Source organism: Sorex fumeus, unplaced genomic scaffold (assembly GCF_029834395.1).
Source record: "Sorex fumeus unplaced genomic scaffold, SorFum_2.1 ptg000002l, whole genome shotgun sequence".
Lineage (NCBI taxonomy): Eukaryota > Metazoa > Chordata > Mammalia > Eulipotyphla > Soricidae > Sorex > Sorex fumeus.
Window position 1 is genome coordinate 61,589,347 of NW_026606059.1, and position 72,089 is coordinate 61,661,435.

The 72,089-nt window shown below is 40.1% G+C and overlaps 1 protein-coding gene across 1 annotated transcript; it reads right to left on the bottom strand.

Moving 5' to 3' along the window:
* Positions 1–996: 996 nt before the first annotated feature.
* Positions 997–28,375, bottom strand: MAL2 (mal, T cell differentiation protein 2). Its single transcript, XM_056110883.1, has 4 exons — positions 28,174–28,375; positions 10,416–10,586; positions 6,785–6,943; positions 997–3,544 (listed from the first exon to the last, which is right to left on the bottom strand). The coding sequence occupies exons 1-4, from the start codon at positions 28,297–28,299 to the stop codon at positions 3,473–3,475; spliced, it is 528 nt and encodes a 175-aa protein (XP_055966858.1). The 5' UTR covers positions 28,300–28,375; the 3' UTR covers positions 997–3,472.
* Between the last annotated feature and the right edge of the window lie 43,714 nt (positions 28,376–72,089).

Consider the following 72,089-nt stretch of genomic DNA (forward strand, 5'->3'; position numbering starts at 1 on the left):
GATTAGATAATATTTCTTCTGTCTGTTCTAGGGGTCATCAAGAAGTCAGATTAATTCAGGAAAGGAACTGACAGAGTATAGCAATGAGGCAGACTAGAACCATAGGGTTCTTACCAGAATGAATGAACCAGAGATGAACTCAGGCTGTTGAACAACCCAGGGGCCACTGCAGACTAAAACTGTCTTCCTCTGCCCCATTCATGCTGACTTAATTTAAATGATTACATCTAATCTCATGACTCCTCCTTGGTTATAACAAAAAAGTTCTGAAACATGACATGTGCCATTAAAAGCATGCTCTTAATAGATTTTAAATAAACTTTGTGGGGGAGGAGAAGAAAGGGTCCTTCCTATTTGTGGGTATGTTTAATATGCAGGATCTGGGTGAAGAGAGATACATAGCAATTAGGAACCTAGACGTTGGAGTCAAATCAATGGGATTTAAATCTCAGCTTTCCCACTGGCTGGGTACGTGGTCCTGGGTGCCCCTTGTCTTTAAAATGGAATAATAAGGTTTATCACATATGGGAGTTATGATTTTTGTGAGAAGAATTAAATAATATTTGAAAAATGCTTAGGATACTACTTAACATATACTAAGTATTGCATACTTTTTTTATTGTTTTATTTTGGGACTATCCCTAGCTGTGCTCAGGGATCACTTCTGGCTCTGTGCTCAGGTGATCATATGCAATGCTGGGAATCGAACCTGGATCAGCCACATGCCAGGCAAGCGCCTTGCCCACTATACTATCTTTCTGGCTCTGTAAGTGTTTTTTTTTAATAAAATATAATTCTCATTTTAAACTTCATTCACATCACTTTCAAGACTTACCTCTTAGACCTCTGTCAAAGAAGATATACAGACATTTCCTGAGAAACTATCTTATACACAGAAATGTTTAAAAATGAACTAAATGAGTTTAAAAGTTTCAAATCTGCCAAGTTTATATTCAACCTTTAAATTTCAAAGTGAATTTTATTATAAAACACCAGAAGATTATCAAATGAATACTTTATTAGAGTTATAACACTTATAAAATAAAATTCTTTTCATCATGGAGTTACCAGATTCTAAAACCACCCAAGACGTTGTCATCTTTACAGCTGAGATATATAAATTCTTATATGCCAGTATTTTTGTTCAAGTGCTTTGTCACTCAGCTTACAAATCTAAAATGCAATTAATTTACAAATCTAAGCATATTCACAGTTAGATGAGTTTTAGACTTGGTTCTTAATTATCTAGAAGCAATTCATTTACAAAAGTGCCACCAAAGCATTTCCATGAAATCATTTAACGTAACGGCAGCAGGTACAGACCTGTTATACCTTGGAAACAAAAATAGAATCTCACAATTAAATCTAGCAGACTATGTAATTCCAGGTAGAGCAGATTAACTATATATCCTTATGGCACATTTATGACTTTGTAATATACAATTTTTAATACAAGTTCAAATGTGTGGTCTTGAGCTAGGAAAACCCAGGAAGTGGAATGTTTATAGAAAAGACATGATATGTGCATAAAGTCATAAAACTTATTTCCTTCAGCCACATATTGAAACGTGTTTTCTCTTTAGATTCTCAAAACTAAACTCTAACAAAGTTCTTTCTAGGAGATTATTATACCAACAGCAGTTGATTACTGAACACAGACCATACTACTCATTCATGATTGTTCTATGTTCCAGAAAATCTAGCAGTCCTATGTATACACGGTAGGCTTTAGGCAATGTTTCCGCTAAAAAGAAAAGGGTTGAAAGAACAGAGCATTCAAAAGCCGTCTTTTCCCAAAGGCAGCAATCTGGAGCAAGAGATAGCCAGTGGAGTGGGAGCTGGGAATTCCTTACTTCACTGTGGTGAGAAGTAGTGAGGGGGAGTTCTAACTTATTCCCTTCTTTCAAGCCATACTGGCACTTGTCCACAACTAAGATCTTACAGGTGGCTTAAAATACTTTCTCCTTTTAAACTGTGCTAGTCATCCAGAGGCTGCGTCTTTTGTTTTTGACGGCTGTTGTTTTAAAAGTGACTTTGTGCTGTCACCAATGCAAAAAGAATACGTGTGGATGGGTTACTATAAAAAAAAAAAACACAACTTTAAGATAGAATTACTACTATATTCAAATTTAACAAAAAATAATAAAAAACAATTAAAATTTAAAACTTATTTTAGAGCTCTAGATTTGGAAAAGCTTTACATAACCACACACAATATTCATATATTCATGCACAGGGCAAACAGCTATATTTTAAAGCATGACTAAATTCAAAGTATGATGTAAGTGGAGAGATACCAGCGCTGGGTAATGGTCTCTGGGGAATCTCCATGTGAAGGATGTGAAGTGGGAGTTTTGCTCACTCCTTAGGAGACCTGAATTTGGTCAGGCTATAAGGGATCACATCATAAATTACACTTTCTTATAACCACATTTCATGATTGAAATAGCTTGAGAAACTATATGCCCCTTATTACTTGAGGAATGATAAGCCTGTTCAAGGTATTTGATAATTAACAAAAAGGCATTGTGATTATTGCATTATGATACAACTCTGAGCCTCATCTAATAAACTTTAGCTCAGAAAAAAAAGTTTAATAAAATGCAGAACATAAAACTAAATACCACAGGCCAGCAAACTATAATTTGAAGCATACAGGCCAAATCCAACCTTCTGTCTGTTTTTTTTTATAAAGTTTTATTGGAATAAAGCCACACACTCATTTATGCATTGTCTACAGCCACTTTCATGTAGAAACATCAGTGGGAAAAAGCTGCAACATAGGCTGTACAGGCCTGTGAAAGCTAAAATATTTATAAAATATTATATCTCCAGACCTCTAAAGAAAATGACTATTAATCCCTGTTTCATATTCAAAACTAAAGTTTAGTGGTAAACCTATTTGGAATATTGTTTTGAGATACTTAGTTAAACTTCAAGGTTCACTAAATTTCCAGGTTTAAGCTTCTGGGCACCTAGACAAAAGAGAGACCCCTTTTCCATGAATATTATCTGTTCATTGTACGGATATAAAGGGAAATTTTCTTTGAAAAAGGGAACATGTAAAAATAATGGCTATATATATATAATATAATTAATATTATAATAAAATTAAAACTCCACCCAGGAAATAAGACTAGGCTTGTACTTAAGATTCTCTTTCAAACTGAGTAACTTATTTTTGAAATATTCTTATATCTGGACAAAATGGCATTTAAATAATCAGACTACAATATAAGTAGACAAATGAAACCAACACCTGGACAATGCCTTTTTTTCTTTCTTTTTGGTTTTTGGGCCACACCTGGCAAAGCTCTGGGGTTACCCTGGCTCTGCACTCAGGAACTATACCTGGCAGTGCTCAGGGGATCATACGGGAGGCCAGGGATCAACCCAGGTCTGCCACATGAAAGGCAAATGCCCTACCCACTGTACGATTTCTCCAGCCTAGACAGTGAGCTACTAAGGAGTGTTACGGTCGCCATCTTCGTAAGGCCAGACCCAAACTGCAACCATAACAGGCTGTCGTCACGAAGGCAAAAATCTAAGGAAAAGGAAACAAAAATTCACATCAGATTTATAAAAGTGAGCTTAATGAAACACACATCCTAAGTTATATTTATTTGAAGGTAGACGGATCTGCCTTAAAGAAACTTCAACACGCAGGAAAATGCTTCTGTGAATCTTTATAAATATGGCTTTTACCACTATTTTTTCTTTTCACATCAGTTCTCTTTCTTGAAACATTCTAGCCCTTAAAAATATGCTCACTTGGGGAGAACATCATGTTGGACATCTGCTCACAAACTAGGCAGGCCCATGTGTTAAATATTTAGAAAACCTCAAGTCCCATGTAAGGCTATCAGCGTATTTTTCAAGAAGAAAATTTCTACTGGCTAGAATGGAGTATGACATGAAGTATGCAGAGAGTTGAGCTAAAAAACCCCAACCAAGAATATTCATTCAGATTTAAAGGGGGAACACAGTGCTTTTAAGACAAGCAACAGTTAAAGGAATTAATGATCATGAGTTCATCTGAAAAGATTTCTGTGAAAGAAAAAGAATCTCACCTTGAAGTAGCAAAATATCCAAGAAATGTGGGTGAGGAGGGAAGCAATAATAATCTTTTTCTTTGTTAAAAAATAAAATCCTTTTCTTTGTTAGAAAAGGATTATTAGGTGGTGGGGTGACAGTATTCGATCAGTCAGGTATTTCTTAGTTTGTTCATGTTGGGAAGACTCATTGAGCTATTTACTTAACAATCTGCGAACTTTCCCATATGTTATACTTCAATTAAAATGAACTTCAAAGACAAAACCAAAAACAAGAACTCTTCATGAAGTGTCTATTCATACAGAGGCATCACAGTGGAAAATGCAACTCTCCTCAGAACTAGAGATTGTATCAAACAATTTCTGTGACAACAGAAAACGATTTTTAAAACAGCACAAGGAGAACCCACAGATACAAATCATTAGTTTTGTGTGGTAAATGGTCCTCAGGCCTTCATTCACCTCAGAATTCTTATCTCTAGTTTTCAAATGAGGATTTCTTGAGGACCCCCTATGTGCACATTTGAATATTTGATCCATGTAAATACATAGCTAATACTGTCCTCACTCTTTGGGGATTTGCGGTCCATAAAGAGGCAAAGCAATAAAATACAATAAAACATCATTTAGTGAATGAATCCTTTACTAGCAATCTCCAGTCTAAGAAGGACTACCAGGCTCACCTGTGACATTTGCACAGTTCAGTTAACATCCTGCTGTTTCTCCTGACCCATTTCCTCTGGATACACTGCTAATTTAGATATTCTTTGCTGAGTTGCAAATGATTGCGTCTGATAGTATTGACAAGACATGTTCCTCTCTCTCAGATATATGGGAATAAAATGACTCACTATAATGTGACAAATCAATAACTTATATTTATTTTAAAAACTCAGGAGCAAAAGATTTACTTCTACTGCAGCAGATAGATAAAATGCAACTTGATGTAGAACTTTATCAGGCAGTGCTATTGAAGCCAGCTTCACTGAGTTCATGAGCTAAAGAGGCCAACCACAATAGAGAAATGAAACAGAATCAAGGAAGCATTAATGTGAAATCACAAAAATGTTCTTTGTTTTGTTTTCTGGTGATGGGGGTGAAATCCAGGGCATGACACACACAAGGCAAGTGATCTATCACTAAGTTATATCCTTGGCCCAATCAGTGACATCTACTGCCTCTCATCAAGGATTTGAGCACCCGCTATTCTTGTGAAAGTGGGATCTTAGGGTAGCTATAAATATATCATTTTGGGATTACTTAATGGCCCCATGAAAGGTTATAAGAATCTAGCCTCTGCCCTTGAAAAGAAGGGAACAGAAGTAGCAATGGAAAATCCAGGGGGAGCATTGACTAATGAAAAAGACACTTGATAGAAAAACGTTAATTCTGGTCCTTGAACTTTTCTTTGGAAAGTTGTTAAAATCCATGGTTTTCAACTAATCTCTGGTTCACAAGTCTTCTGTGAAATACTTCTGAGAAAATGAGTAGAGGAGCGACCTTATGTGAAGGGAGAGCTTCCTTCGCACCCCAGCAATGGACTCTGCTTGTACCTTCTACAGGCTTTGAACTGTAAGAGTTCATCAAGAAAAAGCAATTTCATTTCTTATTTAAGACCATATAAAATGAACTGACTTATATGACTGATGACTTTCCAAATCAGAGCCAGGTGAACTTCATGCTGCAATCCCACCTTCAGCCTAATTCACCATAGACAATGGTGTCAACAAATCATAACAGACACTTGGGACATTCAGAAGGGCAGGTTTGGGGTCATTTCTCTGCTACCCTTCAAAACCCACACTCTACACCTGTTCTGTCCCTGTCCAAGGGGTCAGCATGTCACATGTAGCAATTAAAATTTGAGCTTAAAATTAATACTTCAGTTCTTTACTTGTTCCTTTAATAAGCTGCAGTTCAATGGCTTAATAATTAAATGAGGCTAATCCCCCCTCATTGGAGAACAATATAATTTTTAAGGTTCTTTTGGGGTAACACAGTTCCAGAAAGGCTTGAATGGCTATATGGTGAGTACACTGAACTGTTCATATGTTATTTGTATTTAATAGTAATATGTAAGATTACTACTTGCCATGTAAACATAAAATATAAAGAATTCAAACTTGATACCTTGAAAAGTACCTAAATAAATCCAAAATATTATTTCGTCAAACTACAAATGTCAATACAAGACTACAAACTCACTCAAGTGAACTAACACATTTGATAAATATTTTTCAGCACCTTTCCCCGTAGAATGCATTTCACCTGGATATCATCCAGTATAATGGCTGGGACATTCTCCTTCCGAACGCATGCCCTTTCCCCAATGGCAGGTACCAAACCTCATTCAGTCTCTCCCCAATAATCAATGAGCTACTTGCCACATGAAAAAGGAGAAACAGAAAAAGCTTGATGATAACCAATTGTCCCTTCCCATGTCTGAAGTCATAAAAAGCCACACAATTCTTTTTCACAGAGCGGACTTAGTTCTACGAGGTGAACCATTACTACTGCCTGACTAGAATCTGTCATGAACTTCAAACTCCTGGTGCTTTATTTCCATCATCGAGAGCACCACGGGTAATAACAGCACTTCACTCACAAGAGTGATACTGTAAGTTAAAGCTAGTGGCTGTTATTAAAGAAAACTAATGCTGCCTGTGGAGTTTCCCTGAGGCTTTGGAAGGGCAATGGAGGGCACTGGTCATCTGTGCTCATCAGACACTTACTGTGGCGGCTACATTTATGTTATACTGGTTGTCATCCAGGAGTGGCGTCTCAGCCAAGGTTGCATTGCAACCCCGAATATTGCGCAGGGATGTGGCTGCTGCTTCCAGTAAGAAAGCTCCGAAGTAAAAGACAAACACTATAAAGTGGTAAACAAAATCCTGAAAGCAGAAGGAAAGGAAAGACATCGTCAATGAAAATGAAGCTTGACCTTCGTTTAAAAATGACACTGAAGTTTGGGAAGCTGAGGACATTTAATGAAAAAATCTTCAACTACATTCACCATTTGTTTGAGCTGCTTTAGTAAAGCCAAGCTCTTTGATTCCAAATAAAGTCAAGTCAAGGCATTCACTGCAGCGGGCATAGCAGCAAACCCTCTGATAGAGTGAATTTTAAAATGATCTATTTCCCCTCCTCTTCTGCTCACTCTTTTCTTCTAGTGGATGGTGGCTTGTACAGTTGGTTGCAGGGCACAGGTCGCAAACAATAGTGCTGCTTAGAGCCTATGTGGCAGCTGGGGCAGTGCCAGAGATAAAACTCTCAACCTCAGGCCTACCACTACACTATAACCGAGCCATATCCCGAGGGCCCTGGTGATTTCCTACTTGCTGTCTTCAGTGCAAAGACATGATTCAAGCTTAAAGTGCCACCAAGCGCCATATTAACACAAATAAAATACAGGCTGTTCTCAACTTTCAACTAAAAAGACACTAGAATAATTATATCTTGTTTGGGGGAATGTTTTTATTTTTAAATTTTGTTTCTGTTTTTGGCACATGATAATGCGGACCAGAAGCACTCACGATGGAAAACCAAATAGAGAAAATAACAGGCAAGTCAACCTTTGTGACCCACTATCCCCTAACTGGATTATGTGCACATGAGCAGAGCAGGGTGGTGGTGGGAGAAGGATGCCTTGCAAATGCCTGGGAGCAGCAGCTCCCCACTGCTACCGCTCACCAAGCCCCTGCTTTTGCTGAAGCAGGTATCTCTTGCTTAAAGTCAAATAAGATGGCATTATTTTCTTCTCCTCATCCACCACCAAAAAATAAAATATTCAAAAAAACAATTTTCAAAGTCAAAACTTAATAGCACAGCGGTAGGGCGTTTACCTTGCACGCAGCCAATATGGCTGACCCGAGTTCGATTCCTCTGTGCCTCTCGGAAAGCCTGGCAAGTTACCGAGGGTATCGAGCCCGCACGGCAGAGCCTGGCAAGCTCCCCGTGATGTATTCGATATGCCAAACACAGTAACATCAATTCTTACAATGGAGACGTTACTGGGCCTGCTCGAGCAAATCGATGAACAACAGGAGAACTATGACTATGACTATGTCTTTATTCCTGAATTAGGAAGGAGCACATTTTTAGCACTTATTCTGTTATTACACTTTATATTTTTATTTCATTATACTAATGCTGGAAGGTTTAGGATAACACTAAAGATTTCATGAATGTTAATTCACTTTCATAATCCAATAAAGGTGAGACTAGTCAATTTTGACAATCAGTATCTTTAGAAAATAAATTATTTTTCAAGTGCAGTCTTGTTTCCTTTATGCCTGGAATACAGAAGACATTAATCTATTATCACAGGGAGAAACAATTATTTTTCAGCAATTAATGTCTAACAATTCAGGGTGCAGTAATTAAGAGTTGCTACCATCTGGTGATAACTGCATGATATGCATGGCTCAAAAATTTTCTGGCTAAGAGTACACAAGACATATTACAAAACCTCTCTAAAGCAGTGGCATTATTAATGACTGAGTGTGCAGGAAGTTCGAGAGAAACAGGAGATTCCATTACAAAAGCCAACATTCCAGTAAACTCCTTGAAGGCAAGCATAGGTTCTTTGAAAGTAAGACTATACAGAAGCCATCAGCTTCCTTTCTGCTGTGTGTTGCTTTTTCATTTTTTCCTCAAGTGAAAGTGGCTATTTTGACTAAAAAAACAAACCCTCAGGATAATCTTTGCAGGTGATTTATGGGAGAGACTGTTAGACTTTTCATTTTACTTGCCCCATTTTTAGCATGATTTAATTGAAATAAATGTTTTCTATTGTCTGAATATCAGATAGAATACTATGATTTAAGAAGAAATGGCAAATGGGGCACTTACTACATCAATAAGGAAATTAATGATTGGACTTCATAACAAAGATAACAATATAAGCCAAGAAGAAAAAAAATGGTATGGACATACATCTAGTAAAGCCATGAATGGTATTTAAAAAGTGCTTAACCATTAGGCACGAATGTCAACCAATTATAAAAAAACTGAATGCTGCAGGATTTTGGAGACTCAACTTTTCCAGGTATTAACCCTTTAGTTAGTGGGCTATTGGGGGTTCAGAAAAGCCCTAAATTCAGGGCCAATGTGATAGGTATTACCACACTTGGGCAAAGATAGAAGGATAGGGCAATGGCTTTCCTATCAACTAGTTCCAAGAAAACAGTAGTAGACCTCAAGTGACAACAACTAGCAAAATGTCATCCTTGAGTCTGATATTTAAAGAGCTCAGTCACTTTAACTACTCTATTCACATATTATTTGAATTTTGGGGGAAAGTCAGACATTTAGAAAAAATAGATCATGCATATACTTGACTCTAATCATCATAGTCTTTATTTTCACAGTACACAATAGCTTTTCATACAAGAGCATTGTCTAAGAAATGAACATGCCTTAATTACGTATATTGTACTGCTAAAAAATATAATGCTGACCATCATCTGGGCTGTTAGAAAAATATTGCCATTATTCCAGGCACTGTTGCCACAAATCTTCAAGTTGTAAAACTCGTATCTTGTACACTTTCAGCCAGAAATATTTTTGAGTCACATATATCATGGAGATATCACCAGATGGTAGCAATTTTTAACTGCTGTGTTTTAGAACTGTTTATCTTCAGACACAGTAAAAAGAGGCTTGCAGGTACTTGAAAGGATATGCAATACATAAAGCCCAACTAAAGGTCTGACTTAAATTTCTAACCATCAAAATGTGATCATAAAGTATGGCAGCTTATTCATGGATTCCATTAGAGCATTATTCACCATGGATTAGAATTCATATCCCACTGGTCCATCCAGGGAATGAATAACAATTGCAGAAAAGAGGCTCTCAATAATGCCTGGGAAAAGTCCTGATGTCATCATCTTAAAAAAAACTGAGTTGATTGTAAATTCATTTTCTTAAAATTTAGAAATTCTTAAATATCTCTTTTCCTAAGCCTTTGGAGAACATGCTACATAGCACCACATTTTCTGCAAAGCATACATCTGTATTTAAATATATAAAACAGAAGTCAAGAAGATTTTCATGATACATGTCACAGCATTTATCCTCCAAAGGCACTTCTATTCCAAAGGTCAGTGACAAAGCTCACTTGTCCCATGAAAAAGGTCTTTAGCGAAAGGTCCTCTGGCTCCGAAAGGAATTAGAAAGATCAAAGGTTAACCCCATTCTATGAACATGGAAATTGTACAGACTAAATCCCTGCTGTCCACCAAGGCAGTTGTAGACAACCTATGGGCTGACCTCTTCTTTCCCACTGGAAGCAAGAGAGACACAGAATCAGACCTTGCAGGAACAGATAAGGTTCCTCAAGCTGATTTTCAGGTCCCTTACCAGGAAGTTCCAGTTGGCATCAATCTGAGTCACCATGCCGGAGAGGAATACGCCCAGGAAGAGAAGGGAGAAGACGAATGCTGTCACGGACACGAACATCACCCATCCTTGCAGCAGAGGTAGAGGGACGTTGGAGGAGGCCACCAGGATCCAGACAAGGCCCCCAAACAGCTGAAAGGAAGAAAGTCACAGGGTCACGGGCTTGTGCATTAGAAGCAGGTGTGCTAGCCTGCTCCTTCTCGGCACTTTCCTTGCCCTGCCGGCCCCTGCACACCTTCCTGTTAGCTACCTGCTGCCACGCTTGGCTGCTTCTCTATTACCCAGATGCCAGTCCTGCAGGTGGAAGGCTTGGGCTTCTCCCTGCAGACTCACCTCACTGGGCCTTGTTTCGGCGACTGGCTTTGGGTCCTGCTTCTCTCTCAGTCCCCAAATGTGCCCAGAATTCTCCTATCATATAAAAAACCCCTCCTTTAAGTCCTGCTGCCTAAGCACTGCCTCTCTCTGGGGGGCATTTTCCCTTTGCAAACCCATCTGTGCTTGCTCTCCACTACTCTCCTCACTGACACTCTTCAAACCATCTGAGCCTAGCTTCTATGCTCACTCTTGCCAGAGTTGGTTAGAGCTGCAACCTTCTAACTTCCACATTTAATGGGAACATTGCAGTTCTACTGACTTATTTATAGGTGTGGTTTTTTTCAGTGGGAGGTGAGAGTTTGGTCTACATCTGGGAATATTTGGGGGGTACTCCTGGCTCTGTGAATGAAAGGTTGCTCTTAGTGGTACTGACAGAACCATATGATGTTGGGAATTGAAACAGTGTTGGCTGCATGTAAGGCAAGCGTCTTAGTCCTTATGCTATTTATCTAGCCCATAAATGTGAGATTGCTGTCTATTTGGTTTATTCAGTCACCCATCACTTAATGATGGTAAACAAATATGAGATATTGGCCTCAACAGTCTAGACCACATAGCCTAGGCAATAATAGGTGTACTATCAAGCTCTGTGTAAGTTCATTCCATGATGCTTATACAACAGAACTGTCTCAAAATGCATTTCTCAGAATGCACGACTGTATATTCAATACATAACTATGTATGTGATCATTTTTTCTCTTCTCCATTTTTAGGAAAGAAAATGACAACCTTTGAAATTGTATACAGATTAATGTTTTGCAGCTCTCTGCTTACAATATTAACAAGGTCTACCAAGTCATGGGCATAGGTACTTAAGATGCTCATGGCTCTAATATGCCATAAACACTGGGTGCATAATAAGTGCTGTGCTGGGGTGGGGGGGGGGATGGGGAACAAGCTACACTGGGTATCCACCATCACAGAATTCAGTCTTTTATAAGAAAAAGACAATTCAGCATGCACCTACAAAGCCACTTTGTACATGTGACAATTAGGTAAAAATACGGGTGCTGCACAGAGAGCTCAGATTCCTGATATGAAAGGACAGGAAATGTCCCTGGAAGTAGGAAGGGGTGTTGTCAGGAGGATGACAGGCTGTTCCGCATTCCACAGCAGAGGGTGGGTGCTGAGATGTTTGCTGGGAGCCCAGTGGAAGCCTGGCAGAGCAGCGGGGGTTTGCAAGGACCCTGCCAGCAGGGGCAGAGGGAGGCAGAGCAGAAGGTCCTGAGGTCAGGGTGAGGAGTGCAGGGGCCTGCTGGACTAGGGGCCAGAGGGGTGTGATCTATGTTGAGAAGCCGCTCTCTGGCAAGACTGTGAGCAATCTGGAGAGGAGAAGATGGAGGACGGGGGGTGAGAGACTGTTACAGGAACACTCTGTTCCAAGATTCTGAGGAGAGACAATTCAGAAGTAGCTGGGATGGTGACTGAGCAAATAAAGATGGGGCAGAAAAAAGAAGAGATACAGAAAGTGGTCAGGTGTCTGGCTTGGGGAGCTAGTAGTGAAGGAGTGAATACAAGAGGAATGGTGAGAGGCTGAAAGGGCTTTTTGTTGGAGGGGGTGGGTGGGGTAGGTGGGAAGGTGAGGTCACACCCGCGATGCTCAGAGTTGACTACTGATTCTGCGCTAAGGGATCATTCCTGGTAGAACTAAGGGGGACCATATGTGATGCTGGGGATGAAACCTGGGTGAGCTGCCTGCAAGGCAAGTGTCCTACCTGCAGTCCTATGGTGCCAGCCCAAGCAGATATGGCTCCAACCCCCGACTAATCTTCGCAGAGTCCTCCATGTCATCACCAAGGCATTCAAGGGCCCTGGTCTTGGGCTAGGCATTCCAGCCTTGGCCGTCTTAATTCTTCATGCATGTCTCTTGCCACTAAGCCCTTTCTTTTTTTTAAATAGGAGACAAACACACAGTCCAGAGACAAAGTCTTTCACCCTGAATGGTCCAGCAGGTGGACCAATTGCCATCCCCATTGACCCTACCCTGTCCCTACCATGCCACTCCAGTGAAAGTGAGAAATTTCCACTCCTGATTGCTCTTGAAGTTCAGCATCCAGATGAGTGCTGTCCCATGCTCCAGGACCCTTTCTTTCCCAGCGGCTGGCTCCCAACTGGGGATGTTAGCTCTGTGCCATACCTTAGTGCATCCAAATTCCTCAATCTGAGCTCTGAGGCATTCACACAGCATTTTTTTAAATGTCTCTCCAGCCACAGCAATTTGATTATTCTACGAACCAAACATTTCCTCACCACCCAGCCCCCGAAGACACCTGTGGGGACAAGCTCCACCAAACGCATGCAGAGACTTGAAACATTTACTGCAGGTCACCAAATCATGTTACTTCAGTTTGTTTAGTAATATCGTTGATGAAAAGACAATGTTCAGTCCTCTTTGGGCCTCTCTGTGTGGGAGTTTAACACTCTTCTTATGTCTGGCTAGGGTTTCTCGAGGGACTCCAGTTCCCAAAGATGTGCAGGTTAGCTTCCTGGGTGTATGTGGGCGCCACAGGGTGATCTGTGAGTGCATTGTGGCCTGGAAGGGTGCCCTGTTCAGGGCCAGGCACAAACTGATCAGGTACCCTGATCTCACAGGCGAGCCTAGGGCTCATCACTGCCTGGAACCAGTGCAAGCAGGTTGGGAGGTCCACACATATAAATCATGTGTCACATTAGAAGCATTTGGGGCTCCCGCTGCAGTCAGAAGTCTGATGATGGTTTTGCAACTAGAAATTTGCTGCAGGGACTTAGTTCCTGTTTATATAGATTTGTTTAGGGAGAAACTGGCATTGAGATACATCATTCACTCAAGACTGCAGTTGCCATGAACTGACTTGGAGGATTTTCTGTTGGCATATGGAAAGTGCTCACCAATTTACTTAAGTCAAGAAACTCCTAGTGGCCCCATGAGAACACATGGTGCTCCAAATAGTAAAGCCCGATCATCTGTCTCTTGCTTCATAATTATCTAGAGGACAACCAAATTGCACAAGTTACTGAAACTTAAAAACATAGGTTTTTAATTCAAGTTGCTAAAGGGGCCTAGGCATACAAGTCATTGATACTTTGAAAACCATTTTTGAAAGTCTGCTTAATTATCATTTGTTCAATGATAACTAAAGTATCAGTCTAATAAAAGTATAGTCGTCATAGCTGTAGGTCAAATCCCACCTTCAAAAATTCATAATCAACCTAGAAAGTCTTATGAAATAAATATAAGTAATGAATATTAAATGCATATTAAAATGTTAATCACTAACTTTATTAGTGGACATGTTAAAAATAACCTTCCCAGCAAAAATCTCTACTCTTTTATACTATTTACTGTTATTGACTGTATTAAGGTTTTCAAATCTTTTCTTTTTTTCCCTGTTTTTTTTGTAGATTTTCTCACTCTCATACTCCATATAATCTCATTACTCTACTACTAAAAAGTAAATACCATTGGAGGCAGAAATGATGTTACGATAAAAAGTTTACTTGCACATGACCGATCTGGGTTCAGTCCCCAGCAACCCAGTGTCCCAACCCCTGCCAGGAGTGATCCTTAAGCATGGAGACAAGAATAAATCCTGAGAACTGTGAGGTGTGACCCCCAAAAGAAAAAGGAATATAGGTCATTGCATATCTGTAAATTCAGCAGTCATTTATCTAGGTGTAAGATACCTAGGTGTAGTATAAAGGGCAATAAAGAACAATTGGTGACTATTTTTGAGGGCAAAGGCAGACTTGATTAAATAAGTATAATTATATGCCATAGTGATTATGATAAATTGATATCTATAAGAGATAATCCCCTGAAATTAACGTAACACTTAATAAACTGAGTGGACCTCAAACAGGTGGGCGTCAAATCAACTGCCAGGTACTGTAGGAGAATTTCAAAAGAAGTATGGGGGAGGGCAACTTCCTGTCTCCCAAAGCTCCAAATAAGGGAGAGACAGACTCCATTATAACAAATTCAAGAGCAGATTGTGGCGTGTTCTATAAAAAGAGCTCAGTACAGCGAGCTGAGAGACTGGGAACGGGGAGGAGAATGAGAAGGATCTAGAGAGGTAGGCAGAGCTAAAGCAGGTTTTCAAGGCCAAGCAAGCAGAGCTTTGGCAGGATATGAACATGAGATAGTATAGATTAACCATTCCTGTTATATTCAAAATTATAGCCCTTCTAACACCTCCCAGGTTTAGAAAGGGAACTGAGTGCTTCTGTGAGAGAACAGAGCTCCCTCCCCATTGCAGGAATATGTAGTATGCGAAGAGGGAGAGGGAGAAAGGAAGGTAGATGTATGGCCCTAACACTCCATAGTCGTGCCCACGCCCATGTGCGCACACGCGTGCGCACACACACACACACACACACACACACACACACAGACCACCACCACCACCACCACTACCACCACCACTACCACCACCAACACCACCACCACCACCACCACCACCACCACCGCCACCACCATCCTTGTCTGTTTAACCCAGAACTAAGTAGGTTAACTAACTATTGTGTTTTGCTCACAATAACAGCAAAACACGGAAACACGGGATGGGCCAGAAAGCATTATCAACTCACTACAGACTGCACCCTCCCTCTTCATTCTGGTTGTTGGAGGTACTAGGGCCTCAACACTTTCACTGCATCCTTATTTCATAATTTCCTTCAGCCAGAAGCTATCTTTGCCTTCAAACATGGATCCCCAACAATTGAGCTTTGAATAATTTGACTGTGAATGCTCCGAAGATTCTGGGTGATCCTGACTGAGCTCAGGGTATTTATGTACCAGTTGCACTAGGGTTTAGATTCCCACCATGTCTGGCAGAGACAAAGGTCTCCTGCAAAAAGCCTTCATTTTACACAAGAAAAGCAGGGTGCAAACATGGTTAAAACCTGAGGGAGAACAGTTGACACAGTATCATAGCAACTGTGGAGCCGACACACTGTAGATAAGGGTACTCGCCCGCATTCTCATCTTGGATGTGGAATGTACATTCTCACTCACCTGTCCTCATTGGCCTCACTACTTGCTGACATCCCCCAAACACTTGGAAATAACATAAAATACTCCACGCACCACTCTAAACTTTTTTCTTTCAGGAACAAAGGTAGAGCACATAGCTATGAATTTCACACTTTAACAGAAAGATGGCAGGTCACACTTGGAGAGAAAGCAAAGGCAAAAACTCCTCTCAAGAGTTCTTGAAGGCTTCGCAGTGACTCCATAATTCCTAGATTTCTGAATTTAAAGTCGAGGGACTCAGAACACACCTACATTCTGAGTTGCTATTATTAAATTGCTCTATGTTTTTAAATCCATGTAACTCCTTGGCGGCTCAGCATATATTATTTGCTTTAGTTTGACACCTGCAAGCTAGAGGGCAGGTATCTGACTGAGACCTATGCATAGTAATACTGTGGGAGTCAAAGAGATCTTACAGGAGGCAGGGCACTTGGCTTGTATGCAACAAACCCTGGTTTACATATGGTCCCCTGAGTACCAACTGGTTCTGAGCCCAGAACTTGGAATAGCTCCTGAGCACTAATGGTTGTGACCCCCAAAAGAGAAAAGAAAAGAAACATTTGAAAGTATTGGGGGTCACAACCAATAGTGCTCAGGAGCTATTCCTAGTTTATGTCACAGTAAACTGAACCCTCTGAGTTGGGATGATAACATGTTTTTGCTAGAAACTGTGGATGACAAAACATAAAACCCATGGGGAAAAACTTGGTATTGAGCAAAGAGCCAGTCTTGCAATTCTGCCTGCCTGGATCACATCTCAACTTGTCTCCTATTTGGATAGTGATCTTATTGTCCCCAAATAACTTACTTCAAAAATATTGTTGTGTTCCCCAAAAACCCCTTTAACTGTTACTTATTCCCCAATAGTCTGGTTTAAACATACCCTCTGGCATCTTAGCTAATGATTTTCAGACCAATTTGATACCATGATCTTAGAGAGTGTACTCCTGTTATTGTAAACAGGCAACTCCTACCTTGACCTATTTTTACTCAAAGTTTGGAATGAGAACAGGGAAATGAAAGTAAGGAAAGTGAAACTGAAGGTATAAAGACTGGCTCTATGGCCCCTAAGGAGAAACATTTCATTACTTAAGGTATTCAGTATATAACTTATACTTCTCTTTCTAATTTTGCTATTTATATATGGGGCATTTTATCATTTTGAGGCATGAGAATGGAGAAAACCAGCAAAGTTAGAGAAAAACAACTGTTCCCAACTCTGGCTTTATAGAGTTAGTTTTACTAAGACACTGAAGCTAAAGAGAAAAACAAATATTAAGTAGCATTGATCAAACTCCTACATTGCAAGTACTGTTCTAAGGGGTTTTATATTTACCAATTAAATTCTTACAAATACTGAGAAACAATTATTTGTATTCTTCCCAGTTTAGCAATTAGTCCACAGAGGTATAGAAACCTCAGTCACTTGCCCTAAGTTACAGTTAACAGATCTCTGACTGGGAGTTTGAATTTTATGATTGCCAGAGCTTGGTGGCCCACATGGTACTGTTCACTTCAGAGAAAGGTTTCTAGCCATGTGCAAGTCATCTTCTTAGGAGTGAGTGAATTTGGGAGATTTTTTAAAATGGTATCAAATGGACAGATAAGTATCTGTGCATTTTTCACTTAAATTTTTAAAAATTAAAAACATAGAAAAATTATTGAACCACATGAGATACAGTTACAAAGCTTTCATGATAAAAGTTTCAGTCATAGTTTTCCAACACCCAACCCTCCACCAGTGTACATTTCCCACTACTAATGTCGTGATATCCCTCCCGCCACCCCACCCTCACAGTAGGCCTCTAAGTCAGGCACTTCTCTCTCTCTCTCACTCTCTCTCTCACTCTTTTTCCCTCCCCCTCTCTCTTCCTCCTCCTACCTCCCTCCCTCCCTCCCTCCCTCCCTCCCTTTCTCCCTCCCTCTCTCCCTCTCCTTTTGGACATTATGATTTGCATTACAGAAGTATCTGTTCATTTTTCTGAGGGCGTACTTAATCACTTTCATCTGAACTACAAAGAGATTTGTGACCCCACAAAAATTTAGAATACCTCATCTACCTGACAATGACTCCTGTTTTCATGGATTTGGCTTATTGGGACCCAGAAATAAATACATGATTGAAGGAGGGTTTATTATGTTCAGACTACTTGTAGCAAACAGATTACCAAAATAAACCACATGACTTGCACTGTAGTACTGTCCTCCTGTAGTTCATTGATTTGCTCAAGCGGCCACCAGTAACACCTCCATTGTGAGACTTGTTGTACTGTTTTTGGCATATCAAATACACCACAGGGAGCTTGCCAGGCTCTCCAAGAGGGACAGAGGAATCGGACCCGGGGAGACCACTTGCAAGGCAAACACCCTACCTGCTGTACTATTGCTCCAGCCACATGAATTGCATTTCAAAAAAATATTTTGTTGGTTTTTGGGTCACACCTGAAGAAGTTCAGGGGTTACTCCTGGCTCTCCACTCAGGAATTATTTCTGGTGCTCAGCGGACCCAATGATGCCAGGGATCGAACCCAGGTTGGCTGCATGTAAGGCAAGAGCCTTATCTGATGTACTATTGCTCTGGCTTCTTAAAAAATATTTTTTAACTGAGAACATAAAGTCAAGAGATACAAAAGCTATTAGAGGTGCTTACCAGGCAGCCCATAAAAGTGCACATTGACTCACAATTTAAAAGTAGTACTATCAAACAATGAGGAGAAGAGATAAACAGAAACTGTCTCAAAAAACAAATACATATGGCCAAAGGCACATGAAAAAAATGCTCTATGTTACTAATCATTAGGGACATGCACATCAAAACAACAATGAGCTATCACCTCACACTACAGACTAGCACACATCAAAAAGAACAAGAATAACCAGTGGATGAAGAAAGAAAGGGACTCTCATCATTGCTGGTGGGAATGCCGACTGGGCCAATCTTTTTGGAAAACAATATGGATATTCCTCAAAAAAACTAGAAATTAAGCTCCCATACAACCTAACAATATCACTCTTGGAAATATAACCTAGGGGTCCCAAAACACTATGCAGAAAAGCCATCTGCACTCTAATGTTCATTACAGCACTATTGGCAATTGCCACAATCTAGAAATAACCTATGTGCCTGAGAGCAGATGACTAGATAAAGAAACTATGGTACATCTACACGATGGAATACTACTCAGCTGTGAGGAGAAATGAAGGCATGAAATTTGCTTATACATGAATGGGCATGGAGAGTATCAGGCTGAGTGAAATGAGTCAGAGGGAGACAGAGAATGATCAAACTCATTTGCGGACTGTAAGAAAAAAAATCATGAGCCTAATACTGAAGGACAGGACAAATGAAAGCCAGAAGGACCGGTCCATGGTTGAAAATTTGCCATAACTTTTGGGGAGGGCAGTTAGGACAGAGAAGGGACCATTTTGACAATGATAACTGGCAATAATCACTCTAGATTAGGACTGAGTGCTGAAAGGAGGTAAAGTGATATACATGACAACCGTTCTAACCATATTGCAAAGCACAGTATCTAAAGTTGAAGAGAAAAGAGAAAGAGGTGGTGACTCTCATAGAAGCAGGCTGTGAGGTGGTGTTGCTGGAAGGAACCTGGGGACATTGGTGCCAGGAAACCTACACTGGTAAAGGGATGGGAGTTGAAACACTGTACCCAATCATGAACAACTTTGTAACTATGTATCTGCAGCTCTCCAGGCCTACACTTCTGTCTCATAAACCATTAACTAGTGCCCTGTTGGATAATTATCTCCCAATTCGAAGTCTTCCAGGAAGAACTCCCTAGGTGTATCCCATGCCAAAGTATGCCTACAAGTCACTGACTGGTATGATCATGCTTTCCTTTGATCATGCTTTCCAACAATAAAAACTATGTATTCAAATCCCTATTTTACTTGTGAGGTCAGCATTGATGACACTGACTTAAAATATCACCATAATCTGAGTCCAGGATGTTGATTTCTCAAAAGATGCTCAACTGCCTTTTTCTTGAAAACAATGGAAAAACAACCAGTGTGCAAAGATGAATCTCACCTCAGAAGTACAGCCTGAGATGCTAGGAACACAATGATGCTTGGAGTTTAGCTCGTGCCTGGTACATGGTGGGTGTTCAAAAATAGGCAAGAGGCTAGAGAGGCAGGAACATGTACTTCTCAATTTCCAAGTTATTATTGGCAACGCCTACCACCTGGTTCTCAGAAGTAAGGGAGAAAGTTATGGAGAAGCTGGTACATTTTGCCAGATTAGTTGATGATACCCATTTCTTTGGACCCTCCAGATTTGTTTTGTTTACCTCTTGTGTTTTTGTTTCTCAGTACCTTTTTTGTTTAGTTTTTAATAAAGATTTTAAAGGTAAGATTTTTTAAAGTCTTAATGGCATCATTTAGTAGATATTCTCCATTTATACTTTCTTTTAAATGTACATTTTCTCAAAGATATGCTATTTTATCATGTTTAAATGAAAACTTTTATCATTCTTATCCTGAGTTGTTTTATGTACCCTGAGGAAGTTTGACTAACTTATATTTTTTTACCTTAGATTTCTCTAATTCATTTGAAAGTCTATACATTATATATTAAAAAAAACCTTCTGATTCTGTGAAAATTTTAGGATATTTCAGTTGGGACTTGGTTTTACTTATTTGCTCTTAAAGTGTTTGATGTAAAATTAACCCTGACTGCTAATTCATCAGTGCAATATTATGTCTGTTCTTGTTTTTTTTATGAAATATTTTGTTGTCTTTTACTATAGAACTAAATTTTTTCATTCTGTAAGATAACAGATATATGTACCATTTTAAGGGTTTATGATTATAGTGTAGTAAAATAAGGTTTGGATGAGCTTCTATCCTGTTTCATTTATTAATTTTACTTGGGGAATTTTTTTCCCTTCTTTGCTATTGGGCTCACCCTACAGTGGTCTGGGGCGAATCCCAGGTCTCTCCCAGTGATGCTAGTTAGGCAGTCCTTGGTGTGCCCTGGCTTTTTCATGCAGAGCTTTAGCACTGAGCTATACCAAGCTATACCAAGAGAATGGATTCTAAGCTATACAATCTGTTGCTTCTATTTTTTGTTTGTTTTGGGATCACACCCAGAGTTGCTCAGGGACTCAGTGGCTTTCTTCTGGTTCTGCCCTCAGGAAACACTCCTGGATGGGGCACAGGGAACCATATGGAGTATCTGGAATTGAACCTGTTAAATACCCTGCTCACTGTACTATCATACCAGGCCCAATATTGTCCCTTCTTTGAACTCTTTTACTTATACAGATATTTTCTATATATTTTATATATAAAGTATAAGATCGTAAAATCATAAAACAATGTGCAAATATATAATAATTGACATTAATATGGTGTAATATCTAATTATAATATATGTTAATAAGATTTAACCATATTTATGGGCTGGAGTGATAGCATAGCAGTAGGGCATTTACCTTGTGTTCGGCCGGCCTGGCTGAGCCGAGCCAGGTTTGATTCTTCTGCCCCTCTCAGAGAGCCTGGCAAGCTACCGAGAGTATCTCGCCCACATGGAAAAGCCTGGCAAGCTACCTGTGACGTATTAGATATGCCAGACACAGTAATAATAAGTTTCACAATGGAGATGTTACTGGGCCTGCTAGAGCAAATCGATGAACAACTGGAGGACAGTGCTTACAGTGCTACAGTGCTACCTCTTTTGTTACAATGATCTCTGGAACTTTTAACAAAGGCAACACTATCCCTATTCTCTCTTGCTCTTCTCCACCAATTCTCATGAAGCCTTCACCATGCAGCCTTACACTCAAACTTGAACTGAATTAACCCTAGAATAGAGCCAAATCATAGTTGTAAGTTAGCAGGCAAGGCGTGTGTGTGTGTGTGTGTGTGTGTGTGTGTGTGTGTGTGTGTGTGTGTGTGAATGCACAGAAAAGGAAAACAAGGCAAGTTCTGGGTAGCAATGACAAATAACATGTATAGAAGCAGCTTACGTATAAAATATACCAATGCTAAAACCCTTTTAGTTTTTCTGATTCACATTTGAAAACTTAGAAATATATTTAAGGAAGCTATGAAAAATTATACTTTTGTCCTCATCCAATTCAAACTTTCATCTTAGTTTCTTAAATAGCTGATGCCAATCCTAATGGAAAGCCCTCATTAACAAGTCATAGGAAAGGCATATATCCTGCCCTCCCCTCCTTTAATTCTTACTTATAGTTCTATCTGATTTTTATTATTTGCTTATTTTATGGCAGGGAGGTGTTGGCGAACACACCTGTCACTGCTCAGGGCTTCCTCCAGGGCTTCCTCCTGCTCTGTGCTCAGAGATGATTTGTTGGGTGTTTGGGGGACCACAAGTAGTGCTGGGAATCAAATACAATTTCCATGGATTCTTAAAACCCTATTTTCACATTTTCAGGTCACTAGATATCGTCTAGGTTAAGAGTATTTACACATGCCAATGGAAGGGAGCATATCACTTTTCTTTTTTTTTTTTCCCCTAATCTCTCTCCTTCTGAAAACTATTATCAGAGAATATCCTATAAGGTGACTATGAACAGACATGGACTCTTTCATATAAAATAGGACACAGGAAATTCACGCCAAACTGTAAATTCCTGGAGAAGTAAACACTTTCAAGAGCTCAGCAAGACTTGAGAGCCTCACTCTAAGCTGCCTTTCTCCCTCCTACTGACCAGCCGGTTCCTGCGGACTTTTCACACACTGTTCAATTTGTCCTGCACAACAACCCAAGTTGTGTCTGTTAGACCTGCCTGTGTGAGCAGCGGGCTGGTTCTGGTTGTCCTTTGTCATTAAAGTCCTTTTTAGACAAACATATCCATGCAGATAGGCCATGGCTCCTGCTGCCAGGCATGCCATTTAAACTGGGTTCCATAAAACAAATCTCTCTCTCTCTGACCTTCTGCATTGTAGCTCAAGGTCAAGGTTTTCCAAAACCTGGTCTGAAGTTTTTCCGTATTTCAGATCTTCATATTTCTTATAAGCTGCTAGTAAGGGCATAAGACTGCTGAAAATAATTGTTGGCAGGGACATTGGTTTATTTTCTCTTATAAAGTTTCAAAGATTCTTTTCACAGGGGTGGAGATTTTTTAATCCCAAGGCAAAGGGGAAAAAAAATCTTACTTATGGAATTAAAACCTCTTTAGAAAAAGAAAATATCCCTGGGTAACCTCCCTTCACCATCGAAAACATACAATGTCCTTCTGAAACTCAAACCATTGTTCGGGATGAAAAATTTCTTTCTGGGATGGTGAGGTTTGGGCCACACCTGGTGGTAGTACTCAAAGGCCCCTCCTGCTGGCTCTTGTCCCCGGGCTAGCTGCAAGCAAGACAAGTGTCATAATCCCTATTGTTCTGGCCACCTGAACACTCATGGTTTTGTCTATCTAAAATTGAAATTTGGGCTGAGTACCCTGAAATCCCACCCATGGTTTTAATGGCGTGACTGACTACCCATGCCTCCACCAAGGCCCTTCCCTCCCCACCAGCCTTCCACTAGCTTGTGTTTTTCTGGCCCAATGCCTCTGAGTTGCTTTCATGGTTAAGTTTGGTATATTATCATTTCAAGGTCATGTTCAACTTTACATATTCAGTGGTCCTCCTAAGCCTCAGTCCTATTCTTTGCCTCTTTCCTTTCCTGGATTTCAGCTCTCTGTCATCCCCTCCAAGCTCCTCCTTTATCCCCGTCTCTTCTATCTCTGTTTCATAACTGAACTTCACTACTCAAAGATTCCTAAAGCACAAGTCTGATCAAGTTTATTCCTGTCCTCCAGCGGCTCCCTAGCACAGATAATTCCTATGCCTTGGCTTTTCACCTCAGAAAAATTTAAAAAAAAAACCCCATAAACCTGTTTTTATTTCTTCCTCTATCATTCAACAAGTCATATGTATATTTTTTTTTCCCAAAAGAAAGTAGTAAAGAAAACTAAACTAACAATTTCCAGACCTTCATACCCAGTTAGTTCTTTCTTTTCTCTGGGATCTGTATAGATCCTTTTTCCCACCTGAATTCTCTTTCTCATTTTTTCTGTCTACTGGATGTCCATGCATCAAGCAGGGCCAAACCCAAATATCACCAATCTATTACAGCTGTGTGTGCTGGCTACTGGTAAGTTTAGCTGAGTCTGAAAAGTAAGAGACTACCCACTTAGCTATTTAAGAGTGGAACACACCTATCTTCAGCCAGATGTACTCTACTGTTTTCCCAAGGCACTTTTTATAGGCCAATTTTATCACCCCAAACACAGCGAGCTAATACTTTGACTTCATACTTCACTGTACAAGAATTTCTTTTAAGGGCAGTAAGTATGTTAATTATTCGACTCCCTGAGCAAAAAAAAAAAAAAAAAAAAAAAAAAGAATACCTTATGCATGGCCAGTTTTCAATTATTTCTTAAAGAAGTAAAAATTTTTGTGGTACCCTAAACACTGCAATTATAACCATGTACTTAAGAACTCTAGAATAACATCCCAAAAGAGAAATGAAAATATCTCAGGGAATATACTCGTCCAAATGCTGAAATTGTGAAACACACTGAATTCAATAACGACCTTTATTCTTGTTCATGTTTTATGCCCATTTTTTTCTCCCTGAATATTTTACATGGTAAGTTCACTAAGGACAGAGATTTGAAATTTCTGTCAGCTCCAATAATTCATTCCAGTAGCATAGGTATTCCTGTGATATTTGTCCCTTACCTATCATTCACTTTCTGAACTTATATTTTTCTTCTATGAATGGGCATCATTTGATGGCATATTCTTTCAACTAGTTTATATCTTTTTCTAATGAGGAGAAGCTGAAACTTCTTTGTTCCATTACAGAGCCTTGACTAAAATAAGTAATCAATAAATACTTGATGAAAGATTTTGGAGACATTAATCAGGACACAAGGAGAGATTTTGAAAATGATTCTGAAAGAGATGTTTAATACTATAAACTGAAAACCTTCTTGCAAAGATATACCTCCTTGCAACCCTTCATGACAGGTATGCACTGATAATTCTAGAAGAGTCTGCAAACTGAGGACAGACAACTAAGGTGAGTGAGTAGTTGAACACACCTGTCTCACCATACATGTGAGGTTGCAAAATTCTCCACCTGTGAACCACTTTACCTGAAACTATCAGTTTGGCAATGTCTGGTTGTTTTTTATTGTTGTTGTTTGTTGTTTTTGTTGTTGTTTTGTTTTGGGTCTCACCTAGCACTGCTCAGGGTTATTCCTATCTCTGCACTCAGGAATCACTTGGAGGATCATATGGGATGCCAGGAACAAATCTGGTCAGCCACATGCAAGGCAAGCACCTCCCCGCACCCTGCCACTGTACTATTTATCTGGCCCCACTGTTTGTATTTTTAATTATCCTGCCAATAAGTGGCTTATATTTGAGAGATTATGAGTAGGTAATAGGAATGAAATGATCTGGGCAAAGTTATTGGATGATGTTTCAACCAATAGCTTCATTTGCTTAGTCCACTACAGATTGCTGAATTTCTGTCAGATGCAATTCTCATGTGCTAAGTTTTGGAAGGCAGGATCTTGAAGATAAATCAGTAAGACAAAGTGATTCGAGTAGGAGGTCAAAATGAAGGAGTCTGAGATATAATAATGAGTCGCCAGAGAGGAGAGTGCCTAGAGCTTAGAATTGTTCCTGGCAAATTTTCACATTTCATTCACAGGGTGAGGAATTTCTGATAAGGGCCAAGGGAGACTGAACACTTTAAAGGAATCAAAAACATTTGACAAAAGGTGCTTCAGAAGTTTGCACTCAGCTACCATCTATGTATCCATGCACCAGCTGAACTCTAGAGGAACGGATATCAAGGCAGTAGCCTTTGGTATAATATACCAAGGTATAATATAGCAAGGTATAATATCCAATCTAAGTTGAACTGAAGTATGCAGTCCAAATGGCCCTGACTATGACAAGGATGCAGTCATGAGGCTGACTAACATGCTCTCTTGCCTTTCTCAGGTCACTAAGTCCCTGGAATATCTTGGAAATTTTATTTGGAGGAAAGGGCCTTTAGGATAGTGGGAAGGAAAGCTGATATTCAAGTAAAGGAAAATAAGGTCAAATGTAGGAAGTCTAAGGTCTAAATGTAGGAAGACGCGTGGCCTTAAACTGTGACAAGAAAACTGCACATGCTTTCAGAACTGCTGCTCAACAAGAGTTATCGTTGTGTTTGGGGGATAAGGAATCCAAAGAAACGAGATACAAGCAACCGAATGGCCACTTCTGTGAGTCTGAGATCTCATTGAGAAGGGGGAGTGGCAGACATTCTAGCAAATTCCAAAAGAATTCAAGTTTGCACGAGAGGGCTGTCCTGTCGACAAGGCTGGCGGCACCTTCCTCTGGCACTGTGTACATTAGAACCTCCAGGGAGCTGTTTGAAAAAATCCAAAATGTCTTCGGGCACTCCCCCAGAGATTCAGATTTAATTAGCCTATGCTGGCAACCGTATTTTTCAAAGCTGCCCAAGTAATTAAGAACGAGCAAGAGTTGAGAACTACCAGGAGAGCTAAGAGATATGAAGGTGGGGGAGAGGTGAGACAATAAATCACCTTTCAGGTTTAAAACAGATTCTGTTCTTAAATACAGAATTCGTGTTTAAGAAAGTGTGCCCTGACCACAGTTGGTTCCTGTGATGGTATGTGATGGCACAGGGGATAACACACACATACATGCACCACACTGCTCAACCCACTGAGATATATAAGCATAAGAACATACTTAAATATTAGAAAACAAAACAGAATCTGAAGATCTGGTTTAAAAATGAACCTCCAGTGTGGCTTGGGAGAAGGCAACGGCAGGTACTGGAGGCTGGAAAATGAACTTTTTGACATGGTCATCGGGAAAATTGTAACGAGGACACAGAAGAAACTTCTGAAAGAACTAAGCTAGTAACCCGGTAAAAGGAGTTTGGGGTACATGGCGGGAACGTGGCCCAAGTCCCTATAACATCTTTCTTCTCGGCTCCTTTCCTGTCTCCCTCCCAGGGCTCCACCAGTGCCATCCTATCCCGGTCACGGGGTTACCTGCACCTCCTGGGAGCCTTCAGATGCTCCTGCGCTGGGCGCAGGCTCCACTCGGCTGGCCTCTTCTCCTCCCGATCTGATTACTGATGGCTCAGCCTGCCACTCGCCTGTCTCCTTTTCCAGATTCCAATCTGAGCTAAACTTAATTTAGGGTGCCTGAGCCTTCGAACCTGATAGGGCAGAAAATCAATGCTCCCGAGGTGTTCCAGTCCCACCGGCCACAAAAGTGAAACCGAAGCACCCCAAATCCAGGTTATGCAAACTCCAAAGGAGGGGGTGAGGGGGGAGAGACATGAAAACCCCAAAGCGAGCAAACAAATCCAGCCTGCAGGAAAGGCCCTGCTTTCGCGAACATTTTGCCCTGTATTTGCCATTCTCGGGGCATGATGCAAGCGCTGGTTGCCCAATTTGTATTTGCACACTCCCGCCCCCCACCTCTCTGATCCACAACGAGCCCTTAAAGTTTCTAAGCTCCCCAAATTCCCTTTGCAAAAAAGTTCCTTCTCGAGTCAGAGGAGGGTTCCAGGAGAAGCCAGGTGACCTCACCTTCACCTGGGCCCAACAAAGTGTGGCGTGAAGGGGAAGGTGTGCCACGGCCTAGGCGGGATAGGAAAGGGAAATGGACAAAGGCGGGCAGAGGAACTTGCCAGCCGCGTTTGTACCTTTCCCTCACCGGTCTCGTTCTCACGCCCACTGGCCCTGACTATGCCAAGGGCAGGGTGCACACTCCACCTTTCCCCCTTCCCTCTCTCCTGAGCCCATTTAGTTTCCGCCATCCAAAGAGCACCCGCAAAAAAATGCCAAGGACGGGGAGGAGGGGCGGGATGCTATTCCTCCTGGTACCCCACCGCCCCGCACCCCGCATCCCTTAGACCCATCGCGGCGGCGTCCCGGGCACTCTCGGCGACACCTCTGCAACAACCGACAAAATGGCAGGTCAGCAACAGGAGAGGCCGAGAGCGCCTGCTCGGGTTCTCCCCAAAGGTGCTCCCAGTCTCCCGGCCGCGCCGTCGGGGGTCTCGAACGCCGCCCCCGAGTCTCCAGAGCCTGGGCTCCAAATCTCCCATCCCGGGCCACGGCGGGGCCGCCTGCGCGCGCCTGTGGCCGGCGGCCTGGAGCAGGTGTCCGCGTAACAGGTGCCAGCGAGAGGGCCCGGGCGGCCGGGAGGGGCGCGGGGACTGGAGCGGCCTGGGGGTCCCCGCAATCGAGCGGCCGGGGGGTGGGGGGCGGGCGGGGGAGGGGGCGATGGTGGGGCCGTTGCACTCACAATCTCCAGGCACACGAAGGCCCCCGAGTAGGTCCGCAGGATGTCGGAGCCGGCGGGCAGGGTGACCCGGGGCGCGGGAAAGGACACGGCGGGGTTCGGGGGCGGCGGGACTCCGCCGGCCGACATGCTGCCGCTCCTGCGTCTCGGCGCGCCGCCGCCGCCCTCCGCCGCCGCCTCCTCCTCCTCCTCCTCTTCCTCCTCCTCCTCCCGGGCTCCAGCAGCCGCCGCCGCCGCCGCCGCTCGGGTCCGCGGGGTCCGGGGCGCGGCGCGCGGGCGGGGGCGTGGCCGGCGGCTCGGGCCCCGCCCCGTCACGTGGGCGCAGGTGAGCGCGCCCCGCCCAGGTGCGGCGGCGGCGGTGGCGGCCTGGGCGTGGCGGTCCTGCCCCGCAGCCCAGCAGCGGCCAGCTCGGGTGCTGCTGCGCACGGTCCTACCTCCAAGTCCCCGCGCCCGGTCCAACCCCATGGCCTCACCTGGAGAGGAAGACAGGTGTTGGGAGCCTGGGCTTAAAATCCAGAGGCTCACAGTCACACCCCAAGGTGGTGCGGATCTCCCGAAACTAGGACTCCAGGGTGCTATATGTCTTTTGTTGGGGGCCGCACCAGCTGGTGCTCAAGGGTTTACTCTCGGCTCTGCACTCAGGGATTACTCCTGGGGACCTTGATGTGATACTGATGCTCAGGCCCAGGTCGGCTCTCTGCAAGGCCGACCATCTCTTGGATGTACCATCTCTTGGATCCCTCTCCTCTAGTGCGATGTTTAAACTCCCAGCGTAGAATTGCACAGATGGTTCAGCTCCCAACACCTGTTGAGCTGAGGTGGCTGCCAAGCAGGTGGGTAACCTGCTTTTATGGGGGGTTGGGGTTGGGCTTTAACCAGCAGAACTCAGGGTTTACTCCTGGATCTACGCTCAGAGATGAGTCTTGATGGTGCTCAGGGAATCATATGTGGTGCCAGAGATTGAGCCCGGGTCAGAAATATGCAAGGCTAGCTCTCTACTCGCTGTATCATCACTCCGGCCTATAACATGCTGCTTTTTCACTCCCTAGGTGCGCTCAGCTATAAAACGAGGATAAGGCTTGTCTTCCATACTCCGAATGCCCTAATTTTAAGACTCAACTCTAGAATCTAGAGCATAGCAGTGGGACTCCCCAGTGGGACTGAACAGCAAGACTGAACTTTTTCTCATTTTTACATACTCAAACTCTTGGGTACCCAAGTTACTTTTATTGCGTGCATGAAACACTTTTTTTTTTAATTTCATCTTCCCGAAACGTGAATTGCTCTTGCCTTTTAGCCACTTAGGAGGATTTTTTAAAAAACTTGTTTTGTATGCTTTGAATTTCCTAACTCATTTTGTCCCTATTTTATCTTAAGTTGTAATGTGTTCATATTTTGTTACTGAAATAAGGGTTTTATATGTAGGTGTACACACACACATATATATATATAACTTTAAGTTTAGCAAAAGATAAAACTACATAGATGTATACATATATAAGCTACATTAAATGTATGTACTCTGGATAGAAAAGATATTGGCTAAGGTCGTATCTGTAATTCTAATAGAGTAGATTTTAAAGTTCTCATAACAAGAAAAAAATTTAACTTTTTATGATGAAAGCTTTAACCAGACTTGTATGTCACATATACAACATGAAATCATAATAGTATACAAATATGAAATAAAAGTATACAAAAAAGATATTGGCTAATATCTTTTGAGACATTCTTCAAATTGAGCACTGATCTTGTTTTTCTGGTTTAGCCTTTAAGGGACTGTATTTAGCTCTATGCGCTGGTCAGCAGATTTTAGTCATTTCACCTCGAGTATTTAATAAGCAAAACTTATAGGTGTGGTGGCAGCATAGGGGTAAAAACCACAAAGTAGGGTGTGGGTGAAACTCTTTGTACAAACCTCCCATCTTCTCTACCTCTTAGTCATCACATTCTGAAATAATATGTATCATACTTATTTAATAGCGAGCTTATTTTTTCCTTCCCTCACGATGTTTGATCAATGAACCCTCTCTGTGCTCAGACATGGAATAATCTCTCCATTTTATTTTATGCCAAAACTCTGTTTACTATTTTGCTCTTGAGTCACATCTGGCCATGCTCAGGGATCACTCTTGGTGTTGCTCATGGGACCATACGTATTCAGTACTGGGGATTGAGTGAGGGTCAGATGCATACATGGAAAATGCTTTAATCCTTGTACTGTTTCTCTAGTCCATAATTCTTTATCATTATTTTAAAATTTTTTATTGATTGAACTACTGTGAGTTCCAATACCATTAATCATGGTTTTATGTGTACATTATTTCAACAGTGTACCCATCACCAGAGTAGCTGCTTCCTTCCCCAAGGGTCCAAAGACCCTTCCCTTTCAACCACTCTCTGCCCTCTGCAAATTAAGTTCTGTGGATCAACTCTCACATTCTGTTGCTTTTGACCTTTTGTTGTTATCTTGTTGTGTATCTTTAAGTTCCACATGTGAGAAAGATCATTCTGTACCTATTCTTATTTCTGACTGACTTCACTTACCATGATATTCTCCAGTCCATACAGTCTATACATATCATGGCAAATTGCATAATTTTGTTCTTTCTTAGAACTGTATAGTATTCTGTTGTGCATATATACCACAACATCTTGATCCACTCATCTACAGTTGGGCATTTGGTTTGTTTCCATGTCTTGGCTATTGTATTAGGTGCAGTAATGAACATAGGGGTACACATATCATTTAAAATTAACATTCTGTATTTTGGGAATTGATACCAAAATGGTTTCACTGGGTAATATTGAAGATCTATTCCTATTTTTTTGAGGACCTACATATTGCTTTCCATAGAGGTTGAACCAGATGACATGCCTATCAACAATGGATGGGGGTTCCTTTTTTCACCACAACCCTGCCAACACTGGTGGGTTCCAGATTTTTGATGTGTGCCATTTTCATTGGCTCATGCCAGTGATATCTCATTTGCATTTCCCTAAAAAGTGACAGTGGGCACCTTTTCATATGTCATTGACTATCTGCATGTCTTCTTTGGGAAAGTGTCTGTCCATCTGTCTACCTCCCCTCCCCATTTTTGGAGTGGGTTGCTTGATTTTGTGTCTGTCTGTGTGTGTGTGTGTGTAGCTCACAATTCTTTAAAAACACTTAAAGAATGATCATAGAGAAAAAATATTCCAAGAATTCATCATGGAAATTCTCAGCAACTATGATGGGTTTCATATTTTAGTGAATAAACTTAAAAAAGATTTTGAACTTTCCAGAAGAACAAATGGTTCAGAAAAACCTCAGTTGTGTTTGCTTGAAAAAATTGCTACCTTGGTAAAACCTTTTCCCTATGGCCTTTCCAACATCCTCCTGCTTTACCAGTATCTTCTGCTGTATCTGAACATCCCGCATCCCCACACTTCTACTGGCTGAACAGTAGAATAAAATATGTGCTGAAAGTGGGCAGATGGCCACACATCATAGACTTTCAGTATCTGTTATTGCAAATGCCCAAAGTGGGGAGGAAGAGAGAGAAAGAGAGAGACAGAGACAGAGAGACACAGAGAGAGACGGAGAGACAGAGAGGTGGGGGCGGGGTACTGCCTGCCATAGAGATAGTTGGGGGATGGTGGCAGAAGGGATAAAGGGGATATTGGTGGTGGGAAATGTACAGGAGGCGTGGAGGTTGGTGGAGGGGTGGGTATTGGAACATTGTGTGACTGAAACTCAGTCATGAAAGACTTGTAACTGTATCTCACGCAACACAGTGATTAAATTTTAAAAAAAATTTAAAAAGTCATCAAACTTTTTCTGTTACTGTAATATATTGTTTTAAGATGAAATCCTCCCTAGAATGATTTCTCCCTCATGACAATACCTGCAACTATATCAAAACATTTTCCTCTGAGTGAAGGAAACTCCTGGAATAAAACTAAGAAAAGTACTCTCCTCTCCTGCCCCTGCCACACCACTCCATCTCTTGCTCTACACAACTGGCCTTGAGTGCTTAGCAGGTTAAATCTTTGTCCATCCTGTCACCATGCCTTGCTGACATCTAGTATTACTTTAAATTTTTTTCAGAGACTTCCTTTGAACCCCATAATTTGAAATGTCAATATTCATACAAATATTCAATATTTGCAGCAACATTGACTGCCTCAGAACCACTTCTTAGCTTCAGTTCAGGTCAAATCACCTCCTCAAAATTAGCTGCTGTTATTCCCTTGGATGCTAATGTTTTTTGACCACCTCCTTTTAGTCTTTCATCCCCATGCATCGCCCTGCATTCTGTCTTTCTTATCTTCATATTCTCAAAAATATCTCCATCCACTTTCATGGGGCCCAGTCTAATTTGTCACTGTATACTCATGAGTAGGCCTTTAAGAGATGATTGTATTAGTCTCAGCAATTGCCTCACCTCTTATACAGGATTATATACTTACCCACACATTCTTCTGTCCAATTTCAGCCCACCCCCTACATCTGCCTTCTCTTCTTTAGCTCTCAATTTGTCTAGAGCTGCTGTAAGAATGTCACAATAAGCACTTTTGTTTTCATTAGTAATTTATGCTACCTAACTTTGGTTGGGTTTTTAGGAATTCCCAGTTTTTGTTTTTTTCTATCATTCCTCTTTTCATTTCTCTCACTAATCCCATCGTTTATCTCTCTTTCCCAGTCGTTTTGTCTCACAAATAGACAACAGGTCCAATGAGTAAACGCCAATTTAATTGTTCCAACCTGACTTTCCTTCCCTTCCCTTGCAAAAACTTTTAAAACTAGTAATACTTGTTTCATTTAAAATGCTAGCATCAACCCCATTATCCAAGACAAATATCTGCATGTTTGCCTTGGAGGCACCTCTCATGACACATATGTAATCAGTTAAAAGATTTAAAAGTTCTATTGTCCTGCTCTCTAGGTTATATTTACTACTCCCGTTGCCCATTGCTCTTATATTTTCTCAGGATATTACCCATTCCCTCTTATATTCTATATATTAAGAATAGGGTGGTTTCTAAATACAAAATTGATCCCATTTATTTGTCTCCCTAAAACTACACCAGAATTCAAATCGGGGTGATAATGAAGATATGGTAAAACTTGCTTTGCAAGTCTCTGACCCAGGATTCGCTTCAGACCTGGGTTTGGTTCCCAGAACTTCATATGGACCCCTGAGCCACTGCTGGACTGATCCCTGAGCTCAAAGCAGGAGTAAGCTCTGAGCTCTAATGGGTGTGGCTATCAAACCAAAAAGAAACAAAACTCAAATGTTCTCTGGATTACCTGCTCTTCTGAGTATCAATTAAAAATACCCCAGAATACATTTTAAGGTATTTCTGAGGTTCTGATGAACCCCCCAAATTTGTCTGTTCAATAAATCTAGCTAATCAATTAAAAATACCCCAGAATACATTTTAAGGTATTTTTTAGGTTCTGATGAACCCCCCAAATTTGTCTGTTCAGTAAGTCTAGCTAAAGTTCTAATGACTCTCTTTCCTCAAGACAATTATGTATTTTCCTTTTTCTAATGGAACATCCTTTATTCTTTATAATCTCTAATATAAATTTCCTGAATAATTTTTGGGGTAATAGGAAAACTATCACAGCTTTTCTCTGAGCATTGATAATTATGATTTTTCAACCCAGTGTTTTAACATGTTGAATTTTTGTCCACACAGATTATTTAATCTACTAAATTTATAATTTTATTTTCACTGTTAATATGCCTTAGATATGTAACCCTTCACTTCGATCAAGGATATAAAGATGTGTAGAGCAGATGATTTGGAGTATTCTATTCTGGAAGTCACTCTTTACTGTCTCATTCCCTTCTCCTTATTTCAAGAAATCATTGAGATCTATTTCTTCATATTTCTTCATAGGAGTTCAAGTAGCATCAGCTGACCAAATGAACTCTATCCACATTTCTTTGCTTCATCACCATTGTTTCCCTTTCACTTATTTCACAAGAGGTGTTTTTCTCGTCCAAAATTGATCCACATTTTCCATCATTTCTCTTTTATACTCCGTTTTTGGAAACCAATGCATTAATTTTATCTTCTCATACTTAAATTTTCATTGTACTTGAAATCTTTCTATCTCTATGGAATCATCCACATTTTTCTTATCATTGAAAAGACACTTGATTTGTCGCCCAATTTGAATAACCAATGCTGGATTTACCTCCCTGATTGAAGCATTTAGACTCCATATAGAATATGTAAAACATTCTTTTTCAGACAAGCACTTCAGTCAGTGCAGAATATTTGATCTCTCAAAGATGAGAAAGAAATGAAACACACTATTTATTATCTTGGAAATCATTTCTAAAACACAGGGAAGAGAGACCCTTATGGAGAATCATGCTGTCCATGAGCTGAAGTAGTGTAACTGGGGATATGAGGGAACCAGCAAGAGCTAGAGTGTTCTAGGCACCAGACAGCAAAGAAATGCAAGTTTGGAAGATCTGCATGCAATAAGCTTCAGTGGGCAGTTGTTCATTGCTTAAAGGCAACTGTTCAAAATCAAGAGTTGGTGTGAGTAAAATAAATTTTATCAAGAATCATCCACCTGAGGGGCTGGAACAATAGCACAGCAGGTGGGCATTTGCCTTGCATGTGACTGACCCAGGTTTTATTCCCAGCATCCCATATGTTCCCTCGAGCACCGCCAGGAGTATTTCCTGAGTGTATGAACCAGGAATAACCCCTGTGCATTGCTGAGTGTGACTCAAAAAAGAAAAAAAGAATCATCCACCCGAGAATGTGATTGATTAGTCGTTGAGATACCATCTCACTCTCAAGCTTTAGCTTGGGTCCATAGCTTTTGGTGGCAGAAGCAGCAAAAGCAAAAAAGGGCAGTGGGATGGTGGGGGACAAGGGATTCAGCCACGTGATGTGTAGCTGCCATTAGTGAGTTGGTGAAGTTGCTGGCTCATGCTAACCTTTTCTTTTTAAAATGTAAGATATCATCCTTGTGCAGTGTGGGCCATTGGTTGTCTATAGAACATCATCAGAGATAAGGCTTTGCTTTTTTATTCTTCCTCATTTTGTTGACTCCTAGTTGAACAATAAACATATAGATCACAGAATCATTTCTTCAGAGATTAAGGGGAAATTAGGTGAAAGAAAGATCTAGAAGTTTCGTGGAGGTGGAGTTTTTAATGCCTGCTCCTTACAAGAAAAGATCCTCTTTTAAATATTCAGATGAGTACTAATTGGCACATAAATTAACATTCATAAATACCTTTTCAAATTTCTGGGAAGAAATTTTGCAAGAAGAGAAAGGAACAATTCTAGAAGTTCATACTGGACCAGGAATAGCTTATGTTTTCACCATTCAGAGTGGAAAATCAATTTAATAGACCACTCTGATAACATATAGTCTCAGTGCAGACAAGAAACTCTCTGATCCTACATTTTACAAAACGTTTTTATAAGTTACAAAATGTTCACACTGTTTTAAGTTAACTCAACTGAATCACAGAAAAATACTCAGGAATAACAAGCACTACAAGAATTTCCAACACCCACAAAGATGAAGTTCATAATGACAGGCATCCTGCTTGAAATTTATCAAGCTTAAATGGAAGCAGAAAATACATAATATAATGCAGATAATAATCAACTGTTAAGATAGACATAAAAATGATACTGATGATTGTATTAGTAATAACTTATGATAGTGATTATATTTATATTCTACATTTGTAAGCAGCATATTAAGCATGAAATGTAAAATCACACAGATCATCAAGGACCAGATCCAAGCTCCTAAATATGGAAGCTACAATATTTGTTATGAAAATAGTAGTTTAGATGCCACAGAAGAAAATTAACCTGAAGACAGTAAGTAAAATGAAAGGGGAGAAGCTAAAAAAAAAGAATAAGAGTGAAAAATGAAATGAACTCAAATTTTTAAAAATGCATACTTTTCACTTGAATCCCAGAAGAAAAAATAATTTTTAATGCCTACTCCACATGGAATCGTAGTGACCAAGAGCTTCCACAGCAAGGGTCAGGTATGTGGGCTCTAGGACTAGATCTCCATGCCGCATGGCAGCAGAGGTGCTAGGCTGTCTCTCCCTGGTTCCATTCCCGCCTGTCAGCCTGGCTGTTACACCCACACTGTGCCTCCGGGTGCCATTTTAGTGCACAAACAACCCTAGTCCAGAGACACTCAATTGAATCCCAAAATGGATTAGTGCCCAAAAGAAATGTCTCTGGAATCCAACCATTTACAATCTAGGATTCCAGAAGCATGAGGCCACAGCATCCATGATATTCAAAATGAGCAAGGGACAATAAATGATCTAGTGTCTGCCCCTGGTAGGCAGGCTTGAATGGTGGTGGGAAAATTCGAGCAAAACATAATGTCCAAAAGTAGAGAGAATCTTGGAGAAATTGTCTGCTATGGAGGCATGGTGAGGACTGGGATTGCGGGGGAGGATATACTGGGGACACTGGTTGTGGAAAGTATGCACTGGTGGAGAGAAGGGTGTTCGATCATTGCACAGCTGAATCTCGAGCATGAAAGCTTTGTAACTGTATCTCACAGTGATTCAATAAAAAAAAAAGTAATGTGGAGTTCATGCCCAATTCAATCAGCTTAATCAATGACTGAATAAATAGCAGTACTTCTACATTAAAAAAAATAATTTTTGTCATTCCAACCAGGTACAGCCCGCCCCCAGGGCCTGGGACTCTCTCTGGGCATGCGCAGCTAGCTCGATCTCATAGAACAGCCGTTTTTTCCCCCTGATCTGCACGGGACGGGAACTGAGCCCCACCTCTTGGCAACAAAGATGAACGTCTCTGGGTTCCCTCTCCTAATTCCAACCAGATACAGCCCGCCCCCAGGGCCTGGGACTCTCTCTGGGCATGTGCAGCTAGCTCAATCTCATAGAACAGCCGTTTTTTCCCCCTGATCTGCATGGGACCAGCGCAGGGACCCTTTCCAGAGCCGCGGCCGCTAACACGGCCACAATATATTCTCCCATTACATATGCCCTAGGAACCATAAGCTACCTTCTTAGATGGAATCTTCTCTATTTTAGCTCAGCCACTAGAAACACAGTAGCCAATAACTCATAAGCCTATCTCAACTCACACTACATATCAAGCAGAATAGTAACAGTGAACGTGAAGGACTAAACCACACTTGTCACAATGGTAAAGCAACGCAAAAGCCCACCAAACTTTCTTATTGAAGAGTCTAGCCCAGAAGACATCAATAGTACTGTAGTGTTAGACAACCTCTCTGACAAGGAATTCAGAAGGGAGCTACGTAGGATGCTTAGGGAACTAAAAGAAACAATGGAAAGCAATGCCAATAGAAAACAAGAGGATTTGAAGGCAGAAATGAGGAAAATGCAATCGGAAATGTCAGACCTGAAAAACCTGGTAGGCGAATTGAAAAACTCAGTGGAAGGCCTCAGCAGCAGAGTAACAGCTACAGAAAACAGAGTCAGTGAGCAAGAAGATGAAGTTCAGAGACTCTCCAGGAAAGAGCAGAAAATGGAAAAGAGACTCACAATTCGGGAACAGATGGCAAGAGAAGATCGTGACGAAGCCAAGAGGGGTAACATAAGAATTATTGGAGTCCCAGAGGGACAGGAAGAAAACCTTGATGAGGAAGAAACTGTCAAAGACATCATTGCTACAACGTTTCCAGAGCTGAAGAAAACTTGTGACCACATTCAGGAGGCCCGAAGGGTACCAGCTAGAAGAAATCCGAATAAAAATACCCCAAGACACATTCTGATCAAAATGACCAAAACCTTAGACAGAGACAAAATTCTGAAAGCAGAAAGATCGAAGAAAGAAATCTCTTATAAAGGAGCATCCTTAAAATTCAAAGCTGATTATTCTGATGAAACCCTCATGGCCTGAAAACAGTGGTGGGACATAGCGAAAAAACTCAATGAAATAAATGCCTCTCCAAAAATACTTTACCCAGCGAGACTCTCATTCATAACAGAAGGAAGAACGCACAGTTTTACAGACAAACAACAGCTCAGGAACTTCATAGACTCAAAACCATGGTGACAAGAACAACTAAATGGGCTACTTTAAGGCAAGAAAGGCCCCTCAAATACACCAAATTTTAACAGAACAGTGGGACAAAATCCCATAACAATAATCTCTCTCAATGTTAATGTGCTAAACGCACCAATTAAAACATATAGAGTGGCAGGATGGATTAGAAAATTGAACCCAACATTCTGCTGCCTGCAAGAAACATATCTCAATAGTCAAAGCAAACACAGACTCAGAGTCAAAGACTGGAAAACAATCCTACAGGCAAACAGCTCCCATAAAAAAGCTGGGGTAGCCATCCTAATATCAGACCACATCGATTTCAGAGTAAAGAAGGTCATAAGAGACAGTGAAGGCCATTTCTTATTGATCAAAGTATCTGTACAACAGGAAGAACTTACAATAATAAATGTATATGCACCTAATGAGAGACCAGCAAAGTACTTAAAACAACTACTCATAGATTTGGAAAAAGACATCAATAGAGGGCTGGAGCGATAGCACAGCAATAGGACGTTTGCCTTGCACGCAGCCAACATGGCCAATCCGAGTTCGATTACTCCGCCCCTCTCAGAGAGCCTGGCAAGCAAATGAGAGTATCTCACCCGCACGGCAGAGCCTGGAAAGCTCCCCGTGACGTATTTGATATGCCAAACACAGTAAAAACAAAGTCTCCAATGGAGACGTTACTGGGCCCGCTCGAGCAAATTGAGAAACACAATACTAGTGGGAGACTTCAACAACACTTTGTCACCTCTTGATAGATCAACCAGACTCAAGCTTAGCAAGGACATACTTTATCTGAGGGAACCAATGGAAGAAAGGGACTTAGTAGCTATATACAGGACACTTCATCCTCAAAAAGCTGAATACACATTCTTCTCAAGCATACATGGGACATTCTCCAAAATAGACCACATGCTGAGCCACAAAACATATCTCCATAAAATTAAGAAGATAGAGATTGTATCAACCATCTTCTCAGACCATAATGCACTGAAATTAGAAGTAAATCACACACAAAAACAGAAAACTAAATCAAACACCTGGAAATTAAACAGTGCGCTATTGAACAACGAGTGGCTTAGAAAGGAAATCAAAGAGGAAATCAAAAGATTCCTAGAAACGAATGAAAATGAGAACACGAGTTACCAAAACTTATGGGACACAGCAAAAGCTGTGTTAAGAGGAAAGTTTATAGCTCTACAAGCATTCCTCAGGAAGGAGGAGCTAGCACACATAAGTAACCTAACCTGACAGCTTAAGAGCTTAGAGAAGGACCAAAAAAGGGGCAAAACCCGAACAGGAGAAAGGAAATAATAAAACACAGAGCAGAGATTAACGAGATGGAAACCCAAAAAACAATCCGAAAGATCAATGAAACCAAGAGCTGGTTCTTCGAGAAAATTAACAAGATCAATAAGTCTCTAGCAAAATTCACAAAGAAAGGGAGAGAGAAAACCCTAATAAACCGAATCAGAAATGAAAAAAGGGTCATTACAACAGAAACTACAGAAATTCAAAGGATCCTCAGGGAGTACTTTGAGAAGCTTTATGCCACGGAACATGAAAACCTCGAGGAAATGGATAAATTCCTAGACTCCTACAGAATCCCAAGGCTGAACGAAGAATACCTGTAATACCTGAGCAGACCTATCACCATCAAGGAAATTGAAATGGTAATAAAAAGTCTCCCCAAGCACAAAAGTCCTGGCCCGGATGGATTCACTAGTGAATTCTTCCAAATCTTTAAAGAGGACTTACTCCCAATCCTCTTTAAGCTTTTCCATGAAATTGAAATATCAAAAACACTTCCGAACAGTTTCTACGAAGCAAATATCACACTGATACCAAAAGCAGACAGAGATACCACAAAGAAAGAGAATTACAGACCGATATCCCTGATGAACACAGACGCAAAGATCCTCAACAAACTACTAGCAAATAGAATCCAACTACTAATCAAAAAGATCATACACCATGACCATGTAGGATTCATCCCAGGAATGCAAGGATGGTTTAACATTCGGAAATCAATCAACATAATCCATCATACCAACAAAAGAAAAGATTAAAAACATATGATCGTATCAATAGATGCAGAGAAAGCATTTGACAAGATCCAGCACCCCTTTATGATGAAAACCCTAGCCAAAATGGGTATAGAGGGGACTTTCCTCAACATAATTAAAGCCATCTACCACAAGCATACAGCAAGCATCATCCCCAATGGGGAAAAACTGAGAGCCTTCCCTCTAAGATCAGGGATGAGACAAGGATGCCCACTCTCCACTGCTGTTCAGTATAGTACTGGAAGTACTTGCAATAGCGATTAGGCAAGAAAAAGATATTAAGGGCATTCAGGTAGGAAAGGAAGAAATCAAGCTCTCACTATTCGCATATGATATGATACTATACTTAAAGAACCCAATAACCCCCACCAAGAAACTCCTAGAAACAAGAGACTTGTATAGTAAAGTTGCAGGCTATAAAATCAATACCCAAAAGTTCATGGCTTTCCTATACTCAAACAGTGAGAGAGAAGAAAGCTCCATGAATAAAAAAATCCTATTCACAATTGTGTCCCAGAAAATCAAGTACCTAGGAATCAGCTTAACTAAGGAAGTAAAGGACGTGTACAAAGAAAACTACAAAATGCTACTTCAGGAAATAAAGAGGACATGAGGAAATGGAAAGTTATCCCCTGCTCATGGGTCAGGAGACTTAACATTGTCAAAATGGCAACACTACAGAAAGCATTGTATAAATTCAATGCAATCCCTATAAGGATACCCATGACATTCTTCAAAGAAATGGAGCAAACACTCCTGAAATTTATATGGAACAATAAGCCCCCACGAATAGCTAAAGCAATTCTTGGGAAAAAGAAAATGGGAGGAATCAACCTCCCTAACTTCAAACTATACTGCAAAGCAGTAATAATTAAAACAGCATGGTACTGGAACAAAGGCAGAACTGCAGACCAATGGAACAGGGTTGAATACACTGACATCTCCCCTCAATCATATGATCATCTAATCTTTGACAAAGGTGCAAGAAATGTGAAGTGGAGTAAGGAAAGCCTCTTTAACAAATTGTGCTGGCATCACTGGATGGCTACATGCAAAAAAATGGGCTCAGAACTCTGCCTAACACCATGTACAAAAGTAAGATCAAAATGGATTAAAGACCTCAACATCAGACCAGAAACCCTAAGGTACATTGAAGACAAAGTTGGCAAAACCCTCCATGACATTGAAGCTAATGGTATCTTCAAAGATGCCACGCCACTGGCTGAGCAAGTGAAAACAGAGATAAATAAGTGGGACTATCTTAAACTAAGAAGCTTCTGCACCTCAAAAGAAACAGTGACCAAAATACAAAGACAGTTCACAGAATGGGAAAGGATATTTGCCGAATACACATCCTACAAGGGGTTGATATCAAGGATATACAAAGTACTGTTTGAACTCCACAAGAAGAAAACATCCAACCCCATCCAAAAATGGGGCAATGAAATGAACAGAAACTTTCTCAAAGAAGAAATCCGAATGGCAAAAAAGCACATGAGAAAATGCTCTACATTATTAATCATCAGGGAGATGCAGATCAAAATCACAATGAGATACCATCTCACACCTCAGAGACTGGCCCACATCCAAAAGAACAAAAGCAACTGATGCTGGCGCGAATGTGGCGAGAAAGGGACACTCCTTTACTGTTGGTGGGAATGTCGACTGGTTTAGCCCCTCTGCAAAACAGTATGGACGTTCCTCAAAAAATTAGAAATTGAGCTCCTATTTGACCCAGCAATACCACTCCTGGGAATATATCCCAGAGAGGCAAAAATGTATAGTCGAAGTGACATCTGCACTTGTTTGTTCATTGCAGCACTCTTTACAATATCCAGAAACTGGAAGAAACCTGAATGCGCAAGAACAAATGACTGGTTAAAGAAACTTTGGGACATCTACACAATGGAGTACTATGTAGCTGTTAGAAAAGATGAAGTCATGAAATTTATATACAAGTGGTACAACATGGAAAGTATCATGCTAAGCGAAATGAGTCAGAAAGAGAGGGATTGACCTAGAAAGATTGCATTCATCTGGGGGATATAAAGTAACAAAATATGAGATTAATACCCAAGACTAGCTGAGATCAGCACCAGGAGGATTACTCCATAGCTTAGAGGCCAGCCAGGCATTCTAGGGGAAAGGGCAGCTCAGATAGAGAAGGGAGCACCAAATAAAGGGTGTTTGGAGGATCCTCCCAAGAGGTGAGATGCATGTTGAAAGTAGACTATGGACTGAACATGTTTGTTACTCAAAGCCTCTTTTGCAGACCACAACACCCAAAAGGAGAGAGCGAACACAAGGGATTGCCCTGCCACAGAGGTAGGGTGGGATGGGAGGGCTGGGGGTGGGAGAGATATTATCCATGGTGATGGAAAATGGGCACTGGTGGAGGGATGGGTATTTGATCGAAACCCAAGCACAAAAAATTGTAAATCTACAACTGTACCTCATGGTGTTTCACTAATAATAATAAAAAATAAATAAAATAATAAACGAAACAAAAAATAATAAATTTTAAGATATAGCAGCAAAAATATTTCCAAATTTTACCTAATATTGTAAGTATGGATTCAATAAATTCAATAAACCCCTGAGGTTGGAAACATGAAGAAATTCTTGCTTACATATATCATAATAATCACATTCCTTTACATCAATGAAAATCCAGGAGAAAATATATTGCACAGAGAACAAATGGCCACAAATTTCCTACTGGAAATAGTATAAGCAGGAAGAGCGTAGAAGAATGTGTTTAAAACAACATGCAACTACGACTCCGACCCACTAAAACTCAAGCCCACTACCCACATAAGATTCTGTGTGATAAAATGCCCCTCAAAAAAAAGGTGATGTATTCATATTAAACATTTTAAGTTATTTATATCAAAGTAGCATTACATTATGTTATGTAAGATTTAGATAGTGTATAATATAAAACGGGGCTGGAGCGATAGCACAGCGGGTAGGGCGTTCTCCTTACAAGCGGCCAACATGGCCGACGCGAGTTCGATTCCTCCGCCCCTCTCGGAGAGCCTGGCAAGCTACCGAGAGTATTCGATATGCCAAACACAGTAACAACAAAGTCTCCAAGGGAGACGTTACTGGGCCCGCTCGAGCAAATCGACGATCAACGGGAGGGCCTTTACCTTTACCTATAATATAAAATGAACATGAGTATTTTAATATTTTATGTGATTTTTGTTTTTTAGGTGATACCCCGTGGTGCCTAGAGCTTACTCCTGGCTCCATGCTCAGGGTTAACAGCTGGTGGTTTTCTAGGGATCGTATGAGGTACTGGAAATTGAACCCGGGCTGTTCATGTATAAGGCAAGTATGCTGTACTATTCACCCAGTCACCAGTCATGAGTATTTGAAACTTCATTGTTTAAAGCAGTTTTAGATTTGCAGCAAAATTGAGAGAGAGAGGTACACACTCCTCATATGCCCTTTCTCCCACACATATTCGTTCCCCTTTTTCAGCATCTTTTACCACAATGGTATATTTTATAAAAGGACTAAACCTGTACTGGACAATCAGAGGCCCCCAAATTCTCTAATTTACACTATCAGGACATTGCTTTACCCAGTCTTTGTTAACTTTAATTCAAATATAAAACAAAAAATTCTTAAAAGTAGAATGATGTAAATATGCATCCCTCAATGAACGTTAAACAGAGCGGCATCTTGAACACCCAAGAAACCTCAATGAGCTTGGTTATCGTGTGGATATGGTCGATGGTGCTGAATCCTTTGCGGAACCCAGCTTGCTCGCATGGTTGTCCTTCATCGAGTGTTCTGCCAATCCTATTTAGGATTGGCAGAACAACTTGTTTAGTTTAATGAACAATTTGTAGATGACAGACAATAGGCAGATCGGGCGATAGTTGTCAATGTCATGGATGTCTCCCTTCTTGAACAGTAGTATGGTCCTGCTGGTTTTCCATTGGGACGGAACCTTGCATTCAGACAGGTAGTGTGTTAAGGGCCGAGCCAGTGTATTGATGAGTACTGACGGCAGGTTCTTCAGGTGTTCAGGTCTGACCTTGTCTGGGCTGGGTGCTGTTTGCTTCTTTACTGATGAAATGGCGTGTCGGATTTCGGAAGGGAGAACATTGGGAACGACATATCCATCCTGTGGAATTTGTTATGTTGGCAAGTGGACATGGCTATCAAAGAGATTTGAGTAGAATTCATGGATAATCTTCTCCATTGCCATTCTGGAGGATGTGATGGATCCATCAGAACGTCGGAGGGCAGTCATTTTGGTCTTGTAGTTGGCGAAGGACAGGCGGACGTTACGTTCATTGATTTAAAGAAGGCCTTGGATCCTGTTGAGACAGAAGCGGTTATTGAAGCCCTAGCCAGTCAGGGCATTCAAGCCCAATACATCAAGATCCTCCATGAGCTGTATTGCAGATTCACTACCAGGATCTCACCATTCTACAAAGAAGTAATCATTGATGTCAAGAGAGGGGTTCGGCAGGGTGATACCATTTCACTGAAACTCTTCAGTGCCACCCTCGAGAACATCATGCGATGACTGGAATGGGAAGGAATGGGAGTGAAGATAGATGGTTGTCAACTACACCACCTCCGCTTTGCTGATGACATTGTTTTAATAACACCAAACATCAGCCAAGCGGCACAAATGCTGGCTGACTTTGACTGTGAGTGTGGAAAGGTAGGACTACAGCTGAATCTTACGAAGACAATGTTTATGAGAAACAGCCTTGTTCCTGACGCCCCATTCGCTCTCAATGGAACGACCATCTCCGAATGCAACAGCTATGTGTACCTAGGTCAAGAAGTCAACATGACAAATGACCTGGCACCCGAGCTGCGCAGGAGGAAGAGAGCGGCTTGGAACGCCTTCAAGAGCATCGAAGAAATAGCTAAGAGGACGAAGAACCTCCGGCTCCGGGCACATCTCTTTGATTCCACTGTTCTTCCTGCATTAACATATGCCTCAGAGACCTGGGCCCTACGCAAACAGGATGAGAACACTATTCGGGTCTCCCAAAGAGGAATTGAAAGAGCTATGCTTGGCGCACGGGAGCCTTGTGGACAGCAAGTTTGAGCCGGGGGGGGGAGGGCGGCAGGGACTTCATGGGAAGGGGGGCGTTCCGGTCCACCCTTCACACCCTACCGAGGTCACCAGTTGCCCCCCATGAGCGGCTCTCTGGCATGGCCACGGTCCCAAAAGCACAAGAACTTAACGCAGAAAACCAGCCGTTTGGAGCAGAAAAGTGAATGGACTATGTGTTAAACCGCGCCATCATGCCTGCCCGGAGGGGAAAGGGTGTTGCCCCATTCGCCCTCTCCTCTCTGGAAAGAAAGATGGCGGCCGCACGGGAGCCTTGTGGACAGCAAGTTTGAGTCGGGGGTGGGGGCGTCAGAGACCTCATGTGAAGGGGGGCGTTCCAGTCCGTCCTTCACGCCCTACCGAGGTCACCTGTTGACCCCCACGAGCGGCTCTCCGGCACGGCCATAACTCCAGAGCACAGAAACCAATCTCTTAACTATTTAACTTTTAATAGAAATACTTCCAGGGTTAATAAGTAAAATAGCAGAAATCCAAAACTGTGCGGCTGCGATAGCGGCCGCGCGACATCATTTAATTCTTAAAACCCAGCTGTAGAAAGCAAATCATTTCACAATGCTTTTTCAGCATGTCTGATTGGGGGGGGTCGTAAACTCTAAATAATGATGGTGCATCTTTTATCGAAACAATGAATCTAGTCAAAGTAGATAGAGGGTTAACTAGAACTCATCTGCCTCACAGGAATTGGGAGGGGTGGGAGGTGGGGTTCTATTGGGGTTCGCGGTTAAAAATAAGTATTGGTAAAGGGAAATGCGTTTGATATTTAATGACTGAGACCTAAACCTGAAAGCTCTGTAACTTTTCCCACAGTGATTCAGTGGCGCAATGGATAACGCGTCTGACTATGGATCAGAAATAAATAAATAAATTATAAAAAATAAAAATAAAAAAAAAGAAAGCTATGCTTGGAATATCACGTTTCACTCAAATGAGAGAAAGAATCCAGAGTTCCAACATCTGTCGACGATCAAGAATCAGGGACGCTGTCGCGTTTGCCAAGGTGTCGAAAATCAGATGGGCTGGTCACGTAATGAGATTTAAAGATGACCGCTGGACTAGAGCTGTTACTGACTGGATTCCACGGGATGTCCAAAGACTGCGTGGCCGCCCACCTTCCAGATGGTCAGACTTCTTCATCAAGATCATGAACGATCTGTTTGAAGCTCTTCATGTTCCCAGAGCGAACAGATGCCATTGGGCTACACTAGCACGCGACAGGGACAAATGGAGAAGTTACTGGCGCCCGCTCGAGCAAATCGACGACTAATGGGAAATTAAGTGATTAAGTGATGCATACCTCGATAAGGAGAAGTAAAAATAAATTAAAGCCTTAAGGGCTATATTATTATCAGACTATATATTTTTTAGTAGGGACAAAGGTACTAGACATAAAGATGTTTATTGCTATCTACCTAGTAAATGGGTAAAAGAGTGTATCTATTTAAATCCATGTGCCTCTACTTTTTTCAGCTTATGAATGGGAATAATAATAAATCACACAAGTACTACCTGGCACATTGACTGGCACTGAGGATACCCACTATGTTTTGGTTTTCTCTCTTTTCTTTTCTTCCCACCTCAGCTCTGGTCAATATGGCATCATCCTTTCCCAAAGGCCCCTTCCTTACCTGGTTTCCCCATATCACTGCTGTCAACTTGGTTCTTCCATCAGGCTTTCCTCACCCCCTCCCTTCACTTCAATGTAGAAGATTTAATTATATTTGCTTTTCTCTGCCCTGTTTCTCCAGTAATAACTTATATGTTCTTAAGCAAGTAGGTATGTTACCTGACTTCTTTGGACTTCCTCATTCTAATTCATTCACTCATTGGGCCAAATCTATTCAACCATTGCCCATTGAACAAATCCAACACATGTTTATTGTCTACTATGAACCAAGTCCTGAGAGTAGGGAAGATATTGCTCACCCTCATGAAATGGGCGCAGAAATGGTACTCTACAACAGTGTTCTTTAATCACTGGTCAGTGGACTGGAGCCAATTTGTGGGCATAAAAAGGTTGAAAACCTCTGGTTTCCTGTGTTGATTATAACTGTTGGTCTGTGAACTGGCATGAAGAACAGGTGCCAGTATGGTATGAAAACGTTGAAGAGCACTTCTCTACAGGAAGTAAAATAAGATATGATAGTAGATAGGGTTCTGATGGGGTTTCACCGACAAAGCCATATTTCACTTAGGGGATAAGCAAAATCATAGCTATTAAGCTGATGATGTGTTCAGATCTTCGTTTTTTCGTGCTTGATTCCCTCCACCCATTTATTCCATCCCACCCCTCATTTCTGGAAACCACCAATATGTTCTCTGTATCTATGATCTTTGATTTAAAAAGTTTTTACATTCGACTTATAAGAAACCCCTTTTATAAGGAGGTTATTTAAAATGATAAAAGGTCAATTTATCAAGAAGACTTGAAACTCCTAAATATGTATGCAACTTAAAATTAAGTTTAAAAAAATTACGCTCATGAAGAGCTGGAGCGATAGTACAGTGGGTACAGCATTTTCCTTGCTCATGGCCGACCTGGGTTCGATTCCTCCGCCCCTTTCAGAGAGCCCGGCAAGCTACCAAGAGTATCCCGCCTGCACGGGCAAGCCAGGTAAGCTCCCCACGGCGTATTCGATATGCCAAAAACAGTAATAACAAGTCTCACAATGGAGATGTTACTGGTGCCTGCTCAAGCAAATCACTGAACAATGGGAGGACAGTGATACAGTGCTACAAGCTCATGAAAAAACAGTGGAATGAAAGGAGAAATAGAGAAATCAACCATGAGAATCAGGGGTTTTCATCAATAAAAGAACAAGGAAAAATCAGAGACTTTCATGACACTAACTCAAGCACAAAAATTTCTATATCTACAACTGTACCTCATTGTGTTTCACTAACAAAAATTTTAAAAATATGTAAATGATGGAGAATGGGCACTGGTGGAGGGATGGGTACTGAATCATTGTATAACTGAAACCCAAGCACAAAAATTTGTAAGTCTACAACTACACCTCATGGTGTTTCACTAATAAATATTAAAAAAATAAAAAAATAAAACCACTCTCTGTCTTCAGTCCGGCCCTTCAGAGAGAACCTGTGAGATAGAATTTGGGTGCATGTTATTCGGAATAGACAAGCTCTGTGGGAGACTGGAAAACTGGAAAAGGAGAATAAAGTCAAGCCAGAAAGGAGAGGAAGCTGGGAAGAGTATGATCATAGGAAAAAGTCAGCTTCATCCTGGCAGAACAACTGAAATATAAATTATGTCCTAATGTTGCACAATTTTCATAAAAGGTTTCATACCCTGTCACCCCACTGCCACTGAAAAGGATTGCAGAAGGGGGAAAGGAGAGTGCATAAACTCTCAACTCTTGCAGTCATTTGCATGTGCAGGCAATGCATTCCCCATTATCTTCCAGAAAAGGCTGATGCTGATGGATGAACCCACAGCTCAGATACTGAAGAGACCATGGAAATGGATGAAGGGATTTGAGGGGACCTAGGTTAGCCCTGAAAACACTTAGCTCACTACCTAATCTAGAATGCTATTCTGTTTCTCTCTTGATCTCTGAACCTCTGCTTCCAAATGGCTATTGGACTGTCCTATACTTTGAACTCAAAATGTTACATAAGAAAACATTTACTTGTATGTAAATTTCGTGACTTTGTCAGGGATACTGGGATCCGTGGTGGTGGGAAATGGGCACTGGTGGAGGGATGGGTATATGATCATTGTATAATTGAAACCCAAGCACAAAAATGTGTAAGTCTGCAACTGTACCTCATGATGTCTCACTATTAAAATTTTTTTTAATAAAAACAGAAAACACACACACACACAAAACATTTACTTTCTCTGAAAAACAATTGATTTCCACTTTTGTTTCGTTGGGTTTAATATTTCTGACAATTTCCACTTTAATTTTACATTTGAATATTTTTCTTCTGTTGTGACTCCAATGCAGTCATTTCCAAATGACTGCAATCCCACCCTTTAATAATTTATAACCTTCATTTCATTCATTTTTTGCCACTGTTTAGAACAACTCCCTGTTACTTCTTTAAATTATACCAATAGTTTCTAATGTCTGATATTTGTATTCTAGTTTTTCTATCCTGTACTAAACTTCAACTAATTCTGTTAAACTTTTCTCATGTCAGTTCAAGAATCCTATTTTCCTTCCTAATAACTTTTGATGACTGCTTATTGCATTCTAAGTAAATGCCAAATTGCTCCTAATGGTATATTCTGGTCTAGAAGCCTTTGTCTAAGCTCCAATTGTCCAGACTTCCTCCTTCAACCTTTAAATATTAAATTTTATTTATGCTTCCAAACTTTTCTCAGAAGTCACCTCTTTCAAGTGTCTTCAGTTCTCTTTTGACTTCTGTGTATTTCCAACAGTTTTCATGCTCTGTCTCACATGACCATTCATTGATATATGTATATATACATGTGTACATGCATATTTGTTTGTGCACATTAATTAATATACTGTCAGAATATGAATTAATACTTAGTTTGTGATTTTTCCTTTATAATCCTTATAGTGTTTTTAGATTTCCTATAATTTAAACACAGTGATCTGTGTACATAAATCAATCTTTTAATTTTGGAGACTTACTATGTATTTCCTATATGACAAATATTGCTAGTCACTAGAAGTTTTGGGCTGGATTGATAGCACAGTGGGTAGGGTGTTTGCCTTGCACACGGCCGATATGGCTGACCCGAGTTCAATTCCTCTGCCCCCCTAGGAGAACCCGGCAAGCTACCGAGAATATCTCACCTGCACAGCAAAGCCTGGCAAGACATGACATATTAGATATGGCAAACACAGTACCAAGTCTCATAATGTTACTGGGTCCACTTGAGCAAATTGATGAACAATGGGGAGGATAGTGACAATGACAGTGACAGAAGTAAATTGACTTAAATAATAGAGAAAGTACAAGTTTTCCTAAAGCTCATAATTCAGTAGGGAAGTTGACTTTGCTGAAAGAATTTACTTAAAATTTCAGTGTTATAAAGGGAAAGTTTTCTTTTCTTCAGGATTTCAAGTTGCAAGAAACAGAAAATCAACCTGGCTGTTGAAAAAAAAAATGTTACTTAATGAAGAGACTAGTAGTCGTCTTATTCCACAAGAATGTCAGGAAACCAAGCTCAGTGAATGGAAATGAGAATAAAAACATAATATAATATTATATGACTGAAAATTAATTGTGAACAACTTTTTTTTTTGCTTTTTGGGTCACATCTGGCAATGCACAGGGGTTATTCCTGGCTCTGCACTCAGGAATTACGCCTGGCAGTGCTCAGGGGACCATATGGGATGCTGAGAATTGAACCCATGTTGGCCACTTGCAAGGCAAACGCCCTACCCGATGTTAAATCGTTCTAGCCCCAATTGTAAACAACTTTGCAGCTGTGCATCTCATGGTGATTCAACATATATATATATGTATATTGAATATATATAAAAATATATCCTCTCACACCAGTAAGATAACACACATAGAAGAGTAGAAACAACAAAGACTGGCATGATGGGGAGTGGCAGTAATGGACCTTCATCCACTGTTGGTGGGAATATTAACTGGTTCAGCCTCAGAGGAAAACAGTGTGGAGACTTCTCAGAAAATTAATTGAGGTTTCGTATGACCCAGTACTTCTACTTCTTTTGACTATCCCATGAGAGCCAAAACAATATTTCAAAAAGATATTTGTACTCGTATGTTCATTGCAGTGATATTTATATCACAGGAGCCAAGAAACTGGACACAACTCAAATGCCAAAGAACAGATTAGTATATATGAAACTAGTATATAATATATATATATATGCACTACAATCAGCTCTCAGAAAAGATGAAATCATGGATAGAAGTAAAGGTTATCATGCTGAGGCAAATAACTCAGAGAGAGATGTATAAAATACAGAATGATTTCTCTACATGTGGAAACAGCAAAGTGATGAAAAATGACCAATGATAACAGCCCCTGAGAACTGACCTACAGAATTTAGTGTGCCAAGGGAATGGGAGAGCTCCTGGCATTGGAGAAGGAACCTAGAAACTCCAGTGGTGAGTGAGATGTTGGAATATTATATACATGAAATACTACTAGTAGCAGTATTATAAGTAACAGCACCCAGATCAAAATTGGAAGGAAAAAAACATAGTCTAGAAAATTGGGAAATGGGAAGTAGACTTTTTTTTTACTTTAACAAGTGAAAAAACAAAAACCACTGAGATTTCTAATAAAGACTAATTCAACTGTGTGGATAAACTCATTTATTCCACTCTTAGACTCTTGAGAAATCCAGGTTATTTTTCAATGAGAGAAGAAAAATCATGTTCCCAATGACCTGCAGAATGGTCTCCCAGAAAAGGAACTGGCATTCTATAAACTTTGTGATTCCTATCTTACAGTCCAGATAGTCCAGTTTTTCACACACAGACACACACATACAGACACACACACACACACACACACACACACACACTTGCACATACTTAAATGCAGAAATTGGGCTCCAACTCTTGATTAAAAGTGGTGCTTCCCCAGCCAAGAATCTAGGCATTGCCAATGCTACTACTAGTTTGATGCACCAGATAACTAAAATTGTGGATCACAGTCTCAGTGATTATGGTCAAGACTGTTTTCTGACATGCATAGATATTAAATTGATATTAAATTGACATAGATATTAAAGTGATGCTATATAAATGGCCAAAATCCTGTCCTAACACAACAGGGACTCATGTGAGGAAGGAAATGGTTCCTTGATTCTGTGTCTTTGAACATCACAGGTCAAGGTTTAGGATTATAATAGAATTTATTTATTTATTTATTTATTTATTTATTTATTTATTGCCACATGAAGCAGTGCTCAGGGCTTAGCCCTGGCTCTGCACTCAGATTACTTACAGTGGGCTTGGGGATCTTTATTGAGTGCCGGGGATGGAACTTGGGTTGGCTGCATGCATGGCAAACATTCTACTGGCAATATTATGGCTTCAGTGCTGGTCATCACATGACTCTTATGCTTGGTTCTGCTACAATAAATGGCAATTAGTAATACTATTACTAATTCTATTTTCATTAGTTTTTCCCATTATAGGGACTGGAGCGATAGCACAGCAGGTAGGGTGTTTGCCTTGCACGTGGCCAATCCGGGTTTGATTCCTCCACCCCTCTCAGAGAGCCCGGCAAGCTACCAAGAGTATCCTGCCCTCATGGCAGAATCTGGCAAGCTCCCCATGGTGTAATTGATATGCAAAAAACAGTAACAACAAATCTCACAATGGAGACGTTACTGGTGACTGCTTGAGCAAATCAATGTACAATGGGAGGATAGTGCTACAGTGCTTTCCATTAAAAATGACTCTAAGGGCCGGAGTGATAACACAGAGGGTAGGGTGTTTGCTTTGCACACAGCCAATCTGGGTTCAATCTCTGGCATCCCATATGGTCTCTCAAGCACTGCCAGGAGTGATTCCTGAGTGCAGAACCAGTAGCAGCCCCTGAGCATCACTCGGTGTGGCCAAAAGAAAGCCAGAAAAAAGCCAAAAAATTGATTCTAGCCAGCCTTTATTGTGTATGAGTGTGTGTGTGTGTGCACATATAAACATTTGACCAAGCATTAAAATGTCAGTCATGAGAACTCTGGGCTCAATGAGACCAGGAATGGAGGTTTTCTACCTGTATCCCTCGTCTTCGGCATTTCAGCAGTCATGCCTATAAGCCACACCTGGTTGGCACCAGATAATCTCGTCATCGGCCACCATCCAGATTGTATGCCCTTCTCTCCCAGAAGGGAGCATAACCATGCTGCTGGATCCTGCACCAGGCTGTTTCATTCGGGGCAGGAGTGGGGGTGGATGAGACCCTTCCCTGCCCCAAGGGACCCAGCCCCTGTAGCAGAAAAACTCCAAAACTCAACTGCAACCCTGCTTACAGCTGCTCTCCACATGCTTGGGCCGAGCCACATCCATGAGCCGCACAACACTTCATAGGACACACCCTATCCATACTCCAAGAACACTGCACGACATTTGATGGGATTCAAAGTAGGAGACAACCAATCTTAGAGGGAAATATATTATTTTGGTTCGTTTTGGGCCAGGGATTGGGTTTCCGAATGGAATCACCTGAAACGTGGTGGTGGGAAGGTGCAATGGTGGTGGGATTGGTGTCTGAATATTAAATGTAATAAAATATTGTGAATTATTTTATAAAAGGCTGGAGCGATAGCACAGTGGTAGGGCATTTGCCTTGCACACAGCCAACATGGCCGACCCGAGTTCGATTCCTCCGCCCCTCTCAGAGAGCCCGGCAAGCTACCGAGAGTATCTCGCCTGCTTGGCAGAGCCTGGCAAGCTACCCTTGGCGTACTCGATATGCCAAAACACAGTAACAACAAGTCTCATGATGGAGACGTTACTGGGCCCACTCGAGCAAATCGATGAACAACGAAAGGGAGGACTGTGACTGTGACTGATTTTATAAAAAAAAATTAAAATATTAAAAAATTATAAAATGTCAGTAATATATTGTGTTAATGTAGTCGCTTTTCTTTCTTTTTATTTATTTTATTATAGTTGAATTAACATGATTACAATTGTTTTGTGTTTATGCTTGTGGTGTACATGGTTATTACTGTCCCTCTACCAGCACTAAAATGCCCCAAACTCTCCAGCACTGTCCTAGTATCAGCTGAATTTGCCAATTCTGCCACATGAAGATCAATGTCATCCTTGTCTTTAAATGCATTTGCATGCCTGGACCCCACCCTATGAAACCTGAGAATCTCTTTTGTTCAAGAATTTTCCATCACCCATTTATATCTTTAGCCTTCCCTGCTTTTTAATTGTAGCACTGTAGCACTGTCCTCCTATTGTTCATTGATTTGCTGGAGCGGGCACCAGTAACATCTCCATTGTGAGACTTGTTGTTACTGTTTTTGTCATATCGAATACACCATGGGGAACTTGCCAGGCTCTGCTGTGCATGCAGGCTACTCTAGTAGCTTGCCGGGCTCTCTGAGAGAGGTGGAGGAATTGAACTCAGGTCAGCAGCATGCAAGGCAAACACCCTACCTGCTGTACTATCACTCTAGCCCATAGGTAATATAAAATAATGAAAAAAAATTAGGGACTGTTGAGTATTTGCTGCCTTAATTTCTAATATAATTGATCTACTTTTAAGTTTGTAAAATTTAAATTTTAAGAATTTGGTAATAAACAAGATGCATGGTTCTTAAATAAGTTCTCACAAGATGGTACATCATTCCACAGCTGGTATTCAACTATTCACCTGGGAAAAGGGAAAAACTGTGGGTGGTTCAAAGATAGAAATTAATTTTTATGAATTTTTCCCAGACTGAAATTTTCTTGAAGATGCATCTGATAATGCTTGATATGCACACATAGACAGTCACACACAGGAGTCAATTGCAGAAACAGTCTGTTTGTGCAGTCTTACATCAAAACTCTCAATTCATCTCTCAACAATTTCTCGTCCTTCTGGCCACCCATAATTGTGGGACTGAAGCAGAATGGGAAAACATTCTTGATTTGATCATCATTCCTAAGCCTTGCCATAAACTGGAGCTGTCATGCTCTCTATTGCTATTTTAAATTTATGAATGGATGTTAATATTAATGTCTTGAATGATGCTTGTTACAGTTTCAAATTTTTCTTCAAATTTGTATATGAAAACGTATTTCCTCCAAATTCACATTTCAAAAAATAATTCTATAATTATCTGATTTTCTTTTTTCCCCCAGCAACTTTCTTCTGGTTCAAACGAGTGTTGCCTTATTAAATGAGAACTATTGTATTTAAAAAGGTCTAGGATTCCTAGAGTACTAAATTTAAACCATAACATAAGTCATAATAATAAGTAATATATTTACCCTTCTTGTGCAACTTTACCCTGCAGCCTAAATGTGTATTGTCTTTAGCTATCATTGGGGTTTCCAAAATGGCTTACAGTTAGTATAATCATTACAAAGCAAATTTCTTTTTAATTAAATCTATTTCATTATAATTAGTCCTCTGTGTATTTTTTGTTATTTTCTTCTGAACATGAATTTGTTCCACAGCCTTAAACTGTCCTGGGGATCTTACCACACTGAGCACTTTTTAACCTTTTCGGTTCAGATATATCCTTATTTGATCAAGAAGGATCTTAGCCTTTTCTTTCTTTCAATTACCATTTTTTTCCTAAAAAGACAGTCTTATCCATTACTTTTGCTTTATAAGACAACTTAACTCCTGAATTCTTACAAATTTTCAATTGTAGTTATCAATGAATATAAAAACACCAAATGTATATAATTTAAAATATATGTGTATGTATGCATGTGTATTTTCAATAACTTGTAGGTAGCAATTAGCTATCTTCCAGTAAAATTTAAATGATTATGTCTATATCTAACCACTAACTTAATATATACATTTTATATTATATGAAACACATCATATTGTACATACATATTTATAACATTCGCATATACTGCATGTGCTAAGTGTCCATAATATATCTCTATGTGTATATTGTTATGACAATTATATAATATTTCTCTATGTGATCTGTCAGGACAAAATATCATAATTAAACAAGCAATTAAATCCAACAGTCTAGTTTACATCTCAGTTTCACTATGCATTAGATTTATAATTTTGTGCAAGTATCTTTTTTCTGTGAAGTAGAAATGATAATATCATCTTTCTCCCAAAATCAGAATGAGGGGTTGAATTTTGCTTTATTTTATTTTTGGTTTTAGGGTCATGTCGGGTGCTCAGGACTTACTCCTGGCTCTGTGCTCAGGGATCACTCCTGGTGGGGCACAGGGGACCATATAGGATGCCAGGAGTTGAACCCAGGTCAACAGCATGTAAGTAAGTGCCCTACCCGCTGTACTATCACCCGGGTTCCAAATGGTAGTGTTTTAATCAGGATTTAAAGCCCTATAAGTGTTAAAAAGAATGTATTGTAGGAATGGAACATCAAACAATAACAGGAAGAACCTGGAGGAAATACTGCTCTGCATAGATAAGAAAAATGTTTAAGACCACAGCCCTGGCATTGGCAAATGAGAGCTCAGATATCCAGTTGGTAGGAATGTATAGAATGTTCCTTGCTCTTTAAGGTGACTGCGTCTCTGAGTGCTCAGTAAGATAGTCCTGTGGTATGTTACTATGTAACCTGCAAGAATGCCCAATTAAACTTAATTTTTAGAGACTGAAAAAATTCATCTTTTTTGGAGAAATATATGCCAAATATTGTAGGATGTACTTGCAGTGATGGGCTGGAGCAATAGCACAGTGGGTACACTTTCACGCAGCCGGCCTGGGTTTGATTCTTCCATCCCTCTCAGAGAGCCCAGCAATCTACTGAGAGAATCTTGTCTGCACGGCAGACCCTGGCAAGCTATTTGTGAGGTATTTAACATGCCAAAAACAGTAACAAGTCTCAGAATTTGTTGTGAGACTGGTGCCCACTTGAGGAAATTGATGAACAATGGGAGGACAGTGCTAGAGTGCAACTTGCAATGATAAGACAGTACTGCTTAACTGAGGTTCATATTTACTTAATTGTCTCTGATTTTTGCTAAGTCTGTCCTTCCTAACTCAAGACCGCTATGAGATTTGGGTCAACAAGAGTTGGGATGGAAAGCTGGATAGGAAGCAAGTGAAATCTAGAATAGGTAGGGCAGAATCTGATTATCAGTAGTCTGGGGTCTGTTCCACTAGACTGCAAAACAGTACGTACCCCTTAATGTTCACCTCATTGTTATCAACCAATTTTTCCTCCTCCTCCTCCTCCTTCTTCTCCTCCTCCTTCTCCTCCTCCTTCTTCTCCTCCTTCTTCCTCCTCCTCCTCTTCTTATTCTTCTTCCTCCTCCTCCTCTTCTTCCTCCTCCTCCTCCTTCCCCTTCCACACCCTTCCCCTGTCCCCTTTCCTTCCCCCGCCCTGCCCTCCATTTTCCCTTCCCCTTCTCCCTCCTCTTCTCCTTTTCCCCTTTTCCTCTTACTCCTCCCAGTTCTCCTTCTTCTTCTGTTGTGTGGGGATCACATCTGGTGGTGCTCAAGGCTCATTCCTGGTTCTGCACTCATGGATCATTCCTGTCATATTCGGGGGATCATATGAGGTGATAGAGGTTTAACTCAAGTTGGCCATGTGCAAGACAAGCATCCTACCTGCTGTACTATCACTCTGGCCCCCAAGTCCTTCTTATGACTAAACTTGATGTGAAACTGAACATAAGTAAATCTGGAAAATGAAGTTCTGCTTAAATGAAATTGATCAATGCAAAATTCTACATTTAATAGCGAGATAATACACATAAAGTAGAAATATTCATGCACATTTCTAAAATGATCAGCTGCAGCTGTTGTTTTGTTGTTGTGTTAGCAAGTATATCAAATGGAACATGGGGTCGAGGCATTATAAGATTTAATGAAGGTTGTGAGTAAAAAGGTAGGAGGTGAGGAAATGGATTGATTGGATTGCATTAAGAGTCTCTTCACTGGAAAAAAAGACAGTGTTGTGAGTGTAAAAGAGTGCTCTCTGGCGGCAGTTTTCCCCACAAGCACTAAGGTCAGAAAGTCATCCCACTAAATAGTATGATAACAGTGGTTTTAGCACAGAGGATTCTTGTGAGCAATAATATCTTTGGTCTTGATACCTTAGGTCTTGTCATATCGATTGCATTGTAATGACCACTGTATAGTCTCACTTACGTTTGCACTTTCTAAGTCTTTCAATCCAGAAAAAAAGAGTATGAAAACTGTGTGTGACTAAGTTTTTTTATGAGATCTATTTTAGATACATTGATTTAGGATTAGAGCTTTAGAAAGAGAGCTCCAGGCTGTCAAAGATACTTGAGCTTTGCAGAATGGAGCGTTCTAGTATTAGCTGATTACCAACCAGGGCTCTTAATCTCATTTTAAGGGGAACTGGTTTCCCTACCATTGATGTAATCGTTCTTGTTATTTGTTAAGGAGTGACCATTAAGTTACATAGAGACCCCAGCAAAAATGTCAACAAAGAAATCAGGAATTGACTCATAGCATCTCTGAAGTAATGACTAAACTAGACTTTCTGCCTAGCTTCTTGCTATCATTGTGGATCAGCAACCACAGCATGATGTGTTAGAGATGTTTAATCTCTATTTCCATCTTGAACACAATAAATCATAATTTAACAAATATTTCAGAAAATTCCTTTGTATATCACAACGTATTCATCATCAGTGTTTGCCATGTACATATATCTTATATTTATGCATTCTCAAGTGTCTACAAACATTGCTGCACTAAAGTAGATTTTTATATGTGTATGGGTGGTAACTTAGTTTCTGTGTACAGATAATGGGATGTTCCCTGTTTTCTAGTCTTATTTTTAACCATTACTCCTCTCATTTATCTCCCATCTATAATTTTCAGGTCCACTGAACCATTGTAGATCATATCTTGTTCCTCTAAACTTCACTAAAATCTCCTATTCTTTATTCTTTAAGGTTTTTTATTTATTTACTTTTAATTAACAAAATATTATGAAACTGAACTACTTGGTATTAAAAACTGGAATTTTACTGGGATGTGGATAAACCTTTTTTTAAATTACATTATAGAACGATCAGAATTTGAAACTTAATTTATTATATCAAAGCATATTATTCTTGAGTCATGCCCAAGAAACAACTCTAGCATCATGTAAGCTCATCTATGGGTCTTGCTTCAGAGACTCATAAATTAATCTTGAAAAAGATCAAGTTGCCACAAAAAATTTTCTCGGACACCAGCTCAGACTGAGATACAGGGGGCATACTGGAGGAGGGCAGTTCAGCCTAGTGAGTACCAGCACTCTTGCTCCCAAACTGAAAAATTGCTGCCATGCCTGTGGCTGGAGTCCATTGTCTGAGGCCCAAACCTCACTCAGAAATCCACCTGCTGAAATTTCCTAACCCTGAGAGAGACAGGAGATTTTAATCACAAAAACCCACAACCCCAAAATGTTCAGCATCACTTATCATCAGAGAAATCCAAATCAAGTTGATAATGAGTTACTGTATTGTACCAGTAAGAATGGCAAATATAAAAGTAGTAGAAACAGTCTGTATTGGTCAAGATGTGGTGAAAAACCATCTCTCATCCATGGCAGGTAGAAACGCTCTACGGTACAACCCTTATAGAAAACAGTATAGAGAGTTCTCAGTAATTGCAAAATTGAACTGCCATATGACCTAGCAATTCCACTTTGGGGCATGTATCTCCAGGACATAAAAACACTCTCTCAAAAGGACATATGCACACTACCATTCATTGCTGTATTCAGTACAATATCTAAGGTATGGAATCAGCCTACGTTTTCAATGACATATGAATGGATTATGAGATGTGGTATATATACAAAATGAAACAATACACAGCTGTAAGGAATAATGAAATCATGCAATTTGTTGCAACATGGCTGGACCCGGAAAATATCATGTCTTCTAGTAAGCTAGAAGAGGAAAGACAAACACAGAAGGAGCTCACTTATCTGTGGACTATAGACTACTAGGTGAGGAAATGTGTTGCAGTGAAAGGGAAATGCCTAGATCACCCTTGACCCCTGTGTTTAGAGAGGATATGGGCAGAGAAGTAAAGAAAATTAATAAAAAGAGGAGGAAAAAAACAATATGAAGTAATGGTGAATAGGCATCAGGACTTCAGTTATACCAGTTATATGAATGAGAGGTAAAGCCATATATCCAAAACATATTCAACAAACTGAAAACATGAGCTCTTCGCTGTACTGTAAACACTAAAACTTTATCTCTGTCTGTCAAGTTGACAGGCAGGGATGGAGTGGTGGTCGGGTTGGGGAGGGAATCTGAGGACACTGGTGGAGGGAAGTTGATACTGGTGGAGGGATTGGTGTTGAATTATTGTATGTCTAAAACTCAACTATCAGTTACATTTGTAAATAATGGCTCTTTAATAAAAAATAAAATGCATTTACTTGATAATTTTGGAGACTGTACATTTTTGACCAGCCTCTAGGTGCTGGCGCAATTGATCCACTGACTTCAGTTTCAATATCAAAAGACATAGAAACCTAAGTTTCATCCAAGAAGTCTAATTTCAATGGTATCAATGGTATTTCAATACCTATTTCTTAAGTCACTGCATTATTATAGTAGCTCTGGAATTTGTCTATCATGGCTCCTATTTATTGGTTATACTTTTCAATATAAAATACATATTTGGAAAGCATGATGTAAGAATTGCTTTAGACTTTAAAGTCAAAGCATGAAAATTATAATAAGAAAATTGATGCTTATTTTAATAAGCAATAGGAATATAAATTCAGGTCTGTCAAATTCAAATCCCAGTTCCACAATTTTGTTATATATATTTTTATTGGAATCATCACACTTATTTTTCTTTCTTTCATTTTTTTTATTAGTGAGCATCATGAGGTACAGTTGTAGACTTACAAATTTTGTGCTTGGGTTTCAATTATACAATGATCATATATCCATCCCTCCACCAGTGCCCATTTCCCACCACCATGGATCCCAGTATCCCTCCCACCCCCCATTCCCCCGTTCCCACCCTGCCTCTGTGGCAGAGCATTCCCTTTTGTCCTCTCTCTCTTATTGGGTGTTGTGGTTTGCAAAAGAGGCAATGGGTGACAATCATGTTTGGTCTATAGTCTACTTTCAGCATGCTTCTCCCATCTTGGGAGGATCCTCCCAACACCTTTATTTGGTGTTCCCTTCTCTATCTGAGCTCCCTTTTCCCCTAGCATGTGTAGTTGGCCTCCAAACCATGGAGCAAAATTCCTGGTACTAATCTCAGCCATTCTTGAGTGTTAGTCTCATATTTTGTTACTTTATGTCCCCCAGATGAATGCAATCTTTCTATGTCTATCCCTTTCTTTCTGAGTCATTTAGCTTAACATGATACTTTCCATGTAGTACCACTTGTATGTAAATTTCATGACTTCGTCTTTTCTAACAGCTACATAGTACTCCATTGTGTAAATGTACCAAAGTTTCTTTAACCAGTCATCTGTTCTTGGGCACTCAGGTTTTTTCCAGATTCTGGCTATTGTAAAGAGTGCTGCAATGAACAAACAATTGCAGATGTCACTTCGACTATACATTTTTGCTTCTCTGAAATATATTCCCAGGAGTCATATTGCTGGGTCAAATGGGAGTTCAATTTCTAATTTTTTGAGAATCGTCCATCCAGTAACACAATTTTTGAATTGATTGTGCATTAATATTTTAGCATTGAAGACAGACTTAAGGAGAAATAAATATACTTACTGTGTATTGGATTGCCATGATTCATATAACAGGTCTGAGTTAAACAAAGATCACAGGTCAGTGACACCTGGCAAAGTGCTTGTACTGCCCTGAATTCCTTACAATCGAATCTAAACAAGAGCCTCTGTACCAGATACTATTGTTTCCAAAAAAGAAAAGAAATCATGAACTAACACAGGCATTGTGTTATTTTTTTATATATTAACTAGCAAAACAATACATTTCGTTTATTTGAGAGAGAAAGTTTATCTCATCAGGTAAAAGGAAAATTTTGAAAGGCTTGACAGAAATCAGAGCTTTACTTATATATATAGTGACTGAGACACTGTTAGCTCAGTTTCAAAGCTCAGACCACTTGGGTTGCGGGACTCAAAGAGAAGAGAGGTATGCAGGGTACATCTCTCTGTTGTTTCCTCGACTTTCCTTCTTTACCTGTCCAACTCTCTCACTCCCTCCCTTGACCACACTCACCTTCTTTCTGCTGAAATACAGGCCATGAAGGAACTCTGTTCTCTGCTGTGATTACTAAGTAGCCTGAAGCATAGATTTCATATATCTTATCTTATATCAGATCAGTAAACACATTATTATTGGTTAAAAATTTCTTTATAATTTTTAAAAAAGAATTGCAAACTAACTCTATGCCCCTGGAGTTTTGATCATGATGAACTGATTTTTTAAATATTGGGTAACCACAACTGGAGAAAGAGTTCTTTTCTTTATTTAAATAACTATTCAAATTCTGTTTTCTCTGCTGCTGACTCTAAATTCTGGTGATTTCGACTACTAATGAAACAGATGAAAGAAAACCTAAATAGTTTGGTAAAGGTAAAGGTAAAGGCCCTCCCGTTGATTGTTGATTTGCTCAAGCGGGCCCAGTAACGTCTCCATTGGAGACTTTGTTGTTACTGTGTCTGGCATATCGAATACTCTCGGTAGCTTGCCGGGCTCTCCAAGAGGGGCGGAGGAATCGAACTCGGGTCGGCCATGTTGGCCGCTTGTAAGGCGAACGCGGTAATGTGCCATGGGGAGCTTGCCAGGCTCTAACAAGAAAAAGACTAATTGGCCCCATAAAAAATGGGAAGAAAAAGTGAACAGAAATTTCCTCAAAGAAGACATACAAATGGCCACAAAGTAAATGAAAAAAAATTTTCTTATCATTAGGATAGTGCAAATCAAACAACTAGATATCTCTTCACATCAGTGAGATTGGCACACATCAAAAGGAAAAAAAAGTGACCAGAGTTAGTGTGGATGTAGGGAAAAAGGAATGCTTATCCACTGCTGGTGGGAATGTCAACTAATCCAACCTTGGTGGAATATAATACTTCAAAACACTAGGAATTGAGCTTCTGAATGACTAGCAATTCTACTTCTGGGCACCTACCCCCCAGGCCCCAAAACTCTTTTAATAAATTACATTTGTGCTCATGTGTTCATTGCAGCTCTATTCACAATAACCAAAATTTGGGAAATATCCAAGCATCTAAGAACAGATGACTAGACAAAGAACCTTTCTTATTGTCAAGCAGTATACAAAAAGGTATACTGCTTGACAATAAGAAAAGATAAAATCATGTAATTTGCCATTGCATGAATTAAACTGGTGGGTATCATGCTGAGTGAAGTCATCCAGAAGAAGAGAAACAATTACAGAATGATATCTCTCAAATATAGCCTATAAAAATATAGAAGACAAATAGCAAAGGGGCAAAAGCAAAATAATATAAGAACTGGTCTACAGTATTAAGTTTACCATAGCAATTACCTGAATGGCAGGGGAAGAAGGTCTTTGAGAGCAGGGGAGTTAGGAAAACCCTTGTATAATGATGGAGGGAAATGGACACTTTGGTGAGGAATGTGATGTTGGAATGGTGTATTCATGAAAATTTATCATCGACAGTATTGTAAAATTGCAAATTGCGGTGACCAACATTTTTAAATTTTAAAAAAGTTACCAAATCTCGAATTATAAAGTGATACAGTGCCTAGAGATTGGCATGCTACTGGATGGTGCCAGGCAGATAGGGATGTCCAAAGGAAGATGGCATCAAGAAACAGGAGCCTAAGTAGCTCATAGCTTGTAACAAATTGAAGAGGAAAAAGGGTATCCCAAGGTGAGAAGTCAGGAAACAAAAGGCAACTGACATACAAGGGCAAAGAAATATGAGACGTCCAAGTCTGAGTAGGCAGGTAGTCACACACTGAGAATGTCACGGGAAGGGAAAACGAAGGAACCAGAAACTTGGCAAGCTCTGTGAACATTGGCACCAGTAATGAAAGATCCTGATAACAAGAACCAAGCCCTGATTATGATGTAGTTGGAAAGGCATGTGCTCAACAATTCTGACCTCAAGTCCCTCCTCAGTCATATCCTACAACCCTGACCTTCTAGCCCAGTGCGCCAGTGCCAGGAACATGAAAGATGAAAGAAGAAAGGAGAAAAGAGTTATCATAGGTCCAATTTTTAAACTGTGGAACATGGATTTTACCTGCTCCACAGGATTGCTGTGAGGATCAAAATGAACACAATAAAGGTCCCAAGATATACCTAACATGCCTTAAACAGGTGTTTTTAAACACTAGTTTTTTGTTCTGTTCTGTAAAGGAACTGCCATGTTTACTTTCATTTGAGGTACTATAGCACTGTAGGTAGCACTGTCGTCCCATTGTTCATAGATTTGCTCGAGCGGGTGCACCAGTAATGTCTCCATCGTGAGACTTGTTATTACTGCTTTTGGCATAGGGAATACGCCACAGGGAGCTTGCCAAGCTCTTTCATGTGGGCGGGATACTCTTGGTAGTTTGCTGGACTCTCCAAGAGGGACAGGGGAATCAAACCCGAGTCGGCCACATGCAAGGCAAACGCCCTACCCACTGTGCTATCGCAAGGACAGGTAATAATAGAACAGTGGTTTATGTAGCTTTTGTCATTTTAATGACAAAAACATTGTATGCATGATACTGACATGGAACTGGGGAGCCACAGCAAAGAAGGGCTTATATAAATTGTAGCTATCTTAAGCAGTTTCTGTCTGGAAATGACTGTGAAAACAGGATTGTGGGATGAACTGAAGTAAACAATTGACTGCTTTAAAAATGCTGATTACCAGCCATCTGTTCTCGGGCACTCTGAAATACTATGCAGCTGGGAGGAGATATGAAGTCATGAAATTTGCTTATAAGTGGGTAGATATGGAGAGTATCATGCTAAGTGAAATGAATCAGAAAGAGAGGTACAGATATAGAAGGACTGCACTCATTTGTGGTGTATAAAAATAACATAACATGAGACTGATACCCAAGCACAGTAAACACAAGGGCCAGGAAGATTGCTCCATAGTTGGAAGCCTCCCTCATGAGTGGGGGAGAAGGCAGTTGGGATAGAGAAAGGATCACTAAGAAAATGTTGGTTGGAGGAATCGGTTGGGGCGGGAGATGTACACTGAAAGTAGATAAAGGATCAAACATGATAACCTCTCAATATCTTTATTGCAAACCATAAAAATGCCCCAAATAAAGAGAGAATATGGGGGAAATTTCCTGCCATGGAGGCAGTGGGAAAGGAGGGGTATACCAGGGATATTGATGGTGGGGAATGTGCACTGGTGGAAGGGATGGGTGTTTGATCATTTTGTGATTGTAACTCAAACATGAAAGCTTGTAACTATATCTCACAGTGATTCAATTTTAAAAAAAGAATAAAACAAAGAAAACGTAAAAAAAGTGCTGATTACTTTCTGAAGGTGATCTCTTGATTTTATATCCTGCCAATGACATTTTGTTTTATGGTAGGGGCAAGGTCAGTACAGAGGAAAATTTGCCTTCATGTGCATAGCAGATATGGAGCCATCTAGAAACTGGGGGGGAAATAAAGTATATTTTCTTTACTTAATATGTGATACACAGCGGGTAGGGCGTTTGCCTTGCATGCAGCTGAGCTGGGCTCCATTCCTCTGTCTCTATCTGAGGGCCCGGCAAGCTACCGAGAGTATCTCGCCCACACAGCAGATCCTGACAAGCTCCCCGTGGCATATGGCGTTATTCCATATGCCAAAAAAAAAACAGTAACAGCAAGTCTCACAATGGAGATGTTACTAGTGCCTACTCTAGCAAATCGATGAACAATGATCAACAATCGAGGACAGTTGCTACAGTGCAAGATGTGATACAGAGTAAGGTTTTGACTGGGTGTTGGTGAAGATAACTTTCTACTACAAACAATTTTATTTCAAATTAAATTTTGACGTGTCATTACTTTGATAATAATCCTTAGTGGTCTGTCTCCTCTCCTTATAGGGTCCCAAGGCTAAAATTCAAACTCTAATAGAGCAATAGCACAGCAGGTAGGGCTTTTGCCTTGCACATGACCAACCCGGGTTCAATTCCTCTGCCCCTCTCAGAGATCCAGCAAGCTACCGAGAGTATCTCGCCTGCATGGCAAAGCCTGGCAAGCTACCTGTAACATATTTGATATGCCAAAAACAGTAACAACCTGTCTCATAATTTGTTGTGAAACATTACTGGTGCCTGCTTGAGCAAATCAATGAACAATGGGAGGACAGTGCTGCAGTGCTACAATGGAACAGTTCAACTTTCATGATTACTCCTTAGCCTAATCAATCACTTCATCCCTCGGACACTGGCCCAAAGTCAAATGAAATTATTTCAAGTTTCAATAGTGTTTTAAATTTCATGTAGTATTATAAAAGACAGTCACTCCAATGTTTTTCTCCTTCCACCATATTTGTCTCAAACTTCGAGTTTTGACCTGGGATGTCACTTCCCAAGATAGAAGAAGTCTTCCCTTATCTAAGGCTGGACCAACGGTCCATGTTCTTTCTTTTTTTTTCTTTTTGGGTCAATCCTTTCTTTCTTTCTTTCTTTCTTTCTTTCTTTCTTTCTTTCTTTCTTTCTTTCTTTTGGTTGATGCTCAGGCGTTATTACTGGCTCTGCACTCAGGAATTACTCCTGGCGCTGCTTTGATGACCATATGGGATATCGGGGATCGAACCCAGGTCAGCTGTGTGCAAGGCAAATGCCTTATCTGCTGTACTATTGCTATAGCCCCTCTTTTCTTTTTCTGTTGCTTTGTTTTCTGTTTTGTTTGGGGGTGGAAGTATATAAGGCTGCATGTATGCAGTGTTTGGGGACCATATACTGGCCTGACTTGAACCTGTGTTGACTGTATGCAAGGCAAGTGCTTTAGCCACTCCACTATCTCTCTGGCACATGGGCTAATGACCTTCTAAGTCAGATTTCTCTAGTACCTAGTTCTTACTTTTACTGTGACAAAACACAATAATCTTTTGCAGAAACTGTGGATATTTAAATGAGAAGAATTATGAAGTCAAACTCATATCCTGAGCACCAGAAAGATAAATGATACTCAATATATATTTGTCAAATAAATAAAAGAATTAACTGACCTGGACTAGAACAATAACTACAACCCAAAGAAATTTGAATGGCAAAAATACACAAAGAAAACACAAGGAACTCCTAGATATAACTAATTTAAAGCTACATAGAAGTCAAAAGAAACCTCCATCAGGCTGTGGAATTATTGGTCAAACAGTACTGTCACTATCCTCCCACTGTTCATTGATTTGCTCGAGTGGGCCCAGTAATATTGTGAGACTTGTTACTGTGTTTGGCATATCAAATACATCATGAGTAGCTTGCCACATCATGAGTAGCTTGCCAGGCTTTGCTGTGCAGGCAAGATACTCACAGTAGCGTGCCAGGCTCTCCGAGAGGAACGGAGGAATTGAACTCGGGTTGGCCATGTTGGCCTCATGCAAGGCAAACACCTTACCCACTCTGCTATCGCTCCAGCCCTACATATATATGTGTGTGTGTGTGTGTGTGTGTGTGTGTACTTCCATAAAGTCTAATGGAGTTATGAAAAGAAAGTATGTTAGAATTTTTCAGCATGACAGAAATTGTCATTAAAAATAAATGAGAGAATAGAGTGAAACTGCCGTTGTTACTAATACATCATAATCATAGTATCTAAGCATGTTGTTTTAACGCCAGTGAAGAGTTCAGTTTCTTGGATTCAGTGCTGATCATCCATTTTACTTATAGACTGGCGTTATGGTAAGAAGTAACAATGAAAGGAAACATCAGAATTCTAACCAAGTTTCGTCTCCATTCATTCGTGAACCATTTTAAAGCCAGCAGTGTGATTTTTCTATTGAAATCTCTTTCTATTGTTACTTTTAGAATCTGCCCCCTTAACATGATTCTCTGAGGATGTGAAATAACAGATTCACTACATGGATCATTGAAGAAAATGAATTGTGTTTGAAGACTCCACAACTGTCTTAAGCTCTTCCTCTCACTGTGCCCCATCCTTTCCCCAAACCTTTGTTGCGACTACATCGCTTCCCTTCTTGGAAGCCTTTCTTTTGAAAGTTATTGCAAGATCTGTATTCTGTCTTAAATCAATTCCTCATACAAATGTCTCCCAACGTGTTAAATTTTAACAACTATTATTTTGTACAATTAAGCTTTTAGTTTTCTCAAGGATCTCCTATCTTCAAAGACAAAAATAAAATAAAATCAGTCTGACATGATGTCTCACTTGACCTTTTATCCTATTTTTTTCCTTTCCATTCCTGAAAATATTGGCAGAGGAAGCTTGTATTTCCAAACATTTCTTAGCTTTTATTCTCTTGTTCACCCATTTCAGTCTTCCTTCCTTCTTCTTTCCTTCCTTCCTTCCTTCCTTCCTTCCTTCCTTCCTTCCTTCCTTCTTTCCTTCCTTCCTTCTTTCCTTCCTTCCTTCTTTCTGTTTATTTGACCACTCTAACATTTAATTAGTTTATATGCCTTCTTTCTCTCATATCACTCTGAATATTCTTTTTGGTCTCTCAAAATCAAAATGTCAAACAAATTCATATTTTTCTCAAAATTTCATTCCTTTTCCTTAGTCTCATAGTTTACTGAATATGCCAACATTGGTTAAGCATATAAAATCTAATAACTTGCACTTTGATGTATTACTTATTTATAAAGATTTAATAATTTTCGTGGCCGCGTGACATTTATTTCTTTTTTACTTTGGACAACCTGGCAGACTACCAAATGTAACCTGCCCACACAGCAAAGTCTGGCAAACTCCCCGTGGCATACCCAATATGCCAAATACCAGTAACAATGATGGGTCTAATTCTCCTAACCCTGAAAGGGCTTTGAATATGGCACTTTAAAATCTCAGGGCTAGGACGAAGGAGACGTTACTGATGCCTGCTCGAGGCAATCAATGAACAACAGGATGATCATGATGTTGAATAATTTTCAGTTGTAAAAAGACAAAATTAGAAAGATATAGTTACTAATATAAGCTATGGACTCTGAGTGGTAATGATGCATCAGTGTAAGGTTATTTTTTGATAACAAATATATCACCCTGATCAGAGATATTGATAATAGATAAGACTATGAATGTGTGAAAGAAGGAAGTACATGTGGAGTTTTTGTCCCATTTGCTTAATTTGTTATTACCCAAAAACTTCTCTAACTATGAAGAAATAGGCATCAAACTCAATCTCTAGTAGAAAAGACAAGTTTATCAGTACCATTTATGTTGGACTATTACTAATTAATTCTTTTCCTATTCCTCAATGTCACACGCTCTACAAAACCAATCACTAATCTTATGGTAGGTAAGATCTCTACAACTTTCACCCTGTGGAAATAGCTTAATAACTGGTTTCCCCTTCTATAAATACCATGTAGTTTAGTGGGGAAGCTTATCTATTCTTTTGGGCCTCAATTTTCACTTAAAATTTCAATGTTCTTGCTTAAAGCATGGCTCCATTTCAGAGAAATGAAACAGAGTGACTTTCCAGGGCAAAGGGCAGTATACAGCTAATGATTTCCACACAGCTTTATAACAATGCTAGAAGTCATATAATATCTCTGTGATTAATTTTTAAATGATTCTGAATGGGGATGAGAAATGTAACATATTAGTTAACATTAATCCATTCAAAGTGTATTTTCTTAGCAACTATGAGAATGTAACTTATATAACATGCAATTGATTGCACAATCCTTCACGACAATTCTTATGTTTTTATTTCGGTACTAAAAAGTAGAAGGAAGAAAAGCTGGCATGTTCTAAGGAAGAAGCAGCTTCTTTTGAAGAAACTTTAAGTTTAAAGAATGAGAAGCAACAGATAGATGTCTTGCTAAGTTAAAAGGAGAATGAAGGGAAAGAGGGCTTGTGTTTTGGCATAAGGGTGTTTGAATAGTGTATCATTATGGCTAGTTGCCTCAACAATAAAAGAGAATCTAGTAAAGCGTTCTTATGACTTTTTGGATAAAATGTAAAACTTTTGAGTATGGAAAATACTTCACATCTTCTGTCTCCTTGGATCTTTTACTCTGTTCACTTAGAATTCCATGCAGCTCTCTGAATGCATCTTGCTTTCTTGGGTCTCCTTACTTTAATGTATGTGATCCCTTCTGTCTAGTCCCCAGTTATTTACTTCAGTGAATTTTCACTATATCCAATATTTTCAATATATACAGTTTATTTTTAACTTTTTTGTGGTCTCCAGTCATTTAGCTCCTATACATTTTCAACTGCATTTCCTTTAGGAAGTCTACTATATAGACAAGGATAGACTCTATGGAGTAGCTCTTATTAATTAGCAATTGCAAAAATTATTTAATTGTAATTATTCACATATAAACATGGCATTGAATAGAGTAAAGAATTTATCTTATTTCCTAGAGCTTAAATGACCATAGTACTTAGCGGAGTACAATAGACTTATGAGGACTAGATTCATGAGAAAGTAAAATAAAATAGAGAAACAAAAAACACCATAATGGGCTAAAAATACAGTTATTATTTCAGTCTTAGGAGCAATCTGTTTTTTTTAGTGTGTCAATTATTTTAGTGATTCAATTTTTTTAATTAAATAACTGTGAGATACACAGTTACAAAGTTGTTCATGATTGAATTTCAGTCATGCAATGTTCCAGTACTCATTAGGATCAGTCTTGATATTCATCTCTGCATCTCTGCTTTATTCTGGCTCCCAAAATGCTCAGATTGACTGTCAGATTTATGCCTAAGCAGAGCTATGATTTATATCATCTTTTGAGTCATAGCCTTCTGCTTGAATTTATTTTCATTTCCCTCTGACTACCTACAATGGCTAATGCTGAGGATTTAATGCCAATAGATATATTGTAGATACTAATATTGCATTGTCAGCCCTTGTTAGGATCTTTTCACATAGTTATCTGTAAATGGTGAGTAATTAACTACATAGCATCTGAAAGTATAGCCTCAAAGAATTCAAAATTGAAAATAGCTTGACACTAAAAACTATTAATTTCCTTGAATCTTGGTGGCTTTAAACTCTCCTCTCTATGGTGTCCTCACCTTAGCCATTTCACCCATAAAGGATTAAAATCTGTTATAATCCTTTGGGCTTTGTTTTGAGCTTCTGACATCCAGCATGGTCATTGTTCACTCTATAATGCATTATGTATTTGTCCCAGTTTGGACATTTTTCCTCAATTTAATCAATTAAGTATCAAATATCCAGTGGTTTTTAAATGTAGTTTTAATGTTAATGTTTACTGCTGTTGACTCTATCTATTAGATACCATGTCATTATTTATTGAAATTTTATTAAATATTTAGGAGCAGGTTTTTAGGGGAGAAATAATCCTATGAGATTGAATCCTGAAACATTGCATTGTGAAAGAATTTCAGAGTTCCTATTCCTGCTAGCACTTTTAAAAGAGCAATTAATTATTAATTTTAGGGCCTTGGGACCACACCTGGCAGTGCTCAGGGACTTCTTCTGGCTCTATTCTTGGCGGTCACATCTAGCAGTGCTCTTGGGACATGTGATACCAAAGATCGAACCAAGGCCTTCTGAATGCAAAGTAATGTCTCTGGCCCGTTGCAGACACTGAATTATTGCAGGGAGATTTCTTACCATATCAAATCCTTTTGACATTCACATTACAATAGTTTGGCCTACTACTTACCAACCACAGATCTTAGAAGAAATTCTTTCTCAGCTCTGTCTCCCTTACTTGGCCAGGCATAATTTGGCATTCTCTCCCACAGCTTTCTCCTTGGGAGGGTAGTTGCACAAGTTTAGCTCAGAAACTTGAGGGAGTGAACACTCTTGGAGACAACCCTCAACCAATGAAGTCTTGAATATTCCAGTTCAGTATTCTCTCTCTAGGATAGCTGATTTTTACACATTTCAGTAGAATCCATCTAGCATTTAGAATCCATTTCTAGCAGCAAGCTTGAAAACATGCTGATGATAATTTTTTTTCTTTCTCATCTCCTTTTCTTCAGTCCTTTC

Coding starts and splice junctions, on each gene's coding strand:
- MAL2 (XM_056110883.1), bottom strand. CDS start 28,299: ATGTCGGCCGGCGGAGTCCCGCCGCCCCCGAACCCCGCCGTGTCCTTT. Junction 10,587..28,173: donor CCTTCGTGTGCCTGGAGATT/GTGAGTGCAACG, acceptor TCTTCCTTTCAG/CTGTTTGGGGGCCTTGTCTG. Junction 3,545..6,784: donor ACATAAATGTAGCCGCCACA/GTAAGTGTCTGA, acceptor CCTTTTCCTTAG/ATTTTTGCCTTCGTGACGAC.